Below are 58,928 nucleotides of genomic sequence, written 5' to 3'. Positions count from 1 at the left end.
ATAGGGGTGGGAGGTTGCTTGTCTAAGTAACAAGTTGAATCAAACCCATACAGCAACAGCGCTATCTATCATATGTCAAGATGCTTCAGATAGCTACTGTAATTTATAAGCATGCTCACTAATAAGAGGTCTCTCCTTCTAGGTCAAAATCTCTTCCCTATTTGTACAGGATATACTCCAATGCAAAATTATAGAAGAACAATTCAACCAGCCAACTGAAGGAAATATTAAACTGCAGACAAATTTTAACTAAAGGTCTAATCCTGGAAGTTGCTTAATATCCTCTGACTGAATTACAGTGTTCTAAAACCAAAATGCTTTGTTTGGATCTGCAAACATTGCCATTAGAACAGCAAAAGATAAATACCGATACTGAAGTAGGAGCTTGCTCTACAAAGTGAAATGAACTGATGTAAATTGTTCTTTATGACATGCAATAAAAAGTATTCTATATTTTGAACCCATCTTTAAAATCTAATTCAAGATTACATAGAAGAAATTTATTATCTGATCTCACATACGAAAAAAATACCATCATCTGATTAAGAGGTTGGAAAGTTACATTTTTCCAAACAAGTATAACTTGCTTTGTTTCCGATACAAATTACAAAACTAGCTCAAAATCACAAGTACTGGGAAGGACTGTGACTTTCTCAGGTGTCATTCACTCCTCATGCTTCCTCCTTCTGTTCATAGAATTCTGGGATGTGCAGACGCAATGGCTAATTTTTGGCACAGGGGCACACTTTTCATTAACAATAAAATATAATACTGCCCTGTAGCCATAGGTGACCCAGATGCAGGACGTGCTGGAGTTCAGTCACATGTTTATATTGCACCCCAACTGCTAAAATCTTAGTGACGTGCCACACTTGATATTTCTACTTAACTTGAGTTTCCCATGATTTTATTCCAAATAACTCAAAGCTGTTTGTGTCTGCAGAAGGGATGCCTTTTCTTAACAGCCTGATCCACCGATGAAAACTTGGTTATCACCACAGCAATCACTTCCACATTCAGGAGACAATGATATAAACACCGGATTGTGACACCGCTGACTAATCTGCCGGTCACAATCTAGACTCTGCAACACCACTTGTAGGTGTATTCATGTGATGTCACTAACTGGGTTGCATCACCACCAAGTAAAATCAGGCAAGAAGCACAAAGGGATTTAGCAGAGCTTTGGCTGGGGCATAATGCCATGCCAGCCTGGTGGGGCAGTGCTCTAGCAGGACTTCCCTTGCCCTGTGCTGACTGGCCTTCCCTCCAACTTCTTCCTTCTCTCAGCCCTTTCACCTCAAATTCACTGCACTCCTCCACCTCTCATGCCCTTCCCTTAACCTTTCCCTCTGCCTCAGTCCTTCCTTCAGCATTCTCCTTCCCTCTTCATGCATTTGTTTCCTTTTAAATGAATCCTACTCAAAACACGGAAGGAACCCCGCCACACATACATCACTGGCACCCATCAGGCTGACCTTTGTCCCATCATGCTTGCCCCTCTTCCCAGTCTGTCTTTTGACATTGCTGTGTAGAGAAACTGGGTTTTATTCTGGACAAGAATTAGCTACTGTTATGACTTACCTAACAAATATGGGTTTAAAATCTCATACCTGATAATTATCATCTACATGCTCTGGTCATTCACACCTGGGTAATAAACAAACAAGTTGCATCAGGTTTGTGGCAGTACTTTTGATTTCACAAAACACGGCAGGGAGTCAAAACAAGATACTTTTTGCTTAATGTGAAACCCTAAGATACAACAGCTGGGCTGCAGAGCTGGATGTAAAGAGCAGGGAAGCTCCTATGCTTTCCATTACATAGCACACCAGGCAAGCTTTCCTTCTCTGCCAACAGGCCTGTGGTTGCTAAGGATAGACCTGGAAAAGTGAGCCCAAAGCTGATCAATGACCGTTGCAGAATAAGCCTGAAGACATCAACGAGATTAAAAACAAAACAAAAACAAAACAAAACAAAACAAACCCAAAAAAAAACCAACCAAAAAAACCCCAAAATAACCAACCAAAAAAAAAAACCACAACCCCCCCCAAAAAAAACCAAACCAAAACAAAAAAAACCAAACAAACAAACAAACCAAAAAACCCCAAACAAACAAAAAAACAAACCAAAAAAAAAAAAAAGAAAAGCCTAGTTCCCACAAACTCAGTGGAAACTGAGGTGAAAGAAGGCACAGTGGAAAGAAATAGATGAGTGACAGTGGAAAAGGAAGCTGGAAATGCCTTGTAAGAAAGAGATGGAAGAAAGGTATAGTAATAAATGAAAGCATAATGTGTGAAATACTGAACAAAGAAACAGTTTGCTTTCCACTTCAGTCATATCCCTATATGCAATTTTGCAAACATTCCTTTAAGATTCCCCTTTTGATTTTGTATTTATCCCTAAAGATAATCCGGTTTCCCTGAGCACTTACCACCTTTGGTTGATATTGTGCTTCCTCTGGGACTGCCTGCTGTGTCCATGGGTCCTGCCACACGGGCCCACACTGGCGTAGCCAGAGGACAGCGTGTGCAGGTCCTTTGCTGCCCACTGTTCCCTGCCCAACCCACTTTACCCCACAGCACGGAAGCCACGCAGCTGCCCAGTTAGGAGTTATGAATGCCCCGGGTCTCAGTTCAGGAAATAATGGTTTGCCACAATTTTATATCTACACAACACGACAGAAGCACCCCAGGATCGCAACATGGGCACTGAACATGCTTGGTGGCATTGTCACAAAGCAATGGCAGGGTCTGCAGCTGGTGAGCAAAGCCACTGCTGGGACAATGGGATGGTCTATGAGCTGACACAGAGCACCTCTACAATAGAGAGCAGCCATATGAGATTACCAGAGGAAAGTGCTTGTATTTTCTTCTAAAACCACCTGATGTACTGCTGGAGGCAGAATATAGATGCTGAGGGCAGGGGAGGCATGTTCTGGCTCTGGAAATGCTGCCATTAGCAGTTGTACAAGGGCAGCAGTAACCTCACGTGAGGACATCAGCTTCCATCTCCTGTTCTGATAATACTTAGTCTTGTTCACCATTTCAGCAGCATCCTAGCAAAAGGAGCAGTGAAAGACTCTTCACATATGCCTGTTCCCACATCTTGGCATCCCCTTTATGCTCTCCCTCATCTAACCTGGCCAGGAACAAAGAGCTTCACACATGAGGAGCAACGGGACCAATAACTGTGGAGGAGATGCTGGAAAGCAAAAGCAAGCATCCTGCATTTAGCACAAGGACAAATGCAGTGAGAGACACTGCTGTAACCAACCCACACATGAACATGCTCAGCCAGGAAATATGTACAACCATATGTGCTGGGAAACCCATTCCATTTTGGATCAAAATAGAAGATCCAATACACAGAGTTATCCTGACTTTTTTCCACCTGTGAAGAATAAAACTTACTCAACCTGACATGGGGAAAGAATAGATAATCTAGGGGGCAGACTCCTTTGGGGATTTATTTGGGGATTTAACATATTCAGACTTTACCTGTCCCAAAAGCCCTGTGGGTCCTGGCTCTTTTGCTCCCAGCCCTGCAAGACCATCCTCTTGATAACTTATTACAATATCCTGAATTTTTTGTTCAGAACAAGCAGGTCTTATTTGACCAAAACAGGAGAAAAGTCATTTGAGGAAGGGACTTTTGAGATTTCCAAGACATTATGAGAAAGCAAGATACTCATTGCCTTGCCTGCAATACTGCATAAAATTTTCTCAAATCTTCTACACATGATTGTTTCAGGGGTTGTGCTAAAAATGGTTTAGGAAAGATATAATTGCAGTGAAGCCCATGCAATACACTATGTCAAATAAATTAGACTAGCATTGCTTACAGGCATTTGGCTGATTCTCATTCTCTGGTTAAATCAGGTTCAGGGCCTTCACTCTGTGTAAGTCAAACACCTCCCCTTCATGTCTGAACAACAGCAAAAACTTTGAAAAGAAAAACGTATTTGACTGAGATAAATTTCATACTGAGAACACAGACATACTGATGTAGTGAAAACCTAGTAAGGGTAAAATACCAGTTCTGCTGAAGGCTGTGCCTTTCAAAAGAAAATGAAACATCTGTCATATTTCTCCAGCAGAAAACAACAGAAAGCTTGGATTTAGGAGAATTCGTAAAGCCAGGTTACTTTTGCCCATTTAAACATACTTTTTTTTCTAACACAAAGTAGGAAAAAGTGAAAATTCACTTTAGAAGGCACATAAAGGTCTCAGAATAACTGATTTGCTATTGTCTAAGTTAATAATTAATTAAGTCTTCTCAGTATATACTGTTTAAAAAGTTTATTCTAAAACCCCCACTTGCCTTTATCTATATACTTAAGAACTGTCATTCAAATTTTAGAGTAAGAAACTAAACAAGGAGAGCCTCTTTTACTCAAAATTTACACGGGATTAAGTACAAAAATGTAGCTGAGCTTTAGCTGGACGCTTTCAGCAACTAGTTACAGAAAGGAGCTGTAATTTCCAAGCCGAGAGAGGAGGTGATTGAAGTGCTGGGCTCTGCAGACACCCTGCCCTTCGGCTATGCCCGCAGCTGTCTGTGTCCCTGCCTCCGGCTTGTACTAACTGCGTTGGGAGCCGCTGGCCCGGGAGAGCTCAGCTGCTCCTCACCGAACATAAGGCACTCCCGGGGCTCGTCAGCTTCTTCAACACCATTACTCCAACACACGCGTTGATTGATTAAACTGCATAGAACTAACAAAAAGCATTTTTGGGGCACACCCTCTATTTTAAATCTGACTCTTAGCCTATGTGTTCAGAAGGCACATGGCTCTTGATGATTAACTGCAAGCTTTATGCTAGTTTATTAAAGTACAGCCTTAATTTAGTCTAACATCTAAGGGAGCTTTCTTACATTTGTAACAATGCAACAATGAGCACAGTATTTTTAATTCGTGAAGCTCAGATTATACTACTACAGTAGTTTTAGAAGAAAGCTCTACCTATAATTAAGTGCGTAAATCCTTCAAATAAAGACTTCTGAATTAATCCTTTACGTGTACTGAGGTGTCTTTTAGATAGTCAATTCAAAACTTTAACAGATATTACAGTAAAAAGAATGAGACACTTTCAGTCATTTGAGCCAGCACTGTTGAAAAGAGTGACAATGTGTATTACACTTCTGTAGATTTTTAACTGATACAAATACTCATCTAGAAAAGTACAAAGAATAATTTTACCAAATACTTACAAATATTAGTAATTCACTCAGGGGAGGTCAAACATAATACCTAATGGCTAATTTTAAAACACAAACACCAGACACAAGAGGAGATTTAAACTGGTACGTTCCAAGTCCACTAATGTAAACATCAGTTCAGACACACCTTGCCAGAAGCCTGAGGTATCTAGCACAGCATGGCAATAGATTTAGACATACTACCCTGTGCCCACTTACGAAATCTCTTAACACATACAACCAAGTCATAATTCAGTCTCTTTCCTCTTCCCACATCAAGCACAGTTTAGTGCTGTATGGCTAAAAATGCCTTCTCATCTGCCTCTTAAGTCACTTTATAGGACCATTGCTATAAATCCCTGTGCTACAATAACTAATTAAAATACCTGGAAAAGTAAAAACTTTCACCCAAATTGTGTCTTTTGTGCCACCCCAAATCAGGACACCATATTACCTCTTGCCCCTACTGAGTGAGCGAAGCCTCCTGGTTTGCCAGTATTTCCATGTAACTATTAAAAGTCACTTTTAATAGTCCTGTCTGCCCTGCTTGTATGTGAAATACCACTTTATCACTTGCTCTAGACAGGTAGAGCACATCACCTCTCCTATCATTCACCTGTTCCCAATTTTTAAACAACTTCATGGTTTAAACCCTTCGCAATCTACTCGCTGAACTGATTACCCTCCCAGATTACATCTCACTGAAGCCCTTGCTCAGGGAGGAAGTCATTACTCTTTGTCAAGTCTGCAGGCACCATTTTTCTTAGTTATAATAATGCTTAGAAACAGGTGTTGGTTTTGCTTTTGACCAAACAGATTTGGTAAGTTCTGTACTCTCTACGGATGGTTGGAAATGATGAATTTAATTTCATTCAGCTGAAAGCGGAATTATTCATCTGGGTATCTAGGTTCAACATATGTATGTATATTGTTATGCTGTCTTTCATGTAGTGGCAGCACCCACCTTCATTTACATGTTGTCTGGGACAGTATAAAACCATGGTGCATAAATAAGATCAAGCATGAGAAACTGGTGGAATGGCCAGGGCACAAGCTGCTGAAGATGCTGGATTATAGAGTGGTCAGAAGAAATTCAAGGCTTTAACAGTAGCCTTGAAAAAGAAGAATGACAGGAGGCCTGGCAGTTAGCACTGCACAAGAAATAGCATCAGATTTTATACTAGATACAAAAGTACCTGCAAAATCTGTGAAGCCTGAAGTGGAAGTGGACCTGAAAGGTGTTAACATAAATGAGAGTCTCAGGCAAACAAGAGACTGGGAAATAAACAGTATGGAAGGAAATGTAGAAAACAGTGCCAGAGTTATTCCAGAACAACTGGAATGCTGTTTAGAAATAATAAAGAAAAAACTCACTGCAACGACAACATTAACCAACTGCTTCTTTTATTTGTTAACATAGCATTTAAAAACAAAATAAACATTATTTTCTAGAAACATATTTACTGTCATACAATGGTAGGTAAAAAAATAGGTATTTTAATTGCAAAATCTCACAATGTAATTAGATGCTAATGTCATGTCCAGTACACTCAAAATATGTACAATTATGCCCCAAAAAATGGTAACTTCACAGCTTCCTGTTGGCTCAGATGCAAATTAATGAAATAAATGGTCATTAACAGTTTTCTTGGCAGTTTCCTTTCCCAGTATCAGTGACTTAAATTATAGATAAAATGACACTAAAACTGAAGTACAGTAGTAGATCTCAGCACTACTATCTTAACAAAAAATGTCCACAAGACAAAAGAATCAGTGTAAGTTTAAATTAATACCATGGTTTTGGGATCCAACCAACTAATTCACATGGGTTTAATACTGGTGGTTTTAGGCCTTTTTTACTTCCTTAGCACTGTGTTGTATTTTAGTTTTTTACAGAGTTTTTTATTAAAAAGTTTGTGTTCTATCATACACACCTCATCATGGATATAAGCGGGCTGAATCCTCAGAAGAAAAGAGAACAACCTTAGTACAAAATGGTAACTCTGGGGAAACTCCACTTCTCTGTAATGAGCCAGATGACCACACAATCTGAAAAGAAATGGGGAGAAAACAAAAGCCCTAAATTACAAGTGCATTTAGTATTTAGCCAGCATTTATATATTAAACTGTAATTAGAGACAAACTTTACACTTTACCAACAGCATAAATCACAATTCTAGTTTACAGTGTTGATTCCTGTGAAGTGATCCACTCCTGCAAAACCACGAAGTATAGGACTGAACCAAAATCGCTTCAGAGCTGGTGCAAACACACTAAGAAAAAGCCACTATAGCTTCTTGCACTATGAATCAGGATCTTATTCAGCCAGGCAAAGAATATATTCTCTGCCTTTCAGGACGAAACAGAATCACTGTTTGTTCTTCCAGCTTTTAGCAAATGTAGCAAAGTATTAAAATGACTACCTCACCCTATTTTTTAAATTTCTAAGACTATCCAATTCAGACACCTTAGGCTCTTTACTCTGTCCTCCTCTCTCCATAGGGTTCCCCTCTCACCTTCCTGACACTATGTCATGGGATAATAACCCATTCATTTCTTGTCCATTGCCTTTGTGTGCTAAATACAAATTACATGTCTAGAAACAAGAGAGTTTGTTTCTAGAGTCAAGCCAATGCAGTAAAATAGGAAACATTGGAGCAAACACTGATGAGGTCAACAGAAAGTAATTAGTGCTGTAGCAGCCTTCTGCTTCATAATTTTGTAGCTTTTGTGGTCAAAATGTCAATGAAAATGACGAGGTGATTTTACTCATGATGTACATAACAAAAATATCAGACTAGACTTGCTGGTAACAAGTGTCAGACCAAACAAAAGATGACACAGAGAGCAATCTGCAGAGAGAGTTCTGTGAACATTAAGTTCAGCAACTTAGGTTGGAAAACCACTAAACTGGATAAGGCTCAAATTTAGTTTAAAATCCTACAAAGTTTCAATTTTAAAATAAAAATACTGTACATTGATATGGGGGTTCAGGTGCTATATTCACCTATAAACCAAATACATCTTCTAACTCACTAGGTATTGCCTTGGGATGTGGAGAAGCATTTTAAAATGTTCCCTGTGTCTGATTCAGAGCAGCTGTCTTAAATATTCACCAGAACAACGACTGGGATCTGTCTGTCCCAATTTACAAGTAAGTGTGCTAATTACTAGACTATAAAGTCATTTGCTCACTCCCTCTGGCCCAGCAAACATTTACATTTTACCTCGAACTGGAGGAACAGCCAGACCCATCCTGAGTGCCAGGCAAGCTGCACTTCAGGGAGCACGGTCTGTTCAAAGCCTCCCCAAGTCTGGCACACTGGGAATCTGGAACTAGGTCTGTCATGCCATACATCCCATCCTCTGCCCTACCTCACACCCTCAAAAGCATTACAACATCTTTCACACTCTCATCATCTCATCACATACAGAATTATACAGTCCTTGAGGTTGGAAAAGACCTTATGAACACTGAGGACAACTCCCGTCACCTGAAGACTTAGATGTAATAGTAAATAGTTTAGATAGAATATAATAAATAGAGTAATAGAAAAAAATAAATAGAATAGCAAATCAGTTTAGAAGCCAGTTTAAAACAAAGTTTTATTTTAAAATGTAAAAGCATTTCACCAATCATTTCACTGATCTCAGCTTTGCTGACACTGTAATCACACTTTAGTCCCAGGAATAAAGCATTTTAGCAGTCCTGTTAGGCCATGCTGATTTTTAGAGAAAGAGAATTTGTAAGATTTTTTTTTTAGTTCTGTTCTACATACAAAGAGGATAAACCCTCATATCTGAGGGAGTAGATGTTGTTTTCCAATGTTAAGTAAGTGTCAGATGTATACTTAACTACTTGCATTGCAAATGATATAAGGGGAAATTTAACCGGTAAGAATTTAAATTCAAATCTTGTTTCATGAAGGTTATGACAGTTTGCCATTAACATTTCAATATATTACATATGAAAATGTAGGTTTAAAACCAGACTTTGCATGGAAGATTATTCATACAAACATACACCGAAATATCCACTCGTTCAATGTGTACGTAAGATTTACGCAAATCTGTGGTAAAAGGATTATTACCTCTACTCCCTTTAAAAAAAAAAAAAGGTTCTTATTCATACAAAAGAATGAATCCATATAACCAAACCTCTTGTAATGTAACACTGTGCTTACATTATTCCAACCCATTTATGTCACTGTGGGTATGTGAAAAGTAACGTGAAAAGGAAAATAAAGATAAGCAAATAAATCCACCGAAAGACAGAAAAGACTGCATACTTGTAAAAGCCAATTCTTTTCAAGGGGAATCAGGACCATATTGCTAAGACTGCATAGGGGCTACTGATCTCTGAATACCATTTCAAATTATATATCAGATAAAGATTTCACATGTTACTCAACAGAAAAATGAAATCTCATTTCACATGAATGTAACCCAACCTCCTTTCAAAAAAACACTTTCCAATAGCATACACAAGAAATTCAGGAGAATCCAAGCCAGCTACAGAGCTGATCTTCTTCACTGATATTCACCAGTACATTCCTTTTCTGGAATAGGGTTTCATAATACAACCAATAGTAGAACCAAAGTCTGATATATGATCCAGAAGTCATTGTGATTAAGGTCATCCAAAAATCAGTATAGTGATTTAGAAACTTAATTTTCTGTGCCTTTTTAGATGTCATGGAGGAAAGGAATGGGACTGTTTTTCCATTCTCTGGAGAGTTGCATCACAAATATTTTTATAAAACACTGTAAAGAAATTGAGTATTTGCACCTAGCTGCTACTCTTGCCATGTGACTCTAGTTGTTGATCTTGTCTCATCTCCTCTCTTCTCATAAGCTCACTTTGCTCAGTCTGCATGTTACAGTTTGTCTACTCACAGTCCGAGACTATCCATTCCTCACACACCCCTTTCTAGAAATGACTGTAACTGTGTGTGAGCACATAGCTGTGCACACACCCTGTATTTGTCATTTGAAAAAATATATGTACAGGACTTTACTTTCAGGAGAACTTTCCAAAATGTATTTAGCAAAAATGTGAATACTTACTTCTCATTGCATAGTTTAACTGTACACAGCCAATAGTCAGGGTTCATGGCTGTCAATAAACCACGTTTCTCTTGCAAAATTCCCTTCAGGCTATGCCCATGAAAACAACTCCCATCTGTGTTTTCTTCAGACCAACGTAACTGAAAACTTGAAGGATTTGGCTTTTCAGCACGTTGCACTGAACCAGACAGCTTGCCAAACTGATTTTGTAAGTTCACAACCATTTCTGTGCAAAGAGAAACAAAAGAAACAAATGCAAAAGTATTAAGTACCAGAATATTGTTTAGAAGTGATTAATACAAGAAGAAGATGGGGTATTTGTGCTTTTAAATTTTTTTTTTTTTAACCTCTGCATGAAAGACTGAGAAATCCTGGAAGTCTCTAGGTTATCTCTGCCACCCTCTTTACAGGTTTTAATGAAACATTTTGAAATAGAATTCAAAATGCCATGTCTTTTATACCTGATGCTATTAGTAGTGGGGCACTCTAAAACATTCCTACAAGTAAAACCTGTAAAATCCATTTGATACTGCCACAATTTTTATGCTGTTAGGAAGCACATTCATGCACACATAGATTCAAGGTTAAGCTTTTCACGGTGCAAATTTCAACTGGTAAAAAACCCCCAACAACAAAAATACCCCACTCCATGTTTCCCTGCTGCTAGTGGATGAATGACAAGCTTTCCTAAGTTACTGAGACTGAGAAGGGAAAGAAGGTAATCATGGTGGATCAGATATTGTATGACTGCCTATGCCTTGTTTCTCTAGGATAAAATGCAAGTTAAAAAACATTGTTGGAGCTTTAACTTCTTTTTATGAGCTGTATTTAAATAAATTCATTCATGTACTGAAGAAAAAAAAAAAACATAGTAAAAAACCTCCTAAAATAATCCAAGGACTGGGAAGTTTATCTTTCAAGACAACACTAAAATCTATGATCAAAATCCAAGGTTTCTGAGAATGTGTATCTGGCACACAAGTATTCTAGAGCACTGTCTCTATTATGTTACATTTGTTTTAAGATGAATCCTGCCCAGTTGCAATTATGTAGTATTGCTGCTCACAACATTAAGATAAAGCTCTGTAATCAAAGTGGTCCTCTTCTAGCTCCAAGAGAAGCAGAGCCAGAAGAGGAATCTCTTTTCCTACAAATGCAGGAATTAAAGGGCATCTGAGTAAATAATCAGCTTGAAATAAAATACATCTAAACATAGTTTTCCACAGAACACGACTTGACTGCAGGATAACCCCAAGAGGATTTTGAAGAGTAAGTACTTAAAAAAACCCCACTGCATTCTTGAAGGAGAAATCCAACATGCATAATTCGAACCAAATAGGATTATAAAACTTGTTTAGAAGTCCCTGAACCAGTCGCTTCCAGAAACTGAAAGAACATAGAAAGTGAAAAATACCACTTGCCACACTTAGTATCTCTCTCCAAATGCCTGCTGCTTTCTGGATAACATAAAATGTAGAATGAAGAAATCCTGATCTAATTTGGTTGAATAAAATTCTGGTTTTCCTTATTTCTGCAGACAACTGGGGTTTTGTTGTTTTGTTTCTTTGCTTTTATGGCAACACAAACCCCAGAAACTTCTCACAAGTACTTCCAGAGCTACTAAAATTCAGCAGCTGTACTTGCATTCTGACCACATACAGCTAGCTACGCAACTAAAGCCTTCCTTGCTTTCTGTAGAGGATTGCAAGAAGGAGTGGCAGAGAAGAGGGACGTGCAAGATCTACTAAAGGACATACTGGGATATTCATACCAAAGCGTTCAAGCAACTAAAGGAGGAAACAGACAGGAAAGCTATGGAAGACCAACAACTCACGAGGAACAGTGATATAAAGGCAAACTAGAGAAGATGAGGCTAAGAGCGCTCCTTCTGAGACATGGTTCAGTAGGTTGTTAGGAAGACTGGCAAAGGCAGTTTCAGTTGTGCATGTTGGAAAAATTCCAGCCACAGGTTGTAAAACAGTATTACATTAATTGTACCCAGAGATGAAAGAGAGGAGACAAAATATTTTAAGATGTAAATGTTATCAGTCACAGCTGAAGATCTTCTATGATGGGAAAAGTTGGAGCAGAGTTCTGTGTTTCTGGGAAGAAGCAAAGTTTACTCACGTCTTCTCTTTAGAACTTTAGATTTATTCTTGACTGAATAAAACAATGGCTTTTCACATCTCCACAGATACCTACCAGTAAGAGACATAAGAATTGTTAACAAAAAGAAAGCTGGATCTAATGAATAAATGAGTAATAACTTATTACAAATACTGCTGAAGTTTTAAATTAAAATCAAAATAATCTAGTGTTTAGTGCTATTAAAAGCCATTGCCCCTCCAACGCATAAAGGACATATTTTTCTGAGTAGGCAAACCAAGGCATGTTAGCCTAGATCTACTGTAATCAGTTAATTGTTCAGCTGTATAAGCTATTTTTCACAGTAAGTGAGCATTTAATAAATAACCTGGATAAACATTATGAGTGTAAATAGAAAATTAAGACAGTGATTTAGTAATTCTATTCACTCAAGCTTGGTGAATGGACATGTGGAGCAAATTTCTAACTTTTTTTTATTTCTGTAGGGATGAGGAGTTCATGCAGAACTGTCTACCTTAAAAAAGAAGTACTTAAAAACCTCTTACTTGGCTCTTTCTTCATCCAATTTCTTTTGCTCCACATCCAAGGAATGTTTTACCACCTCATACCACTTCTTGAACTCAAAATATGGGCCCCCTGAATAAAACATACATACTTTAGTTTGGGAAGAAATGAAAGAAATGACAGAGAAGGTGGTCTCCAAGCAGTTAGACTGTGCATCTTGCACCTGTATACAAACTACCCTGAATGCTATGTGCTTAAATAAAACACACTTGATCTGATAATTCTGTAAAAAAGAGAAATGCAGAAATGGAGTGAAAGAACACTATGTCATAAGAAGTGCAAAGAAGCCCCGTATCTTAGATTTCATAGGTTTAGCACAAGTCAAACCTTTTCCCTCTTTTCTGGAAAGGTGAGCCTAGAAGCTACCTCCTCTCTACCAAATCAACTAGTTCTCCACTGTGTGGAGTGGCCTTCAACTGTTTCAGAGTTGAATTCAAGGGATTAATGGAACTATGCATCGAGCTTACGTTCAAACAAATAAAACCTTAAGAAGCTCAGATGCAAAATTTTACATAGTTTCATCAGCTCCCCACTGTCTATCCCACTACCCATGAAATCTTACATGGTTGGAAAGATAAACTAGACAATGGTCTTCACTTCATCTCAGCCTCTCATGGTTTGGAGCAGAGGAACTTCACTTGTTGATATGTGAACAAGTATTTAACAGCACATGCAAAAACATGAAGACACGGGACATTTTAGCAGCACCTTTATCACTGACCCTCCAAGAAGCTCAGGACTGAAGCAGACCAACTGGGTACAGTAAGGATAAGAAGTCCAAACAGAAAGTGTAGATTTATATATTTAAAAATAATCAACTTTTATTCCCCGTGGGTGGAATATCTGCATTGTGAATTAACCAGACTTTGCATTTCCCCATGGCCTGAGCTGCACTGCATGCGATGCTTGCGTCATGCTCAGCTTTGCCAGCCAGCTGTTCAAACTCTCCTGAAGGGGAATATACTGATCTTACAATCACACTTATATACCTTTTGTATTATTTGCATTTCTGCCATTTGTATTATCCTGCCTCAGAATGCCTAGATTCTAAAAACATAGATGGTCACAAAAAGCAAGAGACACGTGAAAGGAACAAAGACCCTCAGCAGTCCTTGAAATTCAAAGGTCTGGATACAACTTCTTTTATGAGCTCCTGAAACCCTGAGGTTTAAGTAAATACTCCTAAATTGCTGGGAGAGCAGTGTGGGAGGTGGTAGACATTTGTGTTAAACTTTCTATGAATTATTAAGCATCTGTCACATGCAAACCTGTTGTCAGAGACATGATGCTACACTGTAATAACCCTTTACCCGGCCAGTACTGCTGGTTTGATGTTCATGCAGCTGAGCTGACTGGAAAATACACAGCTCTGACACACACACACACACAAATACTATATATCTCAATCACCTTTAATTTGAACAAAACCCGTATTGTGGAAGTGTGCAGTTCACAGAACACACAGAGTAGGTAACTACAGCTATCTACTCTACTGCTTCCAGTGTGACTCGAAGAAATGTAGGAGCTGAAATACTATTTTTTAATTAAAAAAAAAAAAGCCTAGAGAATGGATACTTAAGTTGAGAATGGAGTCAACATAACTTGAATCTTTAAAACTTGGTATTAACCATTATTCATTTAAGCACTCTAACTTTGGGAAAATGCCAGAGGCAGTTTTGAGCTCTGGTGCTGATCAGTTGTCTAACAGAAATTCTCACATCAGCCCCTCTGCATGGCTGCTCACCATCACCCCGACATCTTAAGCACAGGGACAACAAAACAGAACATATGGATCATTTGCACCAGCAGATTTTAAAGTAAAAAAGTGGGCAAAGAATGAGCTGTTAATTCCCAAGGGCAATGAGACTTGTTAATAAGGGAGAAACCCCATTAAGACATTAATGAGCCTCAGCTTGTAAAGCAGTTGCACAACTCCCCACTCCTGTCACTATCATGTACTTCAAGTTTTCAAGGGAAGTAAAAAGGAAAAGAAAAAATCCACCACAAGTTTGCGTATCCACCTGAATGTGAAAATTACCCATTTTAGTTAACAATGATGACTGTCTCTAGTTACAGCAGTAATTGAGCTCACACATGACTAACACCATAATTTTATTATGGATCTAAATTTTAAACAAAACATCAGAAGGGTCAAAATGACCCAAAACTGGATAAAAGGCCTAACAGATAAACCACTGTAACACATCTTGGATCTTATCTTCAACTGTGATTTGGATTGGGCCATGGAATATCTTCCTGAAGATTCCTAATCTTTGATTTGGTCTTTCTGCCCTCAAAGAACCATGTTCACACCGTTATCTTCTCTATCTTAATTGCTGCTAGCTTTTCCACACTCTCTCAGGATTATTTGGACTAAGAAACTAGATTACATCTGAAATATGTTACACACTAAGACATTTTATTTAACAAGACTAAACAAGTTTGGATTTTATCATAAATGTGGTTTGATGCCCCTAGTAAGTATCTGCTATTTACGATCAAAGTGTTCTCCCTTTTCACGGCATATCCATTCATGTCCACCTACCACACATAAAACTCTAAACCAAGAGGCAAACATGCACAAGCAGAAAGGCACCCAGCAAAATGTGTACCAAACTCCCCTATTCCAAACAATAAGAATTGTGCAGGTACACTTGAGGCCATTTTACATGAACAGGATCTACTCTTTTTTCCAAATAAAATTTGCCCTTAATGAATGAAAAAAACATATTTTCATGATCAATAAGAAAAGTCTTTCTAACCCTGACTGCAAAACTGTTTAATTTACAAAATCATAACACTGCTTCTATTAGAATATTTATGTACCTTCTGTGTTATTTTTATTTCTTTCTTCAGCAAACTCTGAAAGTAACCTGTAAAAAATTTTTAAAAATCAGGCTGTGATGTAGATCAAATACTGCACTTTTCACATGAAGTTCAAATACAATGGACAAAAATGGCATCCTAATTTTATTCCAAGTATCAGATAAAACCCAACGAATTTTAAAAGTAACTAATATTTCATGTCTAAAATGCCTTCAAGTGTATGGTTTAAGCTACTGAACTTAATTTAAATTCCAATAGTATAAATTTAACTCTAAAGAAAGAACCATCGGAGACAAGCATTTGCATTATTCGAAATTTGAGGGTTGCTACAGATTTGTCTGTACACTTACCATTCATAGTGATCATCTAATAAAAACAATAATTTGAGCACAACTACAATAACTGCTGTAGCAAGAACATCATATTTCACTTTTCTTCTTGACTTATTCCCAGGCATAAGAGTCAGGAAATCCACTTCTCCAATACCAATCTTTTTCACCACTCGACAAGTCCAATTATGCAATTCATCTGATTAACATAAATAAAAATGTAAAACGTTAAGACAAGCTAAAAATATTTTTACAGTGCAAATATGTTAGCCATTTGCGGAAAACACTGCTTAGGTCTTTTAGGACCATTTGACAGACATATTCTTTGGGCTGAGTATTATTTTTGGATACTTTTAAAAATATTAGGCAACCTTCACTGTACTTATGTGGAATGACTTATTATATATTCATATGGAGAATTTAAAAAATCACATATTTAATAGTGCTTTGATGTTACTTGAATAATGTAGTGAAATCATCCTGAGCATTCTTGTGGGAAAGCCTATTGTAAATCCACATAAGTATATTTTTAAAAAATCCCCAAAAGCAAAAAACTTGTGACAAACTTTTTTCCTGCATGTTGACTAAGCACCCACGGCAGGAATCAGCCCTGCACAAAGGAGGAGCAGGGCTGGTTGTAAAGAAGCTGGCTGGGCATGGAGAGCAGTTTGGTCGTGGCAGGGCAGCACTGGCTGCTCCCCCAGCAGAAGCTGCTGAGCTCTCCACGCGCGGGCTGTGCCAGGGAGATCCAGCTGCAGCTCCACGAGATACACAGCAGCCTATCTATGCAGGCTCTTATTACTCTGCTTATTTTTCACAGATACAAATCCCCCAAATTTCTCACCTTTCCTGTTCAGCAAGAAATACAGGAGTTGATTACATCACCATCAGATTCCACAAAGGTTAGCAATGTATGACTAAGTACAACCTTAATCCAGCTGTACTTATACCTTCTGCTGCTTACAAAGAGTTCAGTAGGAACTCGTTTTTAATCCTCTCGCATATAACAGTAAAGGTTATAAAAAATTTGGAAAATAAATTTTCTTATAAATACTACAAGCATATTTAGTTTTATTCCAGATACATAAAATAATCTCTTCATTGGTATTTAGTGTCCTTTAACACTCCCAATTCATTGTTTTTGGTTTTTTTTTGAGTTGTTAGACAACAGCAGCAGCCCTTTTCAATTTTTTAAAAAATGCTGCTATATGATGAAAATCTTAGTTGCAATATATTCCTTTTCTGCAGTAATTTTCAAAGAGTACTTAGCTTTGCATTTCTCTGTAAAAGATCTGAAAACGACAAATTTGCAGCTTTTTTTCACTATCTGTAAAATAATGTAATCCTCTATGGGACCACAACACTGGCATAAAACTACAAAATCAGAATTACTACTCCAGAATTTTAGCCATACACCTATTGGTTATCTTCTCTTTATTCAATTGTGAATAAATAAAAAACCAAACACTTTTATTCATTGTAACTAATTGCAAAATAACACAATAACTCCCTCCCCTACTATGAACTGTTGGTATGTTTTCAGAAAAAAAACTTTACAGGCCATTTGTCTGTGTAACACATCTTCAGTCACAATGGTATTTGACAGAAAGTATGGTAACCCAACAGAGAGTTCACTACTAGGACATACTGGTCTTTCTTTGACAAGTCAATATTCATGACTTAATTTTAGGATAGACAAAAAAAGTCAATACTTATGCTATATATGATTTCAGAACTAAAATATAAATCAAGTGAGACAGAACCTGATCTGTTACTCACCATTAATTAATATTGAAAGAAATAGTAATATACAATATTATATAATACACAAAATATATTCTTTGTTAAAGAATGTACGGCCATTATTACATATGAGAATTTCAGAGCTAAGCAATCAGGTCCCAACTACACGAATCATTTAGCTGAAGTTAATGTATCATGAATTCAACAGGTGCCTCTTAGTTCACATGGATACTAAAAGATTTAAAATGAAGTATCCACTCCACAGCCTTATAGAGCCAACATCAGAGTGCCCCTGCATATCTGGGCCCATAACACATACTCTAAATGTTTGAGGAAGGTGCTCTCTATAGAAAGAATATCTTTCAGTTCAAGCTGAAATGGGAACAAATTAGAAGGAAAAGAGCAGGCCCTTTTGAAGTAGTAATTTAAGCCTTTTTGCTAGAGTTTACTAAACCATAGAAAAATTTTATCAGTTCAGGCTAGGGAAAATATTTACCAGGTAAATTAGCTTCCATCAAGTACTTCATGCACAGCATGTCTGGATGAAGAAAGCAGCTTTCTGTTATATCTGGAAAACGAGGCAGGTCTAAAAATGCTGCAAGTTCATGCATTTTGTCAAATACTTCTTCATATGTAGGCCACGACTGAAAGACAGGGTTAGAGGGGTTATACATTTGCTCTATTACCATAGTTGTTAATTATTTAAAATTATTCATGTTAAATTCTGAATTGTTTGATACAGGATTATTTATACAGATTCTTTTAGCACACTATGACCAAACGCATGTGCAAGAATAGAGCTAGATTGCAGTACTGCAAAGAGAAACATGCTAGTTTTAAATCCCATGAAATATATAAGGAACAAATAGAAAGTTGCTTCAGATTTCCCACCACCTCACCACCTTTCTTGTGAAATGCCCATTATACATCCAGATGCTCCAAAACTGAGAGTTTTGGGAAAAAAACAACAGAGATGCAATTGAAGGTGAACTGTCTAAAGACCTAAGAGGTCAGAGAAGCACAGAAGGTGGAGGCTGGCAGGGACTGCTTGAGACCACTGCGTCCAAGCCTCTGCTTGGGTCAGCTCAATCAGGCTGCCCAGGACCACATCCAGTCAGACACTGAAATCTCCATAGATGGCAGCTTCCAAGGGTTGTGGGAAATCTGCTCCAGTATTTCACCAACTCCACTGCACAAAGGAAAAAAAGATTTTGTTTTCCCTTACACTTAAATGGAATTTCTTGTATTTCAATGCCCATTTCTTCTCATCCAGTCACTGGATACCACTAAGGAGGATCTGGTTTTCCTCCTTTGCACCCTCCTGCAGGTACCACATCATACGTGCCCTGAATATCCTCCAGCTCCAGGACGAACAGTCAGCACTCTCAGCTCTCCTCATTTGTCAGGCTCCACTCCCTGATCTCCACAGCCCTTTATAGGACTCACTCCACTGCATTCATGTCTCCCTTGTACTGGGTAGCCCAGAACAGCACCCAGCACTCCTGATGTACCTCGCCAGTGCCAAGTAGAGAGGAAGGAGCCCCTGCCTCCCTTGAGGACTTGTGCAGTCACCAAAACTGCTCAAAACTTATTGATAGTGACCTTGCAATGACACCGGCCAGCTGCCTCAACACTTGTGCAGTATCTCATCATAGCCTGTGAACCTTCATACATCCACTTCCTTCACATATTCCCTAAACTGCTTCTTAAAAACTGAGGCAAAAAGAACAATCATCACTTTAGTCTTCTCCTTAGTCTTTGTGACCACATTCCCATTCAGCACTAGGCCCACATTCTCTAGAACCCTTCTAGAATCTTTCATGTCATTTAGTTAAAAAAAAATCCATAATTGCATATTTATTAGTGACTATAAATCTGAAATTCTCTTTTTGAAACCACTGGCTGCATAAGAAAGTTCTCTCAATTTGTACTGAGGTTTTTCTGCTATAGGAGAATATAACTTACAGAAAGATTTTGACATGTTTATTCATAATGAACTCAGCCGGACCTGAAGTTTGCATAAGTATGGATGTAAAGTTTGCCCCTCCTTTCACGATACCTGAGCTGTTTAATTAAACATTCTTAATTTTCTGCAGTTAAAATGATTACTTGAATTTACCTCTAAAAGCAACAACTTCAGTTGTCCAGGCTACTTTACTGTAGGAGGAGGGGTTGGGGAAGTCAGTCTAGGGTTGCCATGGGAAACAGCAGTTGTATGAGTTCTCCACCCCCTTTTGTAAGAGAATTGTACCCTCCCCCTGTCCTGTCAGTTATTGTTCAAGTCTGCCCCTTAGCCTAGAATCTTCTCTGTTCCACGTTTTCCCTTTGGTTCTTCCACCAAGAACACTCCTTTCCCTTTTCCCCACTGGTTAATGTTATATTTCCCCTCCCTTTAGCCTTCTCCCGATTGTACCCTCGAATTCTAAACCCTCCTACCCCTACGCAGTAAAAGAATCCTCACCCCGCCCTTCGGGGCTCTCGGAATCTGCCTCCCTTCTGCTTCGTTGTCTCCCTGTTTGCCCCTTCTGCGACCCTTCAATAAACGAGCAGGATTTCAGCAGCCCGAGTGTCCCTCCCGTTCTTCTGGTGGACCCTCAGATGTACCAGCTATCCGAGCTTTGTGCCGAGTGGCTAAAAGCCCCCACGGCTCGGCAACTGGCGCCCGAACAGTTACACTTTCCAAGTATAACTTTCACTTATCCGAGCCCCCACGGCTCGGCACTTTACCATTTTAAACGTATAAAAAGCAATGATTTTTCTGCCTTAGCCAGGGATTTTTCTAATTCAGCAAAGCACTTTGTCATGTATTTATATTTTATAAAGTCAATTTGTAATATGGAACCTTCCTTTAAAAGAAACTTAGCAGGGCTTTATACTTTGTGTACAGCTTCAAAACTTTCCTGAACAAAAGTGAATTCAAGCTTCTGCTCTTTTTTTGGTTCAGATTACAGAGTAACCGTGTTTACAGCAAGACATGATGTGACCTAATGTAGTTTTATTCAATAATTTGCCTTCATTTATTTTGATATAAGCTCTGTAGCCAATGCTCAAATTTTGTTTTGAGTGATTACCAACATTACACTGTCTTTTTTAAAATTATCCCTCCTCAGACTGCAGTTCAGACTTGCATGAACACATGCTTAGGCAAATGAATAATTCTGCTGTCACCTACTATTACACATGTTACTTTTTGTAACAGTTAGGAAGTTGTATCATGTTCATTACAGTTTCTAAACAGTGTTAAAATTGGCTTAGACTGCTCCAGGACTATCTTGAGAAACAAGAAAAACTTGCACTACCAGAGTCCTGCAGAAGACCAGGCTCACAGTACTTCCCATTCGTTCTAAAAAGCAGTGCTAAATTGAATACCAACCAATCTGGGAACAAAACCTGAATCATATGTAACTTCTCTTGAGTGTGCTGGGAGAAAAATTGAAGTCCCACATAATTCAAATAAGAACATTACATGAATACTATTCATAATTAGATAGCAAGGAAAAATGCTTTCCCCAATGAAAAGCAGTTGAATTAGTAGCTTCTTAATAATATATCACATGTGAAAATAAATTAAGACACTGGGAATTTAGTAATTTGAAGCATTCCTGTTCTCAAACATTAAACTATCACCAATGGAGCTATCCAAAGTTTAATCTGACACCGAGCTACTTTAAGGAATACAGATCTTAATTGGAGGACTCCCATCGACACCTTTATCACCTTTTACCTAAGCTTCTGTCCCTCTACCAGGACAAGGAGACAGTTTTCCTATCCTAGGTATTAGTGAATCAAACTTTCTTCCCTCTGCCCAATATCTACTTTGGTTCAAAGCTTTTGTTTGCAATTTACAGGAGGCAATTTGGTTCTTTTTCAAAGTGGCTAGAGAATGCTCTGCTTTGCAATGACAACCAATGCCTTCCTTTTTCTGAAGGTAAACAAGTGGTATAAATTCTGCAAATAAAAATTAAGACTGAGAGCTACCACTTGGATTATTTTAGAAACAGTGTTAACAGACAAAAAACATTATTTGTTGATGTGTGTTCGTAAGAGATCTGAACACCCTTGGAATGTGTATCCTAAGAGAAGATAAAGATCAACCAAATCAGCTGCTGTTTCCCAGGGTTTAAACCCTAAGCTCAAAAGCATTCCCTGCAGTAGTCCCAGTGCTGTGCCATGATGGTGAGGCTGAACTGAACCCCTGCTTGCAGTCACCACTGGAACCGGAAGCTGCAAGCCCAGCTGCATCCAGCACAAGGTCACACCTGCCTGGGACACAGCACAGGGCTGAAGGCTGAAAGCTCAGGGCTAAGGACACTGATGACACTGAAGGGTTTCTGCAGTAACCAAGCACTGGCTGTTTTCACCAGTCACTGTATGCCCTGTTTAACTCTGAAAGAGATGTGAGTTCACACAGAAAAATCTTATATTCTGCACAATTTCAAACAAACTGGGAGGGTTAAAAGAGAAAGAACTCCCAAATTCCACACAACCAGCACAGCAAATGTTGAGACAATATTAAGAAAAAGAAAGATGCAGCAAACAACCAGCCTCAAAATTAATAAAAGCTACTACCTTCTACCCAGCTAAGTATCTCTAAAAAAAAAAAAAAAAAAGAACCTGATAAAACAAGTTGCGCTGGAAGCCAACCAGCAAATCCACTAGGAAAGCAGGACCCAGAGCCGGGCCATGCCTCCTTCACTTAAAAAACTCTGCCTCCAGCAATCCATGATTAAACCCCAAGGGAGGAGTACTTGGACAATAGAGGACAGTGTTAGATCATATGCCACACACTTTCCAAGTATAACTTTCACTTATCCGATCATAAATTAAAAAATTCAAGATGTACTTCTGTGCTATATTTTAGGACAACTCCCCTGTCCATCACCACATGAAGTTACTAAGCTCTCACCTTGTTTTGGGAACCTGGGAAACACAATAAAAACCACATATAAAACTCAAGTTACAAACCCTTAAGGGCACCTAATAATTCCAGGAAGACTGACAAAAAACCCTTTTAAAGCTATTCCACCTGCTATCCTTTTCAGGTGTTTCGCAAGCTGGGATTCCTTCAAGACTGATCAACAACGCTGACAGCGTCTGTAACTTGTCCAGATGGGCTACAGAGATTGCCAAGACCTTTTCTTAAACTTTGTTTTTAAAATCTTTGTATCTTATTCCCACATGTGACAAATAAGATCACTCCAGAAAGCAGTACAGAAGATTAGTATTACTTGAGAGTACTTTCCCCTGCCCCCTGAGCACAGGAGAACAAAATACACATTGTTGAGTCAGTGAAAATGTGTCTATAACAAGATTTTCATAATGATAAATATTCATTAAACTATTTAAATCAGTTGTCTTTATCTTTCAAAGTTACATGGCATTTTTCACCTGTATTAGAAAACAACAAACTAGTTTTCAGGAGCAGAGGAGCCAAACTATTAGCATGATAATCAGATCACAGTAACAGGTAATTGTTTTGAGTAAGCCAAGATTAAGCCTCTCCTACTTGTTTGGACAATATCAGAATATTGCTGATCAACAAGCAGAAAATAGTATGCACTGGCTGGCTCTCCAGAACAATTTGCAGGCTCCATAATTTCTTGCTTTAAATGTGGTCTGACTGAATCTCTTCTTGGATAACTGTGACATTTCCTTCATCTGTATCAGGACAATATCCCATTACTTACATATTCACAACTCAGCTTATGTTATAATGATAATGTTCTATTATTTCTGAAAATAAATAATTATACAGTTATTTTAAATTCTTCATTTTATATTTTTCCTTTCCATCTTTCTTTCCTGTTCAGTACTTTTTTTGCAGCACAGTTCCCTTCCTTCTCCTTCTACCTGTGCATTTCCATCCTGGGACCCTTTTTTTCCCATGCCTGCACACGCTCTGAAGTTCTACCTACTTTGTGCTGCTTATATTCCACAATGGACATTTTTTCCAAGGGATTTCTTTAATGACGTTTTAATTCTGGGACCTAATAAGGTCTGACTCATTTTTACATTATCAGCTTTTTGGAAATTCCAGGGAATCTTCTAATGTTTAGAGCTGGATATGCAAGGCGTCATCATTTTTAAGATGACAAATTCAACTTAGACCGAGTTTGAAAAAGCTTGTACTAAACTTATCAGGAAATGGATTAATAAAGCCATTTAACTTGTAGGTTTGGAAAACAACAAGTTATGAGGGTTGAAGAAGGGGTTTTTGCAACACAATCCAGAATTTTGCTTCAAACCTTGTGTAAAGCAGGGTATGCCCATAAAATAAAATATATTTATTGTAAAAAATAATAAACCAAATGGCTGTCCTAGTGTGTGTAAAGATCTTTGAATGCTGCCTGGATTGAAATATACATTCCCAGGAACCTAAGATGCCTTTACATTTACATAAGGTAAAATCAGGTACCAACAATAAGCAGAGCAGTCAAGTTCTCTATGGCACCTGGCTCACCTTACTTTGCTTCTGCTGCTCAACTGGTTCAGATATATCTGGTCATCTGCAGCATGAGCCTGATGTGGGATGACAGCAGCCACAGTGCATGAAGATTGCATAAAAGACTTGACAGTAGAGACAATAACTGTATTAACTGTGAAATTTACACCCAAATTAGTATTTAAAACTGAACGAAATGACCTTGTGGACCAATCAGTAGATCATTAATGGATTTTTTTCATGTTTTTTGTGTGTTCTTACAGTACTACTAATCTGGCTACCTCCCTTATAAACCTACACCAGCAAGTACTGCCGATTTTTTTTTAAACAACATTGATTTTTCCCCTTGCCTGACCTCTATCTACCTCTCATGCACAACCACCATCACACCTAGAACAGCCACAAACTAATGTAACAGCCATCAAACACAAATTAAAGGTACTTTAACATGGTGTATTGTAATGAATACAAACGTTAAAAAAATAGGAAATACTGAAACATTTTTTGCCATTTAACCTAGCTGGAAAAAAACAAATGTAGTCAACTTTGCAACATGGTTAGATTCTGTGCAGTGTTTTTAGGAAAGCTTTCTTTGTCAGAGCAAAAGGTATACAGAAAAGACATAGGCAATGTTTGAAGAGACTCTTTAAAGGTCCCTTCCAACCCAAACCATCCTGAGATTCTATGGCATTGTCAGCACTGTCACCACTGCTGTATAGAAACACCCTAGGCTTGTAATTTGCTGGTGAGCGTGAAAGTGGACAGGGAAGAACCCCTGCACTCTGCTCCTGCCTCCTTTCCTTGGTCACATCTGAAACAGGAGAACAGACTCCACGAGCCCCACGTCTGACCCAGTGCACTCATTTTTACATGGACTGTATTAACTGTGAAATTTACACCCAAATTAGTATTTAAAATTAGTGGATAGCACTTAAATGAGTGGAGAACATTTAAATGAGTGGATAGATTTCTCCAAACCCTGATATCCATGAATCACATACAGATGCTGATGTAACAGCAAGAGGGTGTGCCTGGAATTATTAAAAGGGAACCAAATGACAAGAAGAAGACAGGTGAAACTGCTATAACTCCATTTAGGTAACTGCAAAGAAATATGCATCTCGTGAAACTTCTTCCATTAGAAAAGACAAAGAGACCAAGCACACAAATAAAGCTGCTCCTTTACAAGCCTGCTATCAAGCAGAAGGAAGAAATAAAAGGAAATCAATTTGTCCACCTGAAAGACAGGCAGACAGGTTGCCCAAGTTATCTGTCAGGTAACAAACAGGCAGAAGGGAAGAAAAAAAATGTTGGGATACCATTTGAAAATCACAGAAGTCACACTGGCAGGCTCTCACTTCCTCTCTCCTTTTAATAACTGTTTCAGATGCAACAACTACTACATCCTAAAATCCCAAATTCCTCTTGGTCATTGCTGTAGAACAAGTGAGAAGGGCCTTTACACAGCAAAAATATTAATTTAAGAAAATGACTCAATAAACAAAGCTTATGCCTTTTTGAGAGAAAAAAATAGGTGGTAGGGTATTAGACTGCATTAAACTGATACAGGCAGTATTTACTGAAGAATTCAAGATGGCATGAGGATGAGCCAGCAACTTACATACAAAAAAAAAGTTAATTGAATGTCTAATACAGTACTCCTTTACTAGGAAAAAAAAATTGGCTGCCTAACAGGCTTTTTAATAGTGTAATTTCAGAGGAAGACATATTTTTCATTACATGATTCCTGGTTAAAGTGGTTTTTGAATAAATGAGTTTCAATATTATTAAACCACGAGAGACACATGCTTGAGCATTACCTTGTTCCTGCTCACAAGCAAACTCTGTCAAGTATCACTTTTCTAAAAAATGCAGTCTTTCTAAAAATACATAGAGGATTCCAACAAGGAACTGAACTCTCATAATGTATCGAAATCTAAGAGTTTGGAAACAAATTTTATTCAATTTCATAAATACTTTGGTAGGTTTGTTTTCTTTCTTCATTAAGTAATGCTTAAAGACATGTATGGACAAGCTAGAGTTTCTGTTACACAACAGCAAGCTCTCATGATAAACTTGATTACAATAACCCTTTCAGCAGTGAACTTCCTCCTCAGCTTTTTTTCTTTCAAATAAAAGCCTCACCCTTGCTTCTTTTCATTCTGCACTACTTTCTATCCTGAACAAGTACTGCATGCACCTGCTAGAATGCACAAAAAATACAGAGCTAGGTCAAGAAAAAAAGCCCCTCTGATAGATACCCACCCTCAAAAACTTAAGATTACAAGGTATCTCAAAACACCAGCAGACCAAAGCAGGAATCCCTCCTTGTTTGGGAAAGTAAGTGCAGCATAGTTATTAGCAGAATTTGTATAGATAGAATTTTATCACTCTCAAAAGATTTTTTTAATAAACAAGAATGACTAGCTTCTGTCTGAATTTGAATTCTTTAAATAGTTACCACTGAAAACAACAAATAAATTATATAGCCATTAAGGTAATTCAAATTTTAGTCAGGAAAAGAAGCTCTTGCACATTATACCTAGAATATTTTGAGAGGAAGACTTCAGCAAACAGAGGAACATGTCTAAAAGCCAGTCTGATGGATAAGCTTTTCAGGGAAGCAGAAAGCTCTTATCATTCCAGTCCAAACTCTCCAGGAGAAAACAGCAAATATTTTGACCTGCATTTATGAGTTCATGAACAGATTTAGTCAGGAATTACTCTGTTTGAATCAGACCCAAACTAAAACATATATGTGCAATCCACCAAAACTTAAAAGAGTGTTAGACAATCCACCTGTCAGCAATTTCCTAAGAGCTGTGTAATGACTTGAAGACATGTGCTTTAGCCAGTAGCAGATTATTAAGGGATACAAAATCCTTTCAAAAATCTAGTGTGCAAAGAAAAATAAATACAGGCACCGTTTTACAGCATTTAGAAAATCTTCAGGTTTCTTCATGACTGTGGCACAAACCTACCTCAGTCCCTCAGGCAGGTGTCTTTGTCCCAGTTTTCCACCTTGGGACAAAGCAGCACAACACCAGCCCTGAGAGCCCAGCCCAGAAGGAGCAGCTGTCTTGTGACCGGGGGAATGACCAGCATCAAAGGAGGAGAAAGGACCAAGTATTCTGCAACTGAGTTGGTTTCATGTGGCTTGCACTAATGCAGGCTTGAACTCCATATTAAATGAGAAAAAGGAACAGATTCAGAGCAGCTCACTACTTCCTGCATGCTGAACTAAGACACTATCTTGGTTTAGAAACAATATGAGATGCAATTGTAATGACTACACCCTAGAGTACTTACAGTCTCAGCTAAATGCTGAGATGCTCTTTTCAGTAATTCCTACATTTCATATGCTCAATTGTAAAACTTTAATCAGTACTCAAAGAAATGAAGATAGAGTATTAACTTAATCTGTTCACAAATCAAGACCTGTACTTTCTGTTCGGGCCCAAAGAGGACTGCACAGAACTGAAGACTGTTCAGAAATACTAAGGGTAAAGTGCAAAACCCCTTAAGCTGCAGTCCCTGTCAGCCCAGGATGGCTCCCCCATGACCTAGAATTTATTTATTCTTAAATGGCTCTTCATGTTTCTCTTCTTGCCACATTTCTAGGCCAGATTTCTTGTACATGTTCCTGCTTCCTTCTGGCATTGGGATCATCACTACTACTCAACAGTAAGGAATTTTACATTGTGAGTTATTAAACAAGCAATTCCTTTATAGTTCCTCCATGAAAACAAACCAAAAGGTCACTAGAAAAATTTCAATTTTTCAAATAGCAAAGTTTTGCTTAAGAAAAATGTGTAATATTTATTGCTTAGAATTCTTTGGTGTAGGTTAGACATACCCATTTTATGTAATGATTTTGTACACTTTTATCATTCAATCATTCCTCAACATTTTTCAAGTTGAATAAAAAACACTCTGACATCTCTAAATGTGAAACTTTATCAGACCATATTTAGTTCGCTTAACTTAAAGGCTTGAACTATGACTTTAAAAGAGTTCTTTTAAGATAACTAGTTAATGAAAAATGAAGTTTTACGATCTTTAAAAAAGTCTCCCCGGAACACAAAACCCACAAACTGAAAGCCTAACTGAAACCCCAGAACAAAAAAGAAAAAGTGACTGTACCACATCAATCAAAATAATCTATTTAGCCTTGCACCCAGAAGCGAGCAAGCAAAATGTGCAGGGAGGAATTTAAGAACCAAGCAAGCCACAGCACTACCAAACATCTGTCCAGCTTCATACCATTTGTGGCTGACTCAGCAGTGAGATCTCACTATTCTTTTGTTCCAGATCTCTATTCCTCCATGACATTTGTACAGTCAGCATCTGGCCCTTTTAACATCCAGAGCATCACTTAAGGCAAGGAGTTTCACCAGTTACCCACAAAACATATGAAGCCACATCTCCTGCTGTTTGATTCTGAACCTGCAAACCAGCAACTTCTGCTGACACCTCCCAGTCCTTGAATTGGAAGAGACATTGAACAATTGCCTCCTGAACATGTTCTACAAACTATCACCACATCTTCCTCTTAGTCACCTCTTCTTTAGGTTGAAAGATGAGTAGATAATATTAATTGTTTCTTGCAAGAAAATTGTCCCTATTTGATAATCCTTGTTGTGATTCTCTGTACCTTTCAGTTCTTCTGCAACAAAAGGGTAAGAAAAGCAAAATACTCAATCAAAACTTCATACAGTATTTAAGATACAGTACATTATAGATTCATACAGTAACATATTTTTTTTCATCTCCATTCTTCATTAGATGTCAGGAGTTACTAGAAAATAACTTTAACGTAGCTGGTCTAAAACAACTGCATGTTCAAAAACTGCATCATAAAGGGATTACAGAAACCTGTATCATTAATATCACACAAGTATTTAAACTAAGGCTGGTACATGAACATAGCAGCATTGCTAACACCAGCTTTCAGAGAACACTGCAAACCAATTTTTCTTTGCTTAATACTATTTTTTCCACCTAGAATAAAGATATTCATGTCAGCTGTTGGACAAGAATGAAGTCTGAGAAATTTCAAGCAGTATTTCTCCATCTGTATTCTCATAACTATGAAGCTCCAAGATTATATATCTCAGTAGATGCAACAAGGGGAATGTCTGACTTATTCCAAACTACTCACACAGAATTCAGAATTTTATTAAGAAAAAAAAAGAGAGGAAAAGTGAAAAAAACAAAGACTGAATAGAGTGATGAAAACGAAGGAACTTGCAGGTATATCATTGTTTACACTGGAATTTCTTTTCAAAATTATCATTCTTCTTCAAAAATTCCTTCTGCCTGTGTAAGTAATCTTTGCATGTATCAGCAATATGCATTTTACTTTTTCCTACATGGTTTATTCATAAAAAATGGTCAGCAGACCATTTTATTTAAAAAACCATCTTCAGACTAGAAAATTATGTAACATGTTACTAGCATAGCACTGTTATCATCTACTAAATTAGCAACATTAAAACAGTCACCAAACATTATAAATCACTTCCACAATAACAATTTGAGAACAATGACCTCACGCAATATTCACAATACAAAAGCATACAGAGAATTTCACTCCTTAGACAGTGGGACAAGAAACATAAAGCCTTAGAACAGTGATTCAGTTCACCTGTCCCTCCTAGCAGAGTACTATAATTAGGAGACTAAATCCACACCCACAACTAAAGAAATACCAGCACTTAAGAAATACTCTCAAGTTTATGAACTTCTATTACATACTCAAACTCTGTAATGAAGCAAATTCTAATCCTTTGCTTTTAAGTTGATGAAATTACAGTGCCATAAATAGAATCTTTGATATAAAACATTCGCAAAGAATGAACTATCATTTGCTCTATGAAAGCACTCAGCCACATTCCATCCAATTTAGGGTACAAATCAAGGAATTACAGGAGAAAACTGAAGGGACACATTGGCCTGAAGAGCAAGACAAGTACCTATATTTTTAGTGATGCTAAAAACAGTCATAGTGAGATCTCCAAGGATCTTCAGTGGTCAATATTACAGTTTCATATGAATTTATGCCACCTATGAGCAGAACACTCTACAGACATTCCTAAGTAACACCATCCCCTCTGCTTTTTCCTGGGCACTTCATGGTTCAAGGACAGAACTCGTCCTTGCCTGTGGTGCAATGAGGGTCACCAGTGATCTTTTGTTACGTGAGAACATTATTCATTCTTTCAGTTTGAAAAGAATGATGAAAAAGTCCTTAGGCTTTGTTATCAAGCTTTGCAAGCTTGCTCAGACCTCCAGAAGAGCTGAGTGTAGGCAAGAAGAGAGAAGTATTAGTACTCTAATAACAGTCCCTCTGCTAATCTCTATTCTTCCTTGCTATCTACATTTATGTGACCTAATGAAAATACTCTCAGTAAGTGAGAGAGCAGCTACTTTTCAAAGCTTCCCAGGGAAGATCCTATCTAAGTTTATACACTTCAAACACAGTAAAATATCTATGATATGCTTCTGACTGCAGGAAACAAAACAAAAGAAGTTCAAGGTATCAAAACCAAAATGCAAACAAGTGTTTCCAATGTGAATAAGCCAAACAATACAGTTAGATACAGGAGCGATAGTTTCCTTGTGTTATTAAGTACTGTAAATTCAAAGAATTAGTTTTTAATAAACCCATAATACTGATGCTACTTCTGGTCAGAAGATAAATTATTCAACAAATCCCAGCAGCATATTTTACACAAACCCCCTCACACTTTGTAACAAGCTGGTAGAGATTATTAGAAATTACTGGGGATTGAATGCCAAATTATTTCTACAATTGAGCCATTATGCTTGAAAGCTAAGGACTAACCAATTCCTGCTTTTGGCCATATATGGCAGGTAACTGTCAAATCACAGAGCAACTGTTTTTCCTTAATCCATGAGAAACCCTCCATTTTTATGTTTTCCTCCAGGCGACCTGACAGCTCTTCTTCCCCCAACATTCACAGGGAAATCAAAATCAGGAGGCGTCTTAAATTACTTCAACTTTTCAGCTAAATTTACAAAACAAAATGGCTTTTACTATGCTTAAACAAAGCTGAATTGATTCACATACATTTTTGTGGCACACCCCCATGTAACTCAAAGCAGTTTTACTGAGCTACTGAGTTGTTGGACGGTCACAAGGCACAAAGTGGTACAAGTATTAACAATCATATTCTGATTGTAATATTGCCTGTAATGAAGAAAGTGAGAAAAAGGATATAAATGTGAGGTTCCATATGTTAACCCATCTGCAATAGTAAAACTCTGGAACATATAATCATATTGTAACATAAATGATTAACATTACATGTCATTTATAATGTGGAAGACAAGTCCCACGCTGGGTGGTACTGCACAAGGACACAGGTCCTGAGTTTAAAACCTGTTCTCAAGTAGACCTTTCCAAATACAGTCCTGGTAGGTCACTACACTCCCAGACAGATCCGCCATATTCCTCTTTTTATTGTGGGATAATTGGATAAAGGGAAAACCACCAAAAAAAAGACAAGAAACTATAGCTATTCTGCAATGAAACACGATGGCTAAACTGTAAGCAGCAGGGAAACTTAAAAACCCAAACAACCCAAAAATCTTGAATTTCAATGCCACAGATAAATAGGTAAGTCATGAAATAGGAAGAAAAGCAAGACTGAGCTATAACTGGAAAAAGAATACGAATCCATTGCATTAAAAGCACATGTAAGGAAGGGAAAAATTACGTCTGCAAAAAAGTAAACCCACTATCTGATAAAATGGAGTATTTTAGAAAGGAGAGGCCCAGATAATTTACACACAAGAAGCTTCAAGGAAATAACTGAGGAGTTCTCTGAAACACAAATGTTGTTTTTTAAATAATCTCAAGAAATTCTAAACATCAAAGGGCTCTCCACTTTAATATGCAGTATTTAAAAAAATGTAAAAAGGGAGATTCAGGAACTGTAGAATGATTAGCTTGGCATAGATCCTGAACAAATTAATACTATGGCAATGGGAAAAACAGAAGCTAAAAATATCCTGTCAGTCAAGCAACCTTTGTACGGTCAGGAGAGGAGAGGAGACAGTGGACGGAAGCTCCAGCTCTCATAAGAAGCCGATCTGAAAACCTTTTTCCAAGGAAAGTTAAAGGGGAACCAAATAAAAATTACCACTAAGTCTCACTGGAAGAATGTAACTCATACTTTAATCAAAACTCAAGAGCTGCTCTGCAGGAAAGAGCATCATGAAGAACAAAGCAGCAAAACAGAAGCATGCTTGATTTGCTAGCCAAGGAGCAGCCTGGCAAATTCATCTCAGAAATCAGATCTCTCATGTCATCAACAGAAGTGGGATTGAAGCTGACACAGAAAGATGAGTGACAGAAAGATTAGTGCTAGAGAAATATGGATACCAAAGTGCTGCCAAGAATAAAACCAAGCAACACTTAAAAAATGGAAGAGGAGAAGAAAAAGTAAATACAAACTATTGAATACTGTTAAAGAAGAAACGAAAGAGTTGGAAAGTTTCCAGGCAGAATAGAGAAGAATGATCATTTCTCAATTTTTCAGGGAAACCTTTCACTCCTAAATAAAAGAGGAAAGGAATTTACTAAACTAAGCTAGGAAGGGTGTGTGTGTAAATGCGTAAGAGCAAGGTATGCATTCCTCCAACACAAATAAAATGAAGCCAAAGCATCATACAGAATAAAATACTTCATGCTCAACTGGCATATTCTCAAAAGAGCTGAAGATTCCAGTCTACTTTATAAATACATTATGGCATCTACTTCAATACCCATCACAGGTCACCTTTAGGGAAAGGAAAGCCTTGGATGAATTATAGAGCAGCAAACATTTGTTTTCAAACTGTTCAATTTCCCATCAAAGCTAACATCAGTTCATAATGGAGCATTAATTAAAGTCCTTATTTAACTGAACACAGATGAGCTGCCCAGAGCTACTGGCCTAATCCAACACAGAAAGAAACAAAATTTTAATGTAGAATGATAAACCATTAAACCTGAAGGAAACAAGGTATCAGCAAGAAGATAAGAACAAGAAACTTTCCAGTTAGGTGGGATAAAAGTGAAAAAAATCATGACATGTAATTTTGAGTTTCATGATTTACCTCTCTTGTCCACAACAGGTTTATGACTAGCAGAGTATATTTCTGCTGCTTTACCAGGATGCATTCAAGAATTTTCCACAGGCAAAGGTAAGGAAGAATGCTAACACCATTCTCAGCTGGAAGTTTGGAAAGTGTTTCTGTATCATGAAAAATTCTGATGAGTAACACTAGGAGTAATTTAAGAATTAAGACATCCAGGGACGGAAATAGGCAAATTAGAGCAGAATTCAAACCAAACAGTGCTTCTGTTAATCTAAGTTGGAAGCTGGATGTGTAAAAAGAAACAAAAAAAACTACACTAAGACAATCAAAAAGTAGTATAGATGGTAATTTTATCATGCTGACAAGGTCAAATCTTTTTAAGTAAGTACATTCCTTGTTATAGGCAGCAATACTCTGGATTATAAAAAACAAACAAAAACCACAAAAAAGAGAGGACAAAATTGAATTACAGAACAAAAAAGTAAATCTTTTTAAGAGACAGATTCCTAGGCAGCAAGGTGTTTCAACAACACCGTCAACACTAAAACATTCAGTGGGCCTTTAAAACATGTGGATTTAGAATTGTGCAGCCATATCCACCTAAGAGAAATGGAAGGGGAAGGGGGAATGGAGAAAGGCTTATGGAGAGAAGCCATTCCATGACCACATCCCAGGGCAGAGGAAGTAGCAAGGATAATTGAGGAAATAGCCATTCCTTTTGTCTTCAGGGACAAGTTGGTAGACAGGTCTGAAAAGAATTCAACTAACCCACCAAGCTCAACTTTCTCCAGGCCTCCCCATCCCTGGGGGGAAAAAAAAAAAAGAAGAGATTCTTGTTTCTTCCTAAAGCTTTCTTTTAAATTCGGAGAAGAGATTGAGAGAAGGGAACTTCTCTGAGGTCACACATCATGCTCCCTGACAAGTCCAGATACTTGTGCACCCTGAGACAACCATTTCCAAAGCTCTTTAGCACAACAGGATCCGAAAGATGCTTATGAGACTACACCTATCCTGCTGCACACAGCACATACTCCAAAGTGACGTGGTTGTTATCTTCAGTACTTTAGTAAATCATGTTGCCCAACATCCATGGGAGTGACCTGCTTACCTATATATACACTTTTATTTAAATTTGTGTGTGAGTGAAGAATGTGAGAATCAAAACAAAGCATTACTTTTGGACATTAAAAAAATCCACTGACAATGCGTTAAAGGTAAAATACACAGAAAAATAGCGTGTTTTATAAAAGTAATGAAAGCTAAAGGTAAATTTCAGGCAGTAAAGCACAAGAAACTTTTAAGCCCAAGAAAATAATACTGAAAGATAATTGGGTATACAGTCCCAAGTCAAAAATGAATGGCAAGACAGACCTATGGCAAAGACTAGTTGTTGATAGTTCAAGGCAAAAGGGATGATTTAATCAATTTTGTAAAAGGATAAAGATAAATCCCTAAAAGCAAAGTGGAGGAGATGTATCTTAAAGATGTATCCCTACTTCATGCAGAAATAAAAGAGGGAATTTGGTGCAGCTGGAGGACAGATTATATCAATAAAACAATACAAGCTGAAAACACATTATCCAGCGAACTTTATATATACTACTAATAATTTACAAATACATTTTAACCCCTACATTAATGGGTTTTAAAAGAAATAGATATCCTAAAATCCTAGATATCCTTTGTGCATTAAAAAGGGAACAAAGGTGACTTCCACCTAAAGAAGAAAAGATGACTGCACTTACCAAAGATGTATTGACTACCGGCACAAGCCTTAGGATGAGCGGAGATCTACTGTAGTTAAACAATTTGCAAATACAAGAAAAAAACCCTTGACCTCCTGCATAGAACAAAACCAAAAACTTATATATCTTATTCTTCCTTCATACATACAAAAAGATTTTAATTGAATGGAATAAGAATACTTGTTTTAGAAAAAAAAATTTTGCTTTTCCTTCCTTGTACTGGGAAGTTAGAACTTCTGAACAAAACAGGAGCATCTTGCTGCTGCTGCTGTTTGCCCTGTTAACCCTCTCATTGTACCTATTTTCCAAGGGCTAATTTATAATATACACATGATTTAATAGAGGAAGGGAAAAATAAGATGATTAATCAAGTAAAAGCTTAGAAAACTGATTTGGAACAATGGAAAGATAAATATATATGGAAGATAACTCATTTTTCTTAAAGATCTTCTATAAATTACTTTTATCCTTCAGAAAACACTTTTGAGTAGTACTTATCTCCAGCTAGGCCCTGACACCTGTCTAACAGTTATACATCATGATTAAAGATAATATAGAGAGCTGGAGGCTCCTTTTCTCTTTATGAGACAGTCATGCCCAGAGCTCACAGACCTCTGGACAGAACTGTTCAGATACGACCATACCTTTGTGGCAGCTATTTTAAATAAAGCTCAGTTTTAGCAGAATGAAGAATTATGCCCTTCTTGTTAGCTGTTCCACTACCAAAATATGAAGGGCCTATCTGCCACCTCTACAGAAAATGTGAAACAGAATACGAGGCATACTTGAGTTTGGAAGGGACCTCTGGAGATTATACATGGAGTCCAACACCTCTGCTGAAGCAGGATCAACTACAGCTCAGAACTGTGTCCCATCAGGTTTTGTGCACCTCTGAAGATAGGGACTCCACAGTGGTCCAGGGTTGCCTGTTCCAGCACTCAATCACCTTACACAGTGAAAAGGTTTAATATTCAAATGCAATTTCCTGTTTTTCAGTCTGTGCCCTATATTTCAGTTGTCTCCTGTCCTTCCACTGCACACCACCAAGAAGAAAGCCCAATGCCATCCTCAGACCTCCCTGACAGACATTTATACACATTACTGACATTGCCCCCAGCCTTCCCTCCTCAGTGATAAACCCCCAGCTCTCAGCCTCTCCTTGCACCTCTAATTGCTAAATAGGATGCAACACAGGGAAAAATTGTCAGTGATACAGACTCCATTCCTACACAACACAGAAATTTAGCACAGCTGGGAAGCCTAGTAAACTAGTCCCATTCCTTGCATATGGAAAACTACTACTAAGTGACAAGTCATAAAAAACCCTTTGTGCATGTATACATACACATGCCACTACACAGAAAGTAGATGACTCACTTCATAATAATGTTGCATTTACTTTTCTAACACCTGTAACAACTTCAACCTTGTACAAATTCAGCATATTTTGGGTATGTAGGAAATTGTTACTAAAAAAACTCTTTAAGCCACTGAGAATATTTATATACAAGATGAGCCTCATCAAGTTAGGCTTCATCTGCACTTAACTGATAAAGCGATATTTAGTATGATTTCAAATCCTTCAAGTTATTGTAACAAAATTACTTCTTGATTCAAATTTGGGATGCATAGAACACAACTAAATAAACTAAAAATCTGTTCAAAATTAAAAAGGAGACATATGGAACAGTCCTGTCAGTTATCAATATTTTGGAACATATTTGCAGCTTCTATTCACCAGCTTTGAAGTACAACAAATAATGTCATTAGAGCAACTTACACGCCTGGTTATAACAGCCATAATATCATAAAGGTTTTTAAGATAATTGTCTACAAAATATTCAATATAGAGCAAAGCAGAAAAGAATGTAAGGTATATTTTCAGAATGGAGTATTACACAATCTCATTTCCTGCTCCAGGACCATAACCTCATCTCTTGAATTTCTCAAAACTCAGATGCCAAAACTAGACACAGAAAGACATTGGTAATCTCAGTGCTTCAGTGAGAAACATGAGATGTAGGAAAGAGCTAGTAAGGATTTTGCAGTTATCAGCCTCATGATGTAGTAAAATCCATTAAAACTAAATAGAACTGAGGATGCCTTACTAAAGTAACATTGAAGGTAGAGTAAGGAGCAGATATTTCTAAAAGAGAAAGCCACAATAATAATGGAATGGCTGGCAAACAAATGGTACAGTAAGCCTACAGAACTATACCTCTATGTATCAGTGAAAACACAGTTAAGAGATTACTTGGTTAGTGTGCATATCTACTTATGCTTTGGAAGTGAAGGGAGCAGCCCTATCCCAAAAGGAAACAGTAGGATCCTCCAAAGGAAACTCATCTCGTCTCGGTAAACCAGTTCTCCCACTTGGAGGTACGGTACAAGCTTTACAGCTGCAATTCATAAAACAAAAACTCATCCAGAAGACAGAGGCAAAGAAGGACAAAGACTTAAAACCAAGTTTATACTCGTATCTCATATACCAACATCTTTTCTGTTAAGGACATATCTAAAACAAAGAAATCAAGAGGTTTTGTAATAAATTCATCTCCTGATTTTTAGAATTTATTTTTAGCGGTCATAATTCTCATTTATCCAAACAGGAAAGCAGTAACATAAAACCAGAAATAATATAAATGCTAAAACTTCTGAAGGCACAACTCCTAGCAACTCATGACCTGCTGAATATAAGCTACATATTGGAGAATGTTAATGTTACTTAAAACTTCATCAGTGAGGGCAATTCTTGGCAGAATTGCTGCTTTCTGCTCTTAAGAGCTAAGATTTTTATTTATTTTATACTTCAAAAATCTGTAATAAATTTTTATCTGCAACAGAAATGTCATTGGGCAATTGTTACTACAATACATAAGAATCTTAGATAAGGGAAATTAAATTTCACTCAAGACTGTTACTATTCAGTTCCTAGAAGAGCTGTATCCCCTCATGTAGATTTTAGATTTGATATATTTCAACCAGTAGAGCAAGGAACTGAACAAGGGATAGCATCTAAACCATATTTTATTAAAAGAATATGGAATTATAAAAAATTCAATAGATATTTCAAATAAGCACCAAAAGGGATAATATATGGCCCTTACACTTGAAGCTAAATTCTGTTTCTGAGTGTTTTGAGAGCAGTTCCGAATACCCTTTTCTCCACAAGTACTTATTGATTTCGTTCTAACTTACGTAATCAGTTTAATAAGACTGGTTAAAGATTAAAGCACTCCAAGTCACAGAGTGCACTACTTTCTGCCAGGCTCCAATACTGTGAAATATGAACCCTATTATATAACAATAGATTTAATAAATTTATTAGTACAGTGACCAAAATAATTAAAATACCACTAAATAACTAGGTTTTGGTTGGGTTTTTTTTAACTTTTCCTTTAAGAAAAAAATTACCTCTACACAAAAGATCTTAAGATCAAGTCCACATAGCTTCATTTTCTCCGGAAAATGCTGGAAAACATTCAAATATGGAATATGCCCTTCAACAACAAACCTGCATTAAAAAAAATGAAGACCAAATCAAAATAATACACAGGACAACAAATTCATATGTTTATTATAAAATTAATATACAAATCAACTTCTGATTTGAAATAACATCAGTATTATGCTACCTAAGCAATTCAACCTGAAGTTGCACACCTGAAATGCTCCACAGAACAAAAACCAGTTCAATCATTTAACAGGCTTTTAAGTTCAAGCTCAGATGTGACTGACAAATAATAACGTTATGGCAATAAGCATACAATCAACAAGCTTACATGGAGTTTGTTCTGCACATTCTTCAACTCCTGCATTTCTTGAACTGCTTTAAGCCTCCTTTGAATGGCATGGATTTTTTTTTTTTCAAAATTCTAAAGCTTTAAGTAAATTTTACTTTTAAAACACAGACTTCCTGCTGGAGGAGTTTGAATCGGGTAACATGATAGGGAAGAAAATCACAGAATGATGAGTGGATACATAGAACTGAAGCCACATTACTTATATTTCTATGATGATACTCTTAAAAAACAGTATTACTGAGGGATGAATAGAAATTGTTTTGTATACTAATAAATAAAAATAATTTAAATTTTATTTGCACACAAATGATGCATCTTTGTTGTTAAAAACTGGTTTTGGTAAGTAGTTGACCGTATTATTTGATATTTTTATTGAATACACACACACACACACGCATATATATATATATATATATATATATAAAAATATATATGTAAAAGAAGAGACTTAACAGATACCAATAAAAAGCCACCACTACACCAAACCCCTCCTCTTATCCAGCATCTTAACAGATACCCACAATAGGACAAGGAAGCATTGAACAAGCACATATCCTCCCAAGGCAACACACCCATTCCACATTAAGGCACACTGGTAGTCTCCCATAGGACTAAGCTAGAAATGCCTTCCCATCTCCTCTTCTCCAAACCAATTTTGTTAAAAGAGTATATTAAACCTGAATAAGTTGACATTACAAACAGAGAAGACACTAATTTTAGGACTAAAAACAATTTTCTCCCCTGCTGATGAGTGTTACCTGCACAGGACCTCTCTGATCTCGCTACATAGATTAGTAACTTCTTGGTCTACGAATTTTTAATGTCCCTTCTGAGCCTATAGCAACTCACAAGCTCACCTGCTATCTTCCTGTTCTGTGCCTCACCACTATTTGTTTCATGTTATGTAGTGAGTATCTACTGAAGTTGACTAAAATTATGTTTAAAAGCTAGTTACTGCAAAGTTTACAGTTATAGGCTACTTTTTTTTTAAGCAGTCTTACGTGAATTTTCAGTTTAATTGAAAAAATGAGTTAAACCCAGGATTAAAATAAAAAGCGCATTTCATGACTGAAACAGTCTCATAATAATGTCTCATATAATTCATAATGAAACTGTCTCATAAGAATAATCTATAATGATTCCTGAAAAATAATATCAATATGAAAAATCATATTGCCCAACAGCCTTGGTTCCAAAGCTCTGCTTATTAGTCTCTTAAGTGAAGAAGTAACAGGTGGTGCACAGTCCTTTCTAATCAAATTGTGTAATGATAATTTTGCTAATGAAATTTCAGTAGCTTTCCTCAACCAGCAGGAACAGCATTTCCCCACCCTGAGTGGAGATGTGCACTGGACTCCCGTGAGGTTTACTCCAAACGCAGCCCCCATTGCTGGTCCTTGCCACCCTGCCTGACCTGCTGAGCAGCTGGCACATCTGTTCCTTAGCTCCTTTTAGTCATCCACTACACTGAGGAACATAAGCTTCAGGTATGGTTTCACAAAGTTGATTGAGCCAAACTAAAAGCTCAACATAACTAGCAGGACCTCCCTCCTTGTCATCTAGCCATGAGCTGCTGTTGGTCATCTCTTCCCCAAATGTAAATCACAACAGCAGCAGAAAACCACCTGTTACCCTATTGCCAGCGAGGATTCTTTCATCATCTAACAAACTGTGAAGAGGTTCACAGATGGCTCTACAAGTGAAATAGTTGCCAGAGGGAAGGGGATGCATCACACAGGCAGGAGAAAAAAGGGAAGCAGGACCTTCCCCTTTCAACAACAGTGATGCATTACTGGCTCAGCTGATGATAAGCTTTGGCTGACACACGTTAAGGCACAATCACACCATTAGCTGTCAGATATGAAGGCCTGGAACCAAGACACTGAGAGCAGCAAACACCTGAGCCAGCACAGCAGCAGCTGGAAGAGGACAATCAGGACCTTGTTTCGGGTGTGGTGTAGTGGTGATGCAGCCAAACCACCCTCACAGCTTGCTGCCTCTGAAATGGGAAATCCCACCCTCCTTCAGTCCCCTGCCACACACTCCTCCCTGCTGACAAAAGTGCTTGTGTGACTTCTCAGAGGATCAGACTGGGAATTAGTCTCTTCAGGGTTTCACTCCAACAGACTCAGATGACTATAGAACATTATTGCCAGCACAAGGCAGAAAGGGACAGCAGTGAAGCACACTAACCTGCACTAGAATGTCCAGTGAAACTTTCTTTTACAAAATTTATCTTCTATAGATCTACTTTCACCTAATAAACCCTAAACCGGATGAATGCTAGTATCCATAGCAAGAGAAAGAACGGGAATGTTTATGCAAGACCACAGCAACAAAAACTTGGGAGTAGCTTAAATTGATGCTGGAACCCCATCCTTACACTGCAAGAGACAAGCAGTGTCCACCAAAACATTAAAAAACAAAAAAACCAGTTTTCACTAATTTGGATGTACCAAGTCAAAGCACTGCAACTTTTTAAAAGTAATATCTTTTCTAGCTTAAAATTATTGTCTCCAGAAAAAAAAGAATGCTCTTTCCTCTCAGAAAGTTGTTTTTACACTCTAAAAATACAGTACAAATACCCTTTTGTGAACAGAATGTGCTGATGATGCAAGTTTTAACACTTAACCCAGAAGTCCAGGTTTGGAATAGCACTTCAGAACAGTTTCTTTTGTCTGCTGTTCCTCCAAACCCTTCATTTAACAGACAGATGGTCAAAACACCTGTAGGACTATGTTCCATCAGGGAGGTGATTGAAAACTTGACTGGCAGACGTAGTACACAGTCCAAGTTCTTTTAATTACAGCAGCAACATAGATTAACAAGGCCCAAGTATGAAAAAAATCCTAGGTCCTCAGCATGCTAGAAGGAAGTGATGCATTTGTTAAAGCCACAGTAATGCCACAAACTGATTATAAGTTTAGTCTTGCCAGCACAACTAGGCATAACCTCATTTGAAAGGCATTATTTCTCAGAATCTCAAGAGTCTAGCATCTTGAATTTTTTTCCAAAACCCAACTATTTTATTATTTAGATGAATAACATACATCACATGGAATATTGTAAGACTATTAGCAATAGAAAAGGATTTAATGTGTAGCATAGACATGAGTAGAATGTTGTTGAAAGTGTTATTTTTAAACCAAAATGTTCCTATCAGAGGAGGTAATTGTAGTGTTTTTCTGCTAAGTGTGTCAAGTAGCAAGGAAGAGTATATTTTTGGTGTTGTAAATCCTTTAAAAGCTGGCAGATTGCCCAACCGTAGTGCCTAAGCATGTATCACAAGGGAGGAGTGGTAGTCAGCTGACTTCAGGGTACAGAGAAAACCAAACTGAGGAAAAAACAAGGCAGAACTTTAAACAGAACTCTAATTCAGCTGGTTTAAATAAAACCATTTGCCTACAAAGACTTAAAAGGTAATGCTAAATACTTAATGCTTTCTCTGCATAGTTTTCATCTTCAGTCTGTCGTTATTTTGTATCTTAATGCATGCAAAAATGTGAACATTGTCTGATTTTTTTAAACTTAAATATTCAGAAGTCAGAAAACAAGTATTTTATGGTTGTTCATGCAATTTAAAATTCTTTCTACTTCTTCATCAAACTTGTTGAAAGGCAAAGACCTTTAGGGTAGGGAGGGAAGCATGATAACATAATTACAATCTTATATAACTATCATATCATGGTAAAACTTTGCAATACAAATAACATTCTTTTAAACTTCATTTTCTGTACTTAATCCAGTTCGTATGTTCAGTGCATTTAAAGTTACTGAATCATTTTGATTTACAGTCTTACTGTAAATCAATTTTTTACTGTAAATCAATTTTTTACATAAATTGTATCTAATTACATTATATCTTCCTATTCAAATAATCTCATTTCAATTTCCAATTATTAGTTTTAGATTATGCCATTCTGTGCTATATTTGCTACTTGACTTTTTTTTAAACTTTTTCCAACCTTTTTACTGCTTTCATGTTTTCTCTAAATCCATTCAAGTGTGCTCATCTCTTAAGGATATTAGTCCAAAGGATAGTCTCCAGGTTCTTTTTCCAAGATCTTTTCTGCAGTCTCCAACTTTTAAAGTGCCAAATACAATAATTTACCATTCATTTGCAAACAAAACTATCTATCTTCCCTCTTGACAGCTGACTTCAACAGTTGTTGTTTGGTTGGGTTTTCTTCCAACCACACTATTGTACTAAGACAGAAACATGTGAAGATGTCTTTGCCTGGTATGAGCCAACAATGCTTCCAGAGACAGTTTCCAAGATACAATAACCAAAGACTATATATTTAATTATTAATTTTCCTCTCCTAACAGCATAATTCTTTAGTGTGAACGATTTGCTCTATCCCAGAAAATGTAATTTACAACCTGGATTTTTGCCATTTACAAACATTATCAGACATGTTTTACACTATTTATTTGCTAATCATTCACAAAACTACAGAATATGTTATGGTAGTTCTGACTTGTACAGAATTTCCTAAGGAAGAATTTAGCCAGTAAAAATCTTGTTATTGAGCACTACTTTTGAGTTCTACTATTTCTTAATCTACTCATTATATACTTTTGTATTGCAGGGTATTAGCTTGAATTCTGAATATTATAGCATTTTAATGAAAATTTTACAAGCATCTTTTATGCAACAGCATATCCAGTTATGCAAATATGCAATGGCTCGTGCAATTCTGATCAATGAAGGCAACAGCCACCCATAAAGTAAAATCAAAGGGTTAAATTGTTTTGCATAGCAATTGATTATCTAGTAGTAACTACTGTACTTCAAGCCATGAAAAACTCCCCTTTTGGAAAGTACTTGCAAAAAAGATCCTTGAATATCCATCCCTCTTGGAAAGTTTGGACAAAGCTAGAAAAGTGCAGGTGGAACCAGCAGGGGAGAGAGGCTACGATGGAGCATCAGGCTCTGGGGGAAAAAGCCCCTTGCATTCATCACACTTTCAGCAGCTACACCAGCTGTAACCACCACAGGTGGGGGAGAATGTACTCACTGCCTTGACTTTTAACTCACAGGTTATGTATTTGAAAAATAAAAATTAAAGCACTGAATTTTAAATCAGTTTTTCCCTTATTCTGTCTGAGTTTTCAATTTGATTTGCCAATGTATTTACTTGAGTATTTTTATTCCTTTTATTTCGGCCAAGTAATATTTTTTCATCATCTGTTTAGAAATACCCAGTATTTCAACAGTTGTTAAAAAAGGGTATCAGAATACAAAAGGTTTTCCAAGGAAAATCTAGTAATTCCTGAACTTATTTCAGCCTGATTTAAAACATTTATTGCCAACAAGAAGAGTTGATGAATTATTTTTCATTCCTGAAGTAAAGTTCATAAGGAAAGTGTTCATGGCCTTGTTGCAGGGGAGAGAAGGGAGCTGCATTGTCAGCAGTAGCCTGACAGTCTCCATTTAGCATCAAACCCTATTATTAGCACAATTTATTTCTACATATTAAAAGGTATTATTCTGAACTCTGATAATTACAGATACAAAGATATGAAGACAAAATGATCTTATATTAATTTCAACTCCATTGCATGAAGTTACTTTGCTGCATTTCAGATCACTGTATACTGCTGGTATTGTTTGCATGATGGCAGTGATGTTAAGTCCTGGCGAATGTTCACTCATTCCACTTTGACACGCTGACAACAGCAAGTATCACAGAAGTGTGGCGGTACACACCTCCAGCAAGTCTTAAGCATTTTTGAAAGAGAAGGACAAAAAGCTTCTCTAACTTCAAACCATTCTTCCTTACAGGTTTTTGAAATGCATTGCAATCAACAGAAAGTGTCCTCCAACAGCAGCTGCACAAGCGGACAAATGACAAAGGAAAGACAAGACAACTAAATATAAAGAACTTCTCACTATTACTGAGCAAATTCATATGAGGGCAATAGTACAGATCTATTTTTTTTAAAAATCATTATTTATAAAAGCAACAATTCTTCACTAGAGACTATTCATACCTTAAGAGCTCGGACAATGTAATTGGTTCTCTCACCCAGAGTAATGCCATGTAACAAAACGAAAGTGTCATTGGCATCGTCATCCTCAGTTTCTCCTTTTGGTTCTTCATTAAATACAAGCTGCCATCTACTGATCCAGAGTACACTGACGTGCTTTCTTGAGTTTATGTTAAAAGAAAAAAGCAATTGATATGACAGACACATGAACCATGGTGTACAAAAAACAAGATAAAGGAACATATAAGATTTGTTCAGCAACTAGTAACATTTTGAAATCATTACTTTGAATTTTTTGCTTGTTTGTGTACTTTTCTATGACCCCAATTTAGTAATCTACCACAATATGAGATAAGAACCTGTTTCACAAAGGTTATTCCACTTGACTAGGACATTAACTCCTATATAACATACAACTAATAGACTTATGAGACGGAAATACTGTTTTCCATTTGAGATATAAAGAAACTGTGAGGAAAAAATGAAAATTTGATGTATTTAAATCACTGCCTCGGAGTTTGGGATTAAAACACGGTTTTAAACTTCAACCCAGGCAGGACTTTAATGCAAAAGTCATTCACATTGCAGAAATGTTACTGATGTTAAAAGTCCACCCTGAATCCATCTGTCCTATAATCTCTAACTGTGGAAATACAGGTATTCTTAAAAAAAAAATATATATAAATTCAATGTCAAACAAATAACTTTACAACAAGAATGTAGGAAATGGTGAAGAGGGTGGGAAAAAAAACCCCAAATAAATTAACATCCAAACTTCTCTTCTTCCTTACTCAGGTGAATCACTAAAAACTAAGAGAAACAGAGAAATGACAAAATTTTGTTTAGTGGAGTGATTTATAAGTTTGGAACCTTTTCAGAAGTGAAACCTGTGAGTTCAGGAAAAGAAGATAAAAAAAAAAAAATTTAAAAAATTCTGTAAGCCTCTCTTCCCTACATCATGACCCAGCCAGGATGAAGGAAAATGCATTTAAAGCACATAAGCACAAAATGTCAGCATTGACTCTGCAGAGGTTTTCCTCGCTTCACTTCCCCACAAACTGTTCACCCGTTCAGACAGGAATGGCGAGAGCTGGATCCAAAGCTCCCCAGCTGGGAGCTGCAGGGCCAGGGCAAAGAGCCCGCTGAAAACAACCTGGACCTTCCGAGAGCCTGGCAGCTCCGCGGGCGGGCGACAGCCACACCTGCGAGGTGGCAGGGTCAGCGGGGCAGGTCCACAGTGCCCGCAGGACGGGGACACCGCACACAGCGCGTTCCAAGGCCGGGCTGCGGTGCCACCTACCGGCCCCGGAGCCGGCGCTGCGGGCACGGCACAGCCCCGGCACGGGCTCTCAGAGCCGGCCCGAACGCCTGGTGCAGAGCAGAGCATCCCAGCACGCACAGGTGCATCAGGGAACAAAAGCAGGAACACGGGAACATCGGGTTAATCCCTGGAGTCAACTGCTTCACCTTTCACATGGACACTGCACTTAAAGGCAGCTTCATGACTGAAGCTTCATTGTTAATTTCACATTCAACTCAATTTATTTAAAATAATCCTCATTATATTTGTAGCCTTAATGATGGCACACGATTTCCTTTTATTTCTTCCAGCTTATGCATGGCATGACAACACACAGTTACACACAGCTAATAATTTAAGAGTTTTATAGGCTTCTCTAGCAATATCTCAGTGCTATACTCAGTGGAAATTGCTATTAACCCTACACGAAAATAACAACAAAAAAAAATTGCCATATGGACAAGCCTCTTAGGGAAAGAAAGGTGTTGAGGTTCCTCGTCTGTAGCAGCAACAGCTCAGCAGAAATGACACCAAAGAAAATATTTATGAATCTTCACAAGAGTTTATAATAAACTAGAAATATGCTAAATTTCAATAGAAAAAACTATTTCTATGTTTGTCTGATTTTGCCGAAACTTACTTTAAGTATCACTGAACTCTTAACTAATTTCAAGTGATTTTAGTGAAACTGATGACTACTGGAATTCAGTCTCCGAAGCAGCTAACCAAGACAATAAATTATGACCTACTTAGGACTACCTTGCTGTTCTAAAACTTTAAGCAACAGACCTATAAAAGGCACAAGTACCGAGGAAGAAAGGAGTTACCCTAGACATCAAAAAGGGGAAGAAAATTTAAGGGAATACTTTCACTAGAAATTCTTCACTCAATCCTTGTCTTTTTGTATTATATTTCTCTAACACCCAAGATTCTACCTGTACAAATATACAGTGACTCTTTACCTCAAAATATGATTTTAATATGTAAGTATGAAAGGTTCTAGCATAATATGAAAAAAATTTGCATCACCATTTTTATAACTTCCCCCCAACTCTGTCTGGAGTTTTCTAATTGCTACTGATCAAATTTTGTACTCTATTATCACTCCTGGACTTTACAAAATAAAGATAAAAGCTTGAAAAAACAAGATTGTGCTCTTCTGAGGGTAGAGAGGGAGGATAGCACATAACAGGGGAATAAGAAACACAGAGACAGATAAAGAAGGAAAAAGTAAGCAAAGAATAAAGCAAGAAAGAAAACCATCATAAGTTTAAAACACAAGCAAAAGCTTTCAAATGGGCCTTGCAATGCATTTCCAGTATCAGGCCTTGCAGCATTGTCTGGTATTACACTTGCCCAGCAGAACCTAACACTCCAATTCTCTACAACATTTTAATTAAGAAGTTCAGCATTCTGCAGCTATTTTCCTGCTGCTATTGTGAGCAGAAAAGAGAAACTGAGGGAATGCTAAAAATAAATAAATAAATAAAAATATGATTTTTCCTAGAAAGGATCATTGGGAAAGCAGTAAAAAGACTGCAGATACAAAGGATACAGAAATGTCAAAATAATGTAAAGAAAAAAAAATTAAAAGCTAAATATATCTATGGGATAGAAAAAAAATACACCTCCTTAAAGAACAGACTCATGTTTTTTAACATTAAAGTCATGACCGACAGCTCTGCTATTGGTTAAATACGTGCTTATTCTTCAAAGCTGCTGTGTTTTTGAACATCTAGCTTGGCAGATATAACAGCAATTTTTTTCCCACTCCGAACAGGAGGCATGGAGCAAACTTGCTATAAACCAGAACTTCCTCCTGCATTTCCCACTGTATTTCCAGGTCCTGTTCAACTTTTATCTCCTCGGGTGGGGGTTGGAGGAGGAAGTCTTCTATTTCTAGTAGAATATAAAGTAGTACAGTGTCAAACAAGACTGAAAACTTTACAACTTCCAACCAGTTCCTCCAATTCACTGTACACAAATACACTCTAAATCTATTTATATTTAAAAACTACAGAAAAACTGGTTTTCAGATAGTTCAGCTCACTGCTCTTACCTGAGACCTTGCTCACCGATGAAGCAAAGCTGCAGTCGGTCTGCAGATCCCCCTCACTTTCAGAGAGAGACAGCAAGTGCAGAAGACTGGGTCTCTCTGGATCACTGTCCACATCAGTACTGCTCCCACATACCTGGGGTTTGTAAAGAAATGTTTGTATTAGCTACTCTTAGATACGGTTTCGATCTTAACAAACCACATAAAGCACGACAGATGAAAAATTAACAGTAAAAGTTAAAACCCAAACTGTTCACATTTTTACTCCATGAACCACAAGTAAGTGGAAAAAAAAAAAGACAAGAAAGTATCTTTCAAGGATTTCTCAAGACCAAAAAGTTCTAGTGACTACATTTAATCTGGTACAATGACCAGAAAGTTGGCAACACACAGAATCAAAGCTTGATCAAATGAGTAACTTGAAGAGAGCAAGCAGGAAAGGATGGTAGCTGATGATACATTTTGCATTGTCATTTGGATTTACTGATTATCTATGTCAAGACAAGGCAAAACTTTTAAATAAGCAGTTTCAAATAGTCACAGAAATACTCATCTGTTAAAATAGACTCGAAAAAGCTCCAAAACCCAATAAAATGGACATGTGCAAGCCTGTTTATATAACCTCCTTCATACTGAAGTGACATTATTGGCAGCAAGATAGTCGCCTAAACAAAGATTTCTGTTATTGCTTTTAAAAAGATACCAAACACTTCATGGGATTTGAGCTTTCACTTACTGATAATGCTTTGACAGTTTCCCCAGCTGGTCTCTTGCAATATGCCTGTTTGCTCTTCTGAAGGTAACACCTCCAAAAATTGCACAGAATTTCATCCTGATAAACAAAAATGGATGGTAAATGGTACAATGTTTACAAGATCATTAATTGCTGAGAGAACAAAGCGTAATTTCTAACTCAGGAATCTGAATAATATTCCATCTCTAATTTTATTAACTGTGATTTATAGAATATGTTTTAAAATTACCAGAGAAACAAATTTTTATTTCATATGCTCAATGACTTTAAATAGGGACTTGTGTGATTCACTTTAAAAATTAAAATCTTTTAAAATCCCACTTTCTGTAACACACACAGAGTGTAGAACTCACACTGACATCTACATACCTTCATTTGTGGACATACTCCTAATGCTTCTAGAGCTTCCACTTGTTTCTTGAGTACAAGCTGAAAGCCTTCACAAATATACCATTCACAGCCTCCATCTAAGGGGAAAGAAAGGGAGGCTATGTTTGTTTGTGCTATTTTGCGTTTCTTTAACTTTATGCACACTTATCCCCATATCTCTATTTAATAATTTCAGACCCTAGTGCATAAACCAGCTACACTGAACACCCCACTAACTTCCATTTATTCACGAGAAGAAAAGTTACTAAAAAAGAACTTCAAACATTTCCCAAGAATAATATAATTCATTACAATGTCTAGTGTGGCATTTGTAATTGAGCAGAGCGTTGTTAAATTACCAGTTTAAAAATAACTGAGAACCTGCCATTAAAAATGAAATATGAACATTCCTTTCCCACCCCTGACACAGAAAACTGGAACATTACAGTAGTGAGTCAGGCAAAAAACAACCAATAGCACTTTGGTGCTTTACCATTCTCTCACACAGAATCACAAATGTTTAAATAAAAGAATATCCCAACTTCTAACAAATCCTAGCACAACATGAATTTCACAGGGAATGGGCCTGCTCCAATCTGCTCACTATTTCTTCAGGCTGCACTACAATTACTTTTCGCCCTTACCTCTCTAAATTCACTGCTAACCTTTTCTACAGGCTTTTGGTTTGAGAAATTTTCTCTGCATTTCTCAATTCCCTTTTCATTCCTTCACACCTGTTCTTCACTACTTTTCTTCCAAAACACACCTTGCATCTCACCATCTTGGACGTTATCTGCCCAAAGCTTCTGCCCTGCTATAATGATGCTGCTCTTAACTGCTAACAGTGAACTAACAGACACAGCTTACTCCTGTACATTCATGGAATAGAGTGTAACATGACTGCATTGTAAAGGTAAGGATTTCTTTCTTAAGAAGCCTGCGGTTGGCTAATGACCTTCCCAACAGGATAAATTAAAAGCATGAGTGGTCCAGACTTTAAAAGAAATACAAGATAAGGAAAAGTGGAGAGGTCCTTTTCACACCTCCCTTCACTTCCACACAATTGTTCTTTTCAAAGGAATGTAGCAATCCACTGCCTCTGCAAGAGAGCAAAGGTAGATGAGCATATCAGAGAGGACAACCCCTTGCTTTATTTGGCATTTTAATGCAGTTCTGTTTTCTGAGAGTGGCCACAACAGTAAGAGATGTATCCAGCCAACTCACACAGCTCTAGCAGCAGCTTTACCACTACATCGTTATGGCGCAGATCCTCCTGTGTAATTACCACTATTCTTCTGAATATTCATTAAATTTAAAGCAAAAAAGTGACTCTGGATGAAAGATGCAGCACTGGTTCAGCTACTGGAACTGCATGAAACCTCTTCTGTGCAGTTTGTGTGTAAGCTGCAGGGCCAAGTGCCTGTAATACAGGCCAGACTGACACCAAGAGCCGGACCACCATCACATCTCACTTGCCAAGACAAACAACCTCTCTGGTTTTGTGACAGCCATCACAGGGAAGGAACAAAGGATCACCACATCTGAATGCATGCCTCCAGTAGCTTCAGTGAGTATTTGCTTCCAGAAGTCAAAGCAGCAGTAGCACATAGCTCTATTCAATTAAAAAACCCCCACCACTGGGCTCACCAGAGGTCACCTGTGGCTCAGGAAGTCACCAAATGTGATCTCTGAAGGTTGTGACAGCATCAGGGAGGTGCATTTTGTTCCCACTCCTACAGTCTTTCCTGCCTATCCGCTTTTGTTCTCCACCAAAGACATAATGGCCTAGGTGAGCAGTGGCTGAACAGCCACCCTTTTGCAAAACATAAACAGAAACTTATACATACCAGTTTTTTCCTGCTTTTTTAAACCTTTGGTGATTGATTGGACTCTTGAATTAGTAATAAAATCAGTGTTTACAACTTCTCTAGTTCTCTGCAAAACAAGAATACATCTTAGCAAGAAAAAGAGCCAGGTCTAACTTGCACAGATTGCCCCATCATAAAACATAATGGAGGAATTAATTCAAATTTCCTAAACTGACAGGAGATGAGACAGTCTGAAATTTTCATTCCGAAACTTCAAAACCAGACAATTACTATCATGGACACACAGGTGACGTGCATCAGGGTTTGCCTAGATTTGGACTGCACAAAAGGCAGCAACACCCAGACAATGCTTCTAAGGCACCTAGAGAGCACACTGACACCACAGCTACAGCAACACAGCAGGCCAAGATGGCTCATTCGAAATGTTGTGATTTCAAGGAACATTAGTTTTAAACAGTGTAAACTAAAGCATGAAAAAGGAAGAATAAAAATCCTGCCCTCAATGCCGAGAAGAAAAATCTGTAATTTTCTTATATAAAGTCAAGAAGCAATCAGAATAAACCTTTTCGAAGGCAGTAACTCATCTTTTTACCTCAGTAACGTTGTGGCAAGATCTACAATAAAATCTGCCTCCATCAGTGAGACCCCAGTTCACTTCTGAACACTGAACACAGCGCTCATTAAAGTCTCTCTGAAAGAAAGAAAAGCCAGAAGACTTTCACAATTGCTCAAGTAACATAAATGGCATTATTGCTAGGCTACTGCCCAGCTTCTGAGATTATTTATAGAGGAGAGGATTTACACCCCTTGTGTTAGCTCTGGCTGGTAACAAGTGATCATCGCACTTGCCATCAGCCGCAGGTAACTCTAAACACGTAATTGCAGCTGTAAAGCGCCAGCTCCCGTGTGTGTGAGCGTCAGAACAGGAGGAATGGTGATCCACACCTCGCACACACGTGGCGGGGCTTTAAATAAAGCCACCCATCAGAAACTAAAAAGGAGACGGAAACTGGAGGGGGAGGCGAAAAGAAAAACAAATTTCTGGAACTGCAAAGAAACACACGCGGTGAGAGAAAGCCCGCACGAGCCGGCGGTTCCCAGATAAACCAGAGAGGGAAAGAGAAGAGGGAAACCGACAGAGTAAAACAAAGTGGTTTCCAGAAACGCCCACATGCGTGCTGGGGAGGGGCAGCTCCGCCGGGCCCGGCTGAGGGGCGGCCGGCGGCACATCCCGGGCCGGGACCGAGCGCCGGCCAACGCCGAGGGGCCGGGCAGGGCCTCGTCCGCCGCCTCCGGGCCCCGGTGTGGGCAGGGCAAGGACCAGGCCGGGGCAGGCAGCGCCCGCCGACGCCTCTCCCTCTCCCCCCGCCGCCCGCAGCCGCTGCCCGCCCGGCGGGGAAGCGCCCCCGGCCCGGCGAACCCCGCAGGCCCCACCGTGTCCTCCTCGTCCATGGCGGCCGCGCCCCGGACGCACCATGGCAACCGCGCCGGGCGCCGCCGCGGCCCGCCCGGAAACCGCGGCCCCGGCGATTGCGTTCCGGGCCGCCGCGGGCCTCGGGGGCACAGCGTGGCGCCCAGGGGACACGGGCGCTCCAAGGGGTCTTCACTGAGGGGACGTAGAGCCAGGTGTTGGACATTAGATGGGAGCAAGAAAGTCTTTCCTGTGAGGGGGGTGAGACACTGCAGCAGGTTGTTCAGGGAGGTTTTAGGCACCGCATCTTTGGAAGCCTGGGATGGATTGATGCCTTGAGAGGCTCCCTGAACAGAGGCTAGACTGTGTTAAAGGAAGAAAGTAGGGGTTTATTAAAAAGGCCTTCAAAGAATACACCCTGGGCAGTACAAGAGCCTGGCTGTGGCTCCACCCAAGATGGACCCAAGATGGACTCAGAGTCACAAGTTTTTACACTTTTACAAGTTTTGGTCCATTTACATATTGGGGTTAATTGTCCAATTACAGCTTCAGGTTATGAAGTCCCATCCTCCAAGTTTGCTCTCCTCAATTCGCTGTTTACACTTTTTGGGCCCGAAGCTGCAACAATGTCCTTGGTTCTCAGGCTGGAAAAGGATTGTTTTGTCTGACTAAACTGTGAGGAGAGCTTGCTAACACTTTATATGAAGTTCAGAGTTACACACTAATGCAGTACAGAATCTGGAAAATATGAAAGCTAAAACTTAAGGCATCAGAGGGGGCCCTGGCAACCTGGTCTGGTGGGGGGTGTCTCTGCCCATGGCAGGGGGCACTGGGGCTTGGTGATCGGTGGATCCCTTCCCACCCCTTAATATTCTCTGATTCTATGACTTCAGCCATGGAGGAGACGTGGCAGCTTCAAGGAGATGTGGGGTGTCCCAAGGACTGGAGGGTCCATTCCATCACAGAATCAGTTGGGTTGGAAAAGACCTCCTGAGATCATCGAGTCCACCACCATGTCAACTAGACCACGGCACTCAGTACCATGTCCAGTCCTTCCTTAGAGACCTCCAGGGATGGTGACACTGCCACATCCCCGGGCAGGCCGTTCCAAAGCCTAATCACCACCTCTGTGAATAAATTCTTCCCAATGTCCAACCTAAATCTCCCCTGGCACATCTTAGGACTGACTACATGTGCAGCTTAAGACTAAGACTGTATGTGCCCTCTGAGCCTCAGCCCATTGCCATCCTCTCCACAGAGCTCCTGCATCCTCGCCCTCGCATCGCCTCAGTGGCCCCAGCTGGTGACCACCAAGGCTGCACCAAAGCTGCTGCTGTCTGTAAAGAAGGCCACAAAAACTCATTTAACTATGTAAAAGTGTTTGGAGATCCTTGAATGAGGGAAACTACAATCTGAAATCCACTTTCAATTAAAAAACAACACCCAAACCTCCAGATCTTGATCTAGGTCTCTAATTTCTTGCATGCTAATAATAATGTTTAAAGACGTCTAAACACCAAGATCTGTTATTGCAGTGAATTTGCCCACAAAATTGGAGAACAGGTTTAGGCCCTTAAAAAAAAAAAAGGTCCACTAAGCAAAAGCATGGGAAAAAATTAAAGTTAAAATATACATAGAAAGAGGTGAGGCTGCCTTGACAGCTGTGGTTACATTGATGTAGAGAGCTAGAGGGGAACTGTTTATGTTTAAGAAAGAAGTTATTACTCATACCAACTGTGATCTTTTTTCAGTGTGGGCTGAACATTTGTAACACCCATTAAAGAGAATTACACATGTAATTCCTGCCATGTTAAAAAGGTGATTGTCAACCTCACAGAAATGTAGCTAATACTTTGATGAAACAGATCCTACTTGTGTTTTTAATTTCCATATTTTTTGTTTGTGGAAATACTGTTCTGGGAAAGCAAGGCCATCTTGTGTGACAGAGAAGGTTTGATCTTTTTCTAATGTATTTCTAAGATTAAATACTACCTTGAAAAAAAAAATCACATCTGTACCTGTGATAAGAGAGGAAGAGGTGTGTTCCAATGCAGAAGATAAGGCATTGCTCCTGCTGAGAGCAGTGCTCATGTGTGACTCGATGCTGTGAGCAGGCAGTGGGCCTGCCCAGTGGATTTAACTAAATTGAAGAATTTGTTTAAATTAAGTTTGGAACTGACTGCTTTGATGAGGCAGGACCTCAGAGTTAAGTCTTCTGTTTTCTAATTACAACTTGTCCATAAAATATTAAAGGAAGAGTAATCACAGGACTGCCATTTTGTCAAAACCTGATCATTTCATATTTAACGGCAGTAGTTGAAAATAAGCAGGAAAAGAAGAAAGATGTGGGGCTCTGCACAGGGAGCTGGGTAGGTATAATTGTGGCCATACTGGTGCAACATGCCAGTAAAATTTTTGAACAGGAAAGCTCTTACTCTCTGCTGCTGGACAGCCTACACTGCTTCTCTGAGCTGCATTTTCCATGCAGGTGAAACAGATGTGAAAAGATACCAAATTTTGGAAAGGAACTTCTACAAAGACTGATATTAATATTACTAGTTACTTATTAGTGTCCAGGCTCTCTATAAATGCAAAGTTTCTGTTGGTATTTCGGAAGTTCATCAATTAATTAGAGCAGACTACTAATCTGGTAGCAAAAAAATCAAAGTATAAGAAGGTTACCAAGTCTTATAACTATTTCTTAAATATTTTTTGAAATGACATGTATAAAACCGGTTTTTCAGCATATAAAATTATGTGTAACCTTTGTCCCTAATTACAAGTTACCCAAGCATACTGATAGGGGTATGATAATTTCAAAGCTGGGAGACAGACTGTCTTCCTGCTTCGGCTCACTTTTCTAATTAAGATCATTATGCATAGTAGTCAGATTGATTCAAGGCTTAGATAAATAACACGTCCTGTTGTTTCCATTGATTTGAATTTTTAATGAACTGAGTTCCATTGCTGATATCACATTTCTGGTTCTTGACTGCAGACTTTCTGCATGTTAAAATGTTAAAAAAATACATATTGGACTGAAAGACATGTCCCTTGGCCTGTCCTTTGGGCTACTGTTCATGAAATTGTGGTGGCTTCAGGATACAAACTTCTGTAGCAGAGATTCTCCCCAGAGTCTTTACCCATTGTCAGACACCTACTACAAAGAGTTAGAGCAGAACAGCAACCTCAGCTGCCCCAAAGATTGTGCACATGAACACAGGGCAGATCTACCAGATTGAAGTTTATGGGGAATGCACACAGTTATTAACACGCAAAATTTCATCTCTGCACCATCTTTCCATGGAAGAACGCATGTTTAAAGGCAGACAGAAAACAAAAGAAAAATTAGGAGAACAAGAAGCAGATGGCTTCACTCTAACTCATCCTTAGAGACCACGCTGTAGAAGGGGTCAGGGGGAGAAGCTGGGCCAGCAGTGGAGGCAAAGGTGCAGCAAGTTGTGCAAGGACAAAGGTGGGAACAGCAGCAAGGTGTGGGGGTTACAGCAAGCTCGGCAGGGAAGGATAACCAGGGAGGGGCTGAGCTCAGCACAGCTTTGAAGGAAGCGACAAGAAGAATGAATTTAATGTTACAGCTTAGACACACCCAGCATTGCCTTGCGATAGTGTTTGTTATACAGCTTCAGCTTTCAAATTTTACTAGTTAAATAAATTTCTGTCCCTGTTGTGGAAAACCTAAAAATATGACCTCAAACATACAAATTACCAGAAAGCAAATAATCTTTTTTTCCCCAAAGTTTACTCAGGTTTTCTCAGCATTTTCCTAAGATGTAAGCAACAGGAATTTGAATTTTTTATTACCAAAAGCAGCAATATTGTACCCAAGAGGGAGGGCAAACTGATCCAGTCTTAGGCACTAAGTTTGGGGTTCACACCATCAGCCTTTGCTTTGCACATGTGCTGCAGCCCAGCCCACCTCGCAGAGTTACTGTGGTGCCACAGTCCCGCCCCAGGTTCAGCTGTGGCTCTCCCAGCCCCAGGGAGCTGGTGATCAGCTGCGTGGTCACCCAGCCAGTGGGTTTGGAGACACAGACCTCAGGGCAGGACCTCGCATTCAGATGAGCTGCTCTAGCAGGCAAAACTCAGGGAGGCCATGCTAGCACAAGGCCAGCCACAGAGGGATTTGGGAGATCTTCCTGGGGATGCTGAAGTCCTGGCTGAAGTCAAGTAAACACCTCGTAGTGTGTCCTGGCCTTCAAAGACAAGATGTCTTTCCTGTGTCTTTCCTGAGGAGCACCACACTGCCCTCCTGCTGTCCATGCTCTCAGATTGTACCCCTCAATACCTGGGGACTGTGTTAACCTGACCCTACAGAGGTATGGAGTAGGGGAAGGACACTTGTAGGAGAGAAGCCACAAAGGAACAGAGCAGGCAGTGAGCATTTGAATGGCCCATTTCACAAAGGCATCTATAATGCCTTTATTTTCTTGTTTTTCAGATTTTATTGAGCAATTGACATGAAATCTTCCTTCAAATTGTAATACTTCAGTAGTGTCAGACTTTGTCTAGTTTTCAGCTTTACTGAAAGAAAAATATGCTACATACTAAAGGGGGTCTTGGCTTCCACTGTAGCATTATGCATCCACAGAGCATAGATTGTTCTCAAGATCATTCTGAGAAACATTTAATCCACAAAAGCAATGGTATTTTTAAAGGAATCGAGAGCCACCTTGTGGAGCTGGGATTCACAAAGGGGTTCCAAAAAATACGGCTGGGAACAGCTACTCGCCGCTAGAAATTCAGATACAATGTGATCCTGGAGATTGTCAGTCTGGAAAACATGCACCATGCACATGTCTGTGCATATTTAGTGCACAGTGCATCACAGAACTCCTCTGCTGACTAAGACTGGGTGGCAAAGAAATGTATTTGTGGGCAGTGGCAGGTAGGAATGTAAAACTGTCAGAAAAATGCAGAAAGCAGCAGAATCAGGGAAGCAAAGTGAGGTACTCACTATGACCTATGCAGCCTTGGTGTGTGGGGGTGTTGCTCACAGGGCATTTTTCACCATATAATTAATTAAGCCCTCAAAAATGCTGTTAAGTTTTGGAATCATTACATGTAGATTTCTGTCACAGGTTTATTTTCTTCTGCAGTCATTTATTAACATAGAGAATTAGGATTGCCAGAGTTCAAATACTCCATAACCAGAGAAATAGCAAAAATGGGATAACTTAAGTGAGACTTAAGTAAAGAGCAGTCTTTACTTCTCAGTCTCTCAGGCTGCAGCATGGACTATGAAATATTTTATTTACCATTTCTTTCCCATCACTCCTCGTAGTGGACTCTGTGCTGCTTGTCAGTACCGATATGTGGATACCAGCATGTGATCTTGCAAAAGAAAAAGGTATTTGCTTTTTTCCAAATCTTCTTCGTCTTTTCCAAGACCTTTATGCAGCAGCAACCTTATCCTCAGTACATTAGGTGATACCTTAAAAATGTATTTTATGTAAGGACAAATTTCTCAAAGTCTCTCTGGGCTGTAGACCTTAAGTATCTGAAGAAACTCAAAACAAAACAAAACCAAAACTAAACCCAAACAAAAGCAAACAAAACAAAACAAAAAAACCACAAAAAACACCCCCCAAAACCAAAACAAAACAGGACTGTGATGCTCAAATCATTCTCCAGGTGCTAGAGAAGCCAGTGCTGAGGCAAATGATTCATAGTCCACTGATAATCAGTCTAGTTATTGAATCATGATACAACTGTGATACATGTTTTACCCATTTTCTGCTGAGAGAATTTTAAGTTTTGGAATTTTTAAAAATTAGTTACACACTAGCAGAGCTTGAAGTTAAATTAAATTTCAGAACAGATACTACTTTCAAAATCTTTGTTAGCCAAACAGTCACTAATATCCCAAAGCATGGTACAAAGCAAGTAGAATGTGAAAGCAACCTGAGAGTTCATTCTTTTTAGACCAAGTCTTAACAGACAAACCTAGCATATCCTTTATGCTTAATAGAGTTCAGTTTTCCCCTTTGTTCAAATGTTGTTTTGGTAAACAGGAGATATCTATGGGTATCATTAATGGTTGTTTCAGACTGGATTAATTTTTTCCCCAGTAATTTAACTGTAACCACTTATAGGATGACATGTGGTAGTAGGAGAAAATTCATAAAAAGATACCACAAGGCTATGGCAAGGAGTCAACAACTTCTGATTTCAAAACTATAGAAATCTCAAAAAAAAGTCTGCAACTTTTCATACTTCATTCCATCATGCTTCCAAGAGGCCATGGTACATGGATAGCAGGTTT

General features: G+C 38.4%; 1 protein-coding gene and 1 long non-coding RNA gene across 2 annotated transcripts; one reads left to right on the top strand and one right to left on the bottom strand.

Annotated features, from left to right (window-relative positions):
* Window positions 1-6,586: 6,586 nt before the first annotated feature.
* On the bottom strand, window positions 6,587-52,755 carry TAF1B (TATA-box binding protein associated factor, RNA polymerase I subunit B). Its single transcript, XM_053973850.1, has 15 exons — window positions 52,669-52,755; window positions 51,827-51,925; window positions 51,253-51,340; window positions 49,406-49,503; window positions 49,019-49,114; window positions 48,286-48,418; window positions 44,930-45,086; window positions 38,544-38,643; window positions 18,331-18,478; window positions 16,113-16,290; window positions 15,763-15,809; window positions 12,918-13,008; window positions 12,394-12,464; window positions 10,267-10,492; window positions 6,587-7,248 (listed from the first exon to the last, which is right to left on the bottom strand). The coding sequence occupies exons 1-15, from the start codon at window positions 52,684-52,686 to the stop codon at window positions 7,056-7,058; spliced, it is 1,743 nt and encodes a 580-aa protein (XP_053829825.1). The 5' UTR covers window positions 52,687-52,755; the 3' UTR covers window positions 6,587-7,055.
* Window positions 42,294-45,072, top strand: LOC128805271 (uncharacterized). Its single transcript, XR_008436351.1, has 2 exons — window positions 42,294-42,351; window positions 44,721-45,072. It is a non-coding gene; the product is annotated as an uncharacterized LOC128805271 (long non-coding RNA).
* Window positions 52,756-58,928: the final 6,173 nt, after the last annotated feature.

Source organism: Vidua macroura, chromosome 3 (assembly GCF_024509145.1).
Source record: "Vidua macroura isolate BioBank_ID:100142 chromosome 3, ASM2450914v1, whole genome shotgun sequence".
Classification (NCBI taxonomy): Eukaryota; Metazoa; Chordata; class Aves; order Passeriformes; family Viduidae; genus Vidua; species Vidua macroura.
This window is presented reverse-complemented; position numbering and strand designations above follow the sequence as displayed.

What these genes read in the sequence shown, in the direction of transcription:
- TAF1B (XM_053973850.1), bottom strand. An exon ending in AAACTGTCAAAGCATTATCA is followed by an intron (nt 48,419 to 49,018) that starts GTAAGTGAAAGC and finishes TACAAACCCCAG; the next exon opens with GTATGTGGGAGCAGTACTGA. An exon ending in ACATTGTCCGAGCTCTTAAG is followed by an intron (nt 38,644 to 44,929) that starts GTATGAATAGTC and finishes TTTTTAATGCAG; the next exon opens with GTTTGTTGTTGAAGGGCATA.